Raw genomic sequence first — 72,089 nt, 5'->3', positions numbered from 1 at the left:
TTCTGTAATTCTCATAGTCCTAATGACTTCATTATCTTACACAAATGTTCAATGCATTTATGATAACAGCCTATTGATGTAAGGAGAAAAAAAATTAAAACAACATTATATATTGAGATTTTTAGATTCATTATTGATATTTTGTTTAGAAAAATAGTTAAAATCCACATGCCAAATATTTGTATGAGCCAGTTGAATCTTAAACTTGATTTTGACCTTGATTTTGACTTTAGCTTGTATTCTTTGTCACTATAATAGTCTCTCTTGGTTTATTGGAATCTAATGTATTAGTTTGTTTAATTTGTTTTTTTTTACACTACAAAATCTTATAAATAATGTCATTAAACTTACCAAAAAGAAAGTTATTTTTGTCTAAGAGCAACAATGTTGCAAAAAATATTTGAAATAAAATTAAAGGGTTCCAACATGCATTTCGCCTCCAACCTTTTTCACCAAGTAGAATGGACATGAATAATGTTCAAAATATAAAAAACAACTTAATATTTCAACAATACCAAACCAATCTCAGGTGAGTGAAGTTATAGGTAAAGAGTTCAGGATCACTTTTAGGCAGTATAATAATAATTGGGTATGGGGTGAGGTTAGATATCTCATAGAACAGAGCAGATGAACGCACCTCATATTATTGATACACACTCTAATATCTCTATGAAAACTAAAATATAGCCTTATAGAACTTATGCACAAAAATCATGAAATCCCTAAAGTATGAATTATATAAATACTAGTCTAGAATAGATCATGCCAAAGTAATCCTAACACATCATAATACGCCAATGGTTATATTAAATCTGAACTGTTTATCTTTATCTTTAATTTAAATTGCAACACATTGATCTTCAATATATTTAGATAAATAGGAGTAACTGAATCTCAAATTGTGTTGACATGATCGTCCTTCAAGTATATAAGAACTCCAGTAATATAGGTGGTCCACCTCTAAGGCAGCTCGAGCTGTCAATTTATCCCAAGTTGTCTTGGTTAACTGATGCTAACTAAGACCTTTACACTCAAGCTGACTACTAGTGGCAAATTATGTATATTAACACTTGAACATCATCAAATCTAAGGTGCTTAGTACATGGAAATGAGAGGAGGAAAATGTAATTGTTTTTATTTTCCTTGTTTATTTTGCATTAAAATGTAGATAATAGAGAAAAAAAATGGATTCCATTTTCATGAGTTTATTTCTCTATTCTTTAGAGGGAAAATGTGAGAATTGAGACGTGAAGGCCTCTCGAGAAAAGAAAAAAAAGAGGAGATTTGAAATCAAGGAAGGTTATCCACAATTCGAATCCTAAACACGTTTTTTTTCTTCTTTCTGCGTCGATCTTTTTTCCCCTTCCACCTTCTATTTCAATTGGACGTCACCTTCTACCTTCGATTTCATCTTTGATTAGTGACCAGACATCGACTCAGGTATTCCTCCTTCCTTCTGTGTCGATCTTATTGTGTGATTATGACCTTAAACGATTTCTTCTACCCGTCGATCTTGGCAACCCACAATTCTCCGATTAAGGTAACTTTTTTTCCATATAATCGACTTAATTGCTCATGTGTTCTAATTCATTAGTTTTTTGTGAAGAAGATGATAGTGAAACAAGGAGTTTCTTGTTTTTCAAATTACACACCTGCAGTTGTGCGGTTTTCATGGTGAAATATTGCTTCCAGAACAATACATTTGAACTTAAAATTACATATTTGACATTTAGAAATCAAACTTAGAGTTTCTTTTACACGGCATAAGTCAAATTTGGAGTTCCCTGGTGGTGAAATATTGCTTCTATATAGTTTGATCATTTACATGTTTGTAGGTTTAATCCACAATTATAAAAAATATTTGGTAAAACATAATTGAGAAATTAAAAAAATAGAAATATAAAAAGGCTTAATGTGAAAAATTAATATTTCAATCATAATGAAAATATCCTAAAAGAATGTTGATTGAAAACGATAACATTGTTAAAAAATTATTTCCATTCCACTCTTTTAGAGGATGTTTGGCTTATGAAAAATCATAAGCACTTTTCAGCTTATAGCTTAAAGCTTATAAGTTGATAAGTTAGAGATATCTTACTTATTGATTTTGACTTATTACCGGTATGGCACTGGTATAAGTTATTTTTATTCAAACACCATTTTTAGCTTATATTGGTATGGAACCGGTAATAAGTCAAAAAACTCTATTTTAAAGCTTTGTCAAACACTGTACATTATGAAACAATATCCAAAATTGATTCTTGCACTAATAATATATCAAATAATTATATTCTATGATTGTGATACAAAAATAGCATTCTTGAATAATAACAACATTATGTAAAAATAGCAAGTGTAATTCTTAAAAACAACAATATTCTTAAGCTGTGAGTATGATCAATCTTTGATTCATTCTTCACGTCATTCCTATAAGGCCTTCAAGCCATTCCTATCATAAATACGACAAAAACATCAAAATCCAACAAAAAACAATAATTCGTTCTGAAAGAATAATGTTACTAAGATTCATTTTATACATTCTGACAGAATAAATTTACTATAAGACACTCTTGTTCTCCATATTTTCTTTATTTTCCACATGAATGACAAACTCTTCAAAACCTAAAAAGAAAAAAAACCATTAAAACCTAACAACAACACTAATCTATTCAAAAATAATATTATTGATAAGATTTGATTTATAAATTTTAGCAAAATATATAAACCACATTCTGCTAGAATACAAACATTATAAAAGAATGGATTTATATAAATAAATTTTGACAGTTACACACAATTCCATTCACACCTCGTACTCAACTTTCACATCAAAATAGACTAATTTCGTCTAAATAAGATTAATGACTTCTTGTTGTTATGGTACTACATATCAAAATAATACATTAACAAAAACATACAAAAAGAAAAAAGGGAAATAAGAAGTTAACTGATCATCGCCCTAAACTTATCTTATTTATGAATTATGATTGCACCAAGTCTATCATCAAGGTTGAATCAATACTAGTGTTATGTGTTTTGTCGTAACAAAAAATTTCAAATGAAATTAATCCAAACCTCAATTCAAATATTATAACTACATGAATGTCATTATTTCATATCGCTTCAATGTATAATTTTTGGTTTGAAAAAAAAAAACAAAAAATTCTTAAGGCGCCAACATTGCTTAAATACATGCTTACCTGGTGTTGATGGGAATATAACAAACTTCAATCGGTAGTTTATGGTGGCAAATTCGAAGTTTCGACCTGTGATTGCCTTAATTTAGGGTTCGACATGGAGCGCCGGTGTTTCACAATGACAAAATCAAGAACGATGATGGTGAAATCAAGCAGTCGACGGTGTGTGTTTTTTGTACTGATGGTGAGGAATGAAGTTGCAGACCTAGCCCCTTCTCATCTTCATCGCCATCGAGACTGAAAAAAAAGTGAAGGATTACCCGAGAATATTGATTCAATGGTTACGTGTGTGTGTGTGTGTTTTTGTGTGTGTGTGAAGACCAATGATAAATATACGTTGTTTGTTACCTTAAATTTAGGGTATATATTAATTGAATTATAATTTTACCATAATTAGTTATACTAAGTTTACCATTATACCCTTTTTAAATTTATTTAATGATTTATTATTTCCTGAATTCTCATTGATGCATACATGCATACAATAGTTGCTGAAAACATTTGAACCTAGCTCCCTCTCTCTATATGTATGTGTGTGTGTGTGTATATATATATATATATATATATAATTGTTTAATTCTTTTTATTTTGGCGCTTATATTTTATTTTATTTACTTATATTTTTTATGATTTATATATTTACTTAAAATTTTATTCGAATATATTTTTAATGTTTTTTATATTTTGTTCGTTTATATTTTTTTTGACGTTTTATTTGAATAAATTTTCTAGTTTTTTTTCATGTTTTTGTTGAATATATATATTTTAATGTTTTTTTTTTTGATATTTTGATTTTTTATATATTTGTAAAGCTTTCTATAAATACTTTTTGTATAAAAAATATAAAAAGGTTAATTAAATGAGAATATGATTAGCACATATTAGATATATACTTATTTATTTTAATATGGTTATTGTATAGGCTAACCGAAATTCAAAACAGATGTCAATGGCTTCGAGTTCAATTTTTTTAGTTTTAGAATTTTCTTTTTTTTTTTTACATTTCGTTCCGGATGGAAAATGCTAATCAGAATTCATACAACTCAAACACATGTGTCAATGTTTTCAAGTTCTTTTTTTTTTAAATTTTTTTTTTTTCGTTTTTGAGTTGTATGGTTTTCCAATTAGCATTTATACAACTTGAAACACCTTTTCGAATTTCGGTTATTCTATCTATTAATATTATTAAAAATATAATTTTATACCTAATCCAAATTAATAATAGACAAAAGTGTAAAAATAGTTCTTGTGGTATGCATTTTTTCTGAGGTTTAGTCCAAACCTCGACTTTTTTTGGTTTCATGGTCATTTTTAGCTAGTTTTGTTGTGTTTTTGGTCCCTCAGAATAGTAAAATGACTGTCATACCCTTGGGGTATTTGTTTTTCATTTTATTTCAAAATTTTTAAATCTAATAGTTATTTATTTATTTTAATAATTAAAAAAGAGGGGCCCATCTCTCTCTCTCTCTCTCTCTCTCTCTCTCTCTCTCTCTCTCTCTCTCTCTCTCTCTCTCTCTCTCTCTCTCTCTCTCTCTCTCTCTCTCTCTCTCTCTCTCTCTTAAACACACACATTCACTTTCTTTCTGAAAATATAAAACGAAAACGCAGAACCTTATCCTACTGTCTTCTTCTTCCCCATAAACATCTTCCTCTCTTAGTTTGAAGAAATCACCTTCGATCTATTACCATAGTCGTCGACCTTTGCCATCAATGTCGTGGTTAGACGCCTCCACTAATCTCCTTCGCCGTCAGCTGCTTCCACAGTGACGACTCCTAATTTCATTTGGGATTTGGTTTTGAATATGGGGAAGAACACACAATCGCAATTAAGGGAAGAACGAGGGATCTGGAGATACACTTTACCGACATACACCCAACCCACCATCCACCTCACTTCGAAGAGACATGTAGATTTTCTCCTAGAAAGTTTTATTCATTGGAAGAGAGCTGCAAGATTCTACGAAATTTTTGGACACCGATGAATGATAGAAATAAAGAGATGAATAAGGATATGTTATTTTTTTGTTTCGTGTGAGCTACAAAACCATTTTTATTTCATGTGTTCAGGTGGCAATTTATAGTCCTGATTCACTTCATGAGTTTGTTTGTCTGTTAAGAAAGTAAACGAGAAACAGAGAGTATCCTTGTTTTTACCTATATGCTCTAATCGAAAAAAACATATCTGCCTCCTTTCTTAAAATCGAAATGCCAGGTCTGATCGAGGTGAAAAATGAATTGAAAAACTAAGAAATTTTCTTTAAAGAGAGATAGAACAAGACTACATTAATCAAAGGTATGTGTTCTTATTTGCAGCAAAAAACAAAGTGCTAATAAAGGAGTACTACTTGATTGTGATAATAAAGGTTGATTCTTGTATAACTTCAAGGCTTTATTAGATGGAGTTTTTCTACATCCACAAAGGTTCAAAATTTTCAATAATCTACAATACCCATCGGCATATGTAAACACAGTTTTAGTAAATGAAGAACATCCACTAATATTGACAACATGAAAAAGATTAAAATACGAAAAAGGGTTTCAGTTTATATAAATGCTAATTGGAAACCTATATAACTCGAAAATGAACAAAATTTCTAAAAATAAAAAAATGAACTCGAAATTATTGACACATGTGTTTGAGTTATATGAAGTCTGATTAGCATTTTCCATTCGGAACGAACTGTAAAAAAGTTATAAAACTAAAAAAATTGAATTCGAAGCCATTGACACTCTTTTGAATTTTAGTTAACCTATACAATAATCCAATTAAAATAAATAATTATATAGCTAATATGTGTTAATCATATTCTCATTTTATAAGGTTTAGTCCAAACCTCGATTTATTTGGCTTCATGGTCCTTTTGAGCTAGGTCATTGCGTTTTTGGTCCCTTTAAATAGTGAAATGACTGTAATACCCTTGGGGTATTTATTTTACATTTTTCTTTCATTTCTTTTTAAATCTAATACTAATTTATTTATTTTAATAATTAATAAAATAAGAAGGGGCCAACCTTTATTCTCTCTCTCTCTCTGAACATCAACAAAAAGACAAATCACTCATTCTCTCTCTGACCATCATCATGACCAAAATCGACTCCCTCCATCTACGACAACAACACAAACATAAGAAAACCCAGTTTCCGATGACCAAGAAGATCACGACTTAGAATCCTCATCCCCTTCGTTCACTCAGACTTTTCCTCCCCTTTGCAGTCCAACATGACCGTCTCAAAACGTGACGTTTTCTCCTCTTCAAGCTTCCATCCCAACCTAATCCCTTGTTCAAGAAATGTGGTTTGGTTTCAAGAAAGACGTTGGAATCACAAGGGAAATATCGGCGGCTGATGTCTACAAAGGCTAGTTGGGGGATAAAGCTCAATTGAGCATATGAGATCCACCGTTAGATTCCTTCTGAAAACCCTAAAGCAGCTCCTCTTCGATCTCAAAATCAAAATCACAAACCTTTTCTTACCTACTTAATCCTTTCTGAAAATCCCATGGCTCTTTTGCACCATCATTAAGTGGATTCCGTGACCCATATTATTGGTGGAGGCACATTCATGAAGGCCTAATTCACAACATCATCACAATCACGATAGTAACCTTTTCATTGACCCATCATCATCTTCATCATAAAGAAAAATGGAATCCTGGATTTTCGGATGTGCGTTTGATCGGGAAAGGAAGTGGCAGAGTAGGAGGATTGTCATCAGGGTAAGGATGGTAAGAGTCTCAACTGGAATGGAATCCCTTCACTATCTTTTCTCCAAATTCGATTGAGCTCTCATCTATATTTATATTTCCTTAATAACACCAGGTTCAGTCCTTATTCTCTAATCGATCGCAATCCTTCCCTCTTCTTGAATTTAATGTTGCAAATCTATTAGTTTAGGGTCAGATTTGGTGTTATAGATGTAGACGATGGACCTTGACTCGAGATTTGTGTGTAAGATTGGCCATTGGTGGTAGTGGGTATAAAGGTGGTTGTCAGCGGTGGCAGATATGGTGTTTGCCGTAGGTGGTGTGTAAGAAGGCAATCAAAAAATGTAGGGTATGATGGTTGATTCAAGGTTTTCCGGTTTCCACATTCTTTTAGAGAGAGAGAGAGAAAGAGAGAGAGATGAGCCATCTGTTTATTTATTAATTATTAAAATAGATAAATATATATTAAATAAAGAAAATGAAATCAAAATGAAAAATAAATACACGAGGGGCATTACAATCATTTTAGTTTACCGAATGATTAAATATGCATCAAAACTAGGCTAAAATGACCACCAATCCAAAAAATAAGATTTGGACCAAACTTCAGAAAAAATGCATACCATAAAGATTATTTTTGCAGTTTTTTTATTAAATATGTTGAGTAGATTTACAAAACATGATATATATATATATATATATATATATATATATATATATATATATATATATATATTCAGTGGCGGATGTAAGAAAATTTTAATGTTGAGGGTGCTAAACGAAAAAATAACTATTTATTTACCAAAAATGGTTTTTAAAATTACGAAAAACGGTAGAAACCTAACACCAATTAAGAAAATAAATATTTATTTAAAATCACAAAAGTATTATATGAATCACAAAAATGCTAGGTAATATAAAGATTTTAAAATTATTAAAGAAGAATTAGGTTAAAGTTTGAATTTAATTAATGGTAATATAAGGATTTTAAAATGACAAAATTGCAAAAATGGTCTCTATGGTATGTATTTTTTGGAGATTTAGTGCAAATCACGAATTTTTTGGATTGATGGTCATTTTGAACTAGTTTCTTTGTGTTTTTGGTCATTCGGTAAACTGGAATGACTATAATGTCCTTCTAATATTTTTTTTATGTTTTTTCTATTTAATTTAAATGAAAATAATTAATTAAATTGGACCTATATATATATATATATATATATATATATATATATATATATATATATATATATATATATATATATAAGGGTTCAATTGAGAAAAAAAAGGTTTACAATGAGGAAACCATTATCAGCCAATCATTTAATGAGCTTAAAAAACGCATAGTGACAAACTTATAAATAATCCAAATACATTAATGAGCAGTGTCAAATTTGTCTTGGGCTCCATCAATATATTCGTCTCTAATCTACACATCACCACTACATCTCTCATCCTACCACATAAACAACCGTGAATATGGATCACAAAATCCACTTGATGGCGACGATCTGGCACCACCGTCAGAGAATACGATTTAGTACCACCATTGCAGATTGAACTCCGATTAGAGTTATCGTCACCATCTCAGATAACGAAAAATTCGAACTTCATCTTTGTCCTTCTCTGACAACCGCTAAGAGAAAATAAGCAGCGTTACAAGGCTCGATTTCCATGGCAACCACTATTGTAATGGGAACAAAATGTGAAGTTGGAGTAGGAGCAGATGACGGCATCGGCGATGAAAACCCACCACATTGTAGCGTCCTACAATCAACATGACCAACATCTCTAGAGGAACACTCCCCTACCAGCTAAATTATCATGTTTTTAACATTTTTAAAAAAATTAACTTGTATGTGTACTCCAACTGTTTGATGAAATGCATAAACTAAATTATCATGTTATATTCACATATGAATATGTTTTCTCACCTGAATCAGTATATGATTATTAAAAACACAAAACAAATATGCAAGTCTATATGTTATTCATATGCAAATAACATTTAAAAATTATATATATTTGTGAAAATACCTTGTAATATTCATAAGTGAATATATTCACAAATGAATATACCTTGTAATATTCAAATGTGAATATATTGTGTAATATTTATAAGTGAATATATCATCTAATATTCACAAGTGAATATAGTATGTGATATTCACATGTGATATACCATGTAATACTATATAATATTCACATATGAAAATATCATTTAATAATCATAAGTGAATATACCATATAATATTCACAAGTGAATATACTATGTTAATATTCACAAGTAAATGCATCATTTAATATTTAAATATGAACATAGTATGTTCATATGGTTTAGTGTAAATTGCACGTTTAGTCACTAACTTGTTTTTTTAACTCGGAAGGTCTATACTGTTTGTTTTTGTTACACGCTTGGTCCTTACTATTTGTTTTTGTTAAGCGTTTGGTCCCTGTCTTACCTAAGAAAAATATTATTTAAATAGGAAAAAAATGGTGGGTAGGTAAGGTAAGGTGAATGGGATGAGATTGGAGGTGTGTTTATTTAAACAAATTAAAAAATCAAGGGAAAAATAATATTTTTATATAAGGCAGGGACCAATCGCGTAACAAAAACAAATAGTAGGGAACTTCCGAGTTAAAAAAATAAGTTAGGGACCAAACACGCAAATTACCCTAAACCATAGGGACCATTCATGTAATTTACTCTACAAAAATTAATCATATTTTTTATTCATAAGTGAATAACGAATGTATTGTAATAAAAATGATGCATTTTTATTCACTTATAAGTAACGATAGCTAAAAATATATAAAAAAAAATTATTTTATGTTAAAACTATATCAATATGAATGTCTATTTATAGAGAATAAAAAATCATGAATTTTGGTATATTCAAAATCATTTTTCGATTAAAATAGCTTTATAAAATTAAAAAAAAAACGAAAAAAACTATATTTTTGTATATATTAAGATAATTACTAGCATAGTTTAAGGAAACGTGTTTTGTTAGAAAACACATGTCTATTCATTTATCATTCCGCTGGTACGACGGTGGCTTTTACGGCAAAAATAAATGAGTGACTGAGAATGATTCCCCATTCTCAACCTTTTTTATTTCTCAATTGAACATTCTCTCTCTCTTTATATATATATATATATATATATATATATATATATATATATATATATATATATATATTCACCTACAAATCATTTGCAGAACCCATCTTCATCTTCCTCACACTTCTTCATCCAAAACTAGTCTTGTCAAAAACAAAATCGGAATACGTGTAACTGGAAATTCCGATGAAGAAAAAACCCCACATAAATAATTTTTGGGTTTTCTTTCTTGCTCTACAATATACACGAAGACCATCTTCTTTATCATGGAGCTTGAAACCTGCTGGAACTCACCTCCAACTCCTTTTATATTTGCTAAAATCCACATTCTTTTCCTGTTATCTATGCTGAAATCATAAATTTTGACAACTACACCTACCATAGGTTTGGTTTGATGTCCCACAAAATAGAGAACAACATTATTGGATAGATTCTTGGATCTTTGCAATCGGACTCCCCCAATCGAAGAGTTTAACCCATATGATTAAGAGCGTATAAATATACTTTGCTGGCCATCGAGGTGGTCTCTGTTTCATTCATTGACATGGGTGGTGGTGGTAGTCATTCCATTCTCGATGCTTCCTCCATGCTAGTTTGATTCGACAAATGGATTCTCGGTAAACACACATAATCGATACAGGTGTGAAGATGATGACCTTGTTGGTGTAAAAATGACGATAACTCAAAGTTTGTGTTCCTAGAAGGGGTGGGGGGGGGGGGATCGAGATAAAAGTTCTGGTAAGCTTGATAACTAGAACACTTTTCCTGGGTTATATGCGCATCAAACTCACTCACATATATATATATATATATATATATATATATATATATATATACACACACACATGAATCGCATGTTTTAAGTGTAACTAACCAAAATCAAAATCAAATAGCACCCTCATGGGTTGTCTTTTAGGAAGAATTGCATTTCCAGGGTCAGATTGTGTGTGCGGGTCTGGTGGTGTGAGGATGTTGTGAATACTATGAATGGGTAAGTGAAGTAAAGGGTTCAATGGCGTGTGTGGATTTAATCCACAATATTCAATCTCCGATAAGGTAAGATGCTTCTCTGGTCAACCAATTTTTAGTTCTCCGGTCACATTAAGAGAGAAGCACTGAAAAAATCTAAGCTCGTCTTTGTTCATTACCAGTTAACTCATCTTATTGAATAAGAAATTATAAAGGTATGGGTTTAACTGGGTTTCATGAAAAGTGTATAAGATGGGGGATGTATAAGGTGGAGAGAGAGAGAGAGAGAGAGAGAATTGAACACTTGAAAATTGAATATCAAGCATTGAGGTATCTGGCCTATTGTGCCCCTAAACTCCTTCTTGTGAAGAGCATGTATTTCTTTTTTTAATTGGGGGCATACGATTGTATATATCTTTTTTCGATCAAAATTAACCTATAATTCATATCCAAAAAATCAGATCATTGAGGGCACCTACCCCCTTCTCCGCCCCTTTACTATAATATATATATATATATATATATATATATATATATATATATATATATATATATATATATATTCTTCTTCGAGTATATATATTAAATATGGTAGTATATGTAGGCTCCAACACTCACGTATAGAAATACAAGAAGTAATCGGGAGTATTTCTAAAAGGGGTTTTCTGTAAGTACCCTCCTCATTTTCCAATCTCACCCCTAATTTGATTTATTTATTTATTTATTTATTTTGTTTATTGTTTTATTATTATTATTATTATTATTATTATTATTATTATTATTATATTTTAATATTATTATTGTTATTGGTATAAACCTCACAAAAAAATTTAACATCCGGACGACATTATGAATTCGAACGACTATATAAAATCGGTTTTAAAATATTTTTTATATAACCATTCGAATTTATAATATCATCCGAATGTTCAAATTTTGTGCAAAATTTATAAACATAATAATAATAATAATAATAATAATAATAATAAAATATAATAATAATAATAATAATAATAATAATAATAATAATATAACTTGTGTTAAAAAAGAAAAAAAATAATATCAAATCAAATGTAAATATAGATAAATGGATACTTATAATACAACCCTTTTAAAATTAACATATTAAAGTTAAAAGAGATATAAAGTGAACGAAAATAATGAAGTGATAGGAAAAGAGCATGTTGCAACACAAAGAATATTGGTCGAATCACCAATCATGTGTCTCAAATCATGTCACATTTGCGCGTTTTTCAAAAAAGAAGAAAAGAACACCTCACTAAAGTTTGCTATCACTATATATATATATATATATATATATATATATATATATATATATATATATATATATATGTGTTTTCTATATCTATTATGTGTTACAATTGACCAATTAGACCAATAAACCAATAAGAATTTAATAAAAATTGAATTATTATTTAATCAAATAAAAATAGATATTAAATGAGATCCTTTATTATATGAATATTAAATGATATCCATAATTATAATTCATTTATAATAGAAAGTAATTAAATTCGCCATGAATGTCAGCAATAATATTTTTTTATAATGGATTCACAACTACTTTTTTATGTATGAGTTCATGTTTTGTTTCAAAACTCACTCACTCAAAATACAATAAAGTTACATATAACATGGAGAATGCGAATGTATTCTAGTAGAAAGAGAGTTTATTCTTGCAGAATAAAAGTATATTCTAGCAGAATGAGAGTGTATTCTAGTAGAATACACTCTCGTTCTCCATTTTCTAGGTAACTTTGTCGTATTTTAAGTGATTGGATCTTGAAAAAAAAACCGAATCTATACATGAGAGTTCATTCTAAAAGAATATAATCGTTGACATTAATAACGAATTTAATTAGTTTCCATAAAAAAATATATAATTATGGACATCATTTAATATAAATAAATTATGAAAATGATTTATTATCTATCTTTGTTTGATTAAATAATAATTTAATTTTTACTAAATTGTTATTGGTGTATTCTAGCACACAATAGATGTGAGGAACACATAAACCTAGTCACTCACACACACACACACATACACACACACACACACACATATATATATATATATATATATATATATATATATATATGGGCTAGGTTCATGTGTTCATAGCATCTATTGTGTGCTCCTAAGCACAAATTTAAACCAACGGATGGAATAGACCCAAGGGTCATGATATTAGGTTCTATGATATTACAATAGGCTAACATGTATTATATAATCACACAAATTTCAGTATAAAAGCAGTTTGGTCAATTAACCTATATTAAAAGAGGAAATTTTTAGATTTTAAGGGATAATTAAATCCCTTAATTTAAAATTTTGAATACTTAAATTAATTAAAATTTATTTTAATATAATTTTTAATAATAGCTAATTTTATTCTGTTAGAATGACAAAATGTCTTCCATAAACTAGTAAATATATTTTTGTAAAAAGAAAATTATTCTTGTAGAATATGGTTACATTCAATATATATATATATATATATATATATATATATATATATATATATATATATATATATATATATATAGAGAGAGAGAGAGAGAGAGAGAGAGTTAGGTTCAAATGTTTTTAGCATCTATTGTGTGCCTAAATGCACCAATCACAAATTAGCAAATAATTAAATAATTAATTAAATCAAAAAGGGTATTTTGGGTTTTTTGCACCTTGCAATTAATGTGATCATTTAATTAAATCCCTACAATTAAGGAAACAAAATAAATAAGTTTTATAAACCCTAATGACGGCTTCCTCCAAATCATATGTACCTCTTTTCCATCTTCAAAATCCATCATCCACAATCATCATCATCTTGGCTGCCGACCACCACATTCGTCATCTCCATCTCCGAATCTTCGTGCTTCCTTGCCGCCACCGTCGGAAACTCGACAAGTCTTTTCCCTATTTCGACTGTAGCATCTGCTCCGCTTCGTTAAAGATTCGGTGGTCACTCTTTGCGGCCACCTTTATTGTTGATCGTGTATCTACAAATGGTTATCTTTCCCCACCGATTTTGGCACCAAGAAACTAAAGATCGCATCTTCAGATATTGGTTTTCCTTCAACAATCAAATCGATGTAAGGTAAAAATCCTCTATTCTTAATTGTCGATCAACATGAAATTCAATTGAATTATTAAAGATATATATTTAATTTTATGATTTTGTTGATTTTTTTTCTTAAAACTAATGAACGCATAAAAATAAAAGTAATATTTTATCTTCATCATCGAAAACGATTATTGTTTCAAACTTATCTCAGTAAGTTAAGGAAGAGAACCATAAATTATAATAAAATAGAATTAACATAATAGTCAATTTGCTTTAATTTGTTTTCAGTGGGGCTCAATTTCAAACAAACATTAAAATTGTTTTTGTTTGACGATAAGTGGATAGCCGAAATTTGTTTTTGATAGTATGTATATGGTAGTATTTTATAGGTTCAATTTGGTATTATGTGTGTATTTTTTATATATATATTTTTGTTGTAGCCTTGTAGCTTATTTACTTTTTCTACTATTTGAATTCATTTGTTGAACACAGTAGATACAAACATAAAGATGATTTTTTTATGTGGTGATGGTTATGAAACTCATGGGGTTTTTGGCTTGAATGGGTTCCAGTAAGTTCTTTTGGTATTACCATTGTATTCAAGAAAAATGTTATTGAAAATGATAGAAATAGAATACAGTAGATACAAACATAAAGATGATTTTCTTTAATTGTCAATTCTCCTCTTCCCATAAACGCAAACATAAAGATCATTTTGTTTTAAAATTGATGATTCTCATCTTCCATTAACCATTATATTTGCTCTGTGCAGTACCAATCACATGATTGTTCTTCTTCTTCATCCAATTTAACATTCTAAATTTTCATTTTGTATTGATATATAATATTGGTGAGGGGTCATTCTGCCAGAATTGAATCCAGTTCTGTCGGAATGGAATCAAGAATTCCAATTCAGTTGGAATGGAATCATGATATTTCATCACTAATTTGTGCATTTTCTTCAATTATTGGTTATGGATTTTGGAGCAATTCACAGGTCTTCATATTTGTAAAAAAGACTTTAGTTTTTTATTTTTCATTTGCTAATGTGTTATTGGGTTCTAAATCATAATTGGATTTCGTTTCACAGATACTTGAAGAACGGACTGCAAAATTGTAAGTGATTCTCATCAACAATATTCTTTTAGAATGTATTAGTGTCTTTTGTTAGATTTTGTTGTTTTTTTTTTCCAATTTTTAACCGTTCTTAGTTTTATTTTTTAACAATAAATGTAATTCTTAGCAATTGTTACCTATATTCGTTAAGAATTAGTGTTATTTTTTGTTTTTATTCTTCAATTGATGGTTCAAAAATTTGTTATTTTTCAATAAGTTCATTCCATCAAAATATGTATTCTGTCAGAATACTTATTATTTTATGGTTCAAGAATGTTTCAGGATATTCATAAACGTATTCTGTTAGAATGACCTGATTTAAAAGAATGTTTCAAAATATGAATTGATATTCATTCTATAGGAATATGTATTCTAGCATTCAATATGTATTCTGGCATTCTCATAGAATTTATCATTTTAACACAAATGTCATTCTGACAGAATGTATTCAGTTATTATAAAAAATACATTAGAATTAAATCAATTAATATTTAATTACTTTAAAAAATTCAGAATTTTAAAATTAGAAGAATTAATTATCCCTAAATTCTCGAAAATTTCCTTTTTTAAATATAGTTAATTGTCCAAAATACCCTTATGCTGAAAATTATGTGATTATATGGTACACGCTACCTTACTATAATATCATAGACTCTTAGATCAGGACCATTGATTATATTTCTCCGATGGTCCAGATCTGTGCATTCTGGTACACAATAGTTAGCAAAAACAAAATAACTTAAGCCTATATATATATATATATATATATATATATATATATATATATATATATATATATATTAATCTTTAAGAATCACTAGTTATATCAATTTGTAAAGAATATGACTATAAATTATTATTACATTCATTCTAAAAAAGAAAACATCAAAATCTAACAAAAAATTATTCCATTCTGAAACAATATAATTATTACGAAACACTTTATACATTGTGCATGGTACATTCTAGTAGAATATACTCTCATTCTTCATGTTTTCTTCATTTTCAACATCAATGGCAACCTCATCAAAGTCTAAATCCACAAGGAAAAGATAATCAACTTTCAAATATTATAAAATTTAGTGCATTATAAGAGAATAAAAACAATAAATTGTGTTTGAATGTAGTAGAAACTATAAATTCTAACAGAATGTATTAGAATAAAAGCTATAAATTATGACAAAATATATTGGGCATTAAAGAATCATAATCTATTTATAATAGAATGTAATCCTAAAACTACAATGGAAAAAGATGAGGTCTTATAGGCATTTCATTGGACATTTAGATGGCAGAATAACTATGCAAAATCTCAAGAAATACATATAATTATGAACAGTTATATTCTGTGAGAATAAAAAGCAAATTCTATGGAAAACTAATTTATATTCTACGAATATAAGATAATGACAGATACTAGATACATATATTAAAATTCAACATAAACATGATTCATATACCTGTGTCTTTCAGCAACTTGGATATATTAAAGTAAATCAATAGAATCCCATTTCATAGCATATAATGAATGCATACTATTCTGAAAAGTATGGCTACCTATGTATGAGTAGACTCGATTAAAAAATAAGCGCAATAAATATGAATAGGTTAATTCAAGATATGATATTTTATTGCAAAGCCTATATATAACTGATGCATAGGTCCTACAGTACATGTGTCGATGACCACTTTGATGAGATCAAAGATTGACTTGTTTAAGTACACCACTTTACTAAATAGAAAAAAGCAACAAGTGATTGTCGATGGTATTGGGTGACGATGCTGGCCGTTGAAAATGAACATTGTAGATGTGATTTAGGTTAGGCGTTCAATATGATTCCTGACTTTTTAAATAGCGGATATAGGGTTTTTAATTTCCTAGGTTTAAAAGGTAATTAAATATTTCTCTATTTACCATAATTAATCATAGCTAAGATTACTAATATACTATAATAACCTGTTATTTCAAGTCAATGTAAGTCAAACTTGTTCAAATAAAAGTCTAAACTACAACTGTGTACAAGTGAATTAACACTATAACATTAATACAATAAGAACTTCGAATGCCAAGAATACATACTTATATATGTTTATATATATATATATATATATATATATATATATATATATATATATATATATATACACACACTTTGGAAACAGTACTTATATAAGTTACATATACTTATATTGATAGCCATGCATATATATGAGTTATATAAGATCTTAAGAGTCAACATAAGTCAAAAGGTGAAGTTAAAATCAAAATATAATATCTTATAATGTTGATTCCGGTATTAGGAATCTAAGACCATGTGTTTGCGGTTTTTAGCATCTTGAAACAATAAGTTTTCGGTTTTGTGGGGACCAAGGACACATGTGAGGACTAAAAACCCCTTTCTCGGACCACTATGGCCGAAAACTCACTTCATGGGACCACACTTGGACCGAAATCACCACTTTGTGTATGTCTATATGATATTTCGGTCATGCTTGAACCCAAAACAACTCCTTTTGGCCACAAACACCTTCATTAGGCCGTAAACCCCCTTTAAAAGTCATGATAAGGTGCCACTTGATCTGTAATTTGTTTTCCCAATGTGATAAAATCCTATTACCAACGTAAACATCACCTGAACCGCTTTATTTTTCCTTCATATTTAAGCAACAACATAGGATCATTTTTACACATTCAGTAAACTTTTTCCTCTCCATTCTCTCTCAATTATCAAACCTATTTCCATTCATTCCTAGGAACAAACAACTCCAGGAGATATTCACTCCAAAGTCGTTATAAACTTTGGTAAGTTTTTACTCATAAAACTTGTATTATACAAAACTTTAACTATTATTATCATATTGTTCACACATTATTATGTGTTTAACACCATTAGGATTATGACATCCTGCCGTTTTCTAACCCAAAGATCACCGTTTTATCTCGTTTATCAAACCACGACTACACATAAGGTGAGTTCATACCCCTACATTTTCATAACTTTTTCTATGTTTTAAGGAGAGGGGGGGGGGGATACAAGTAAAACACAATGAAACTTGTGTTAATATACAAACGATTGTTTATGTTTTGTTACATTTATGTATCTATTACATGAAAACATCAAATATACAAAACAACGTTATTATCAAATTTGCAAACATTTACATGCAAAGCATGTTAAAATGAAACGATTATCATTTTCGATGAAACATACATTTTAAACTATAATAGGTATAGTTTGGGAAATATTCACATTATTTTACCCTTTCAGGGCAAAGAAACGATTATATAAAAATACGATTATTTTTATATATTATAAACATAACGAAAGGTGTAACAATTTCATATACGAAAATTTTCATTACAAAAACACATATCTCGTTGGAAATTTGTGAGTCATTCATCTTCATCGTACCTACTAAAGGTATACATGGAAGTCCTGTTTTATAACCAGAGTCTCCTCCCGGAGAGCGTGATACTTCTGTATAGATCTATACATGACTGATGATCCCGCACCCTGGCTAATAGTTATAGCCAGACCGACTGGTTATGGGTGACAAATGTCATAACATTTCGACGCCTGAAGAACGTCGAGGCAGACAATTCATTTCAGCACGGTTATGAAAACTCACATGATAAACGAAAAATATGTTTATTTTACGTGAAATCGACAATAAACTTATTTTACGTAAAAACATATCTCTTCAAATGGTTTTATTTATGAATAAAACTACATATTACTAAACTAAGTATGACATATATACTTTTACTTTTCGGTCTTGGAACGTTTAAGACTACAGTTCAATTTTTTTTTTTGGAAAATATAGGATTTTCCGGGATAAACACAATTACTTTACAAGCAAACAACCCACTTACGTTTTCAAGGAACAAGGAACATACTTTTACATACCAAATGCTTATGAACTCACCAACTTAAATGTTGATACTTTTTCAAAATCACTTGTATTCTCAGGACATCAGTAAGACAGGTACACACATAAGTTTTCAGAAGACGGATCATTAGTAGCGTCACGTCTTATCTTTTGCTATAGTTTTGATGTTAAAGAAACAATGTTTTGAACATAGTGTAAATTATATATTTTCAATATAATGGTTATGTTGTTCTGATTACTATTATGTAATTTTTGTGATACTGTACATGATGTCATCCGCCCCGAATATTTTGTTGGATTAGTGTCTAAGTCTATAACTATATTTGGTATGTACTTGACCCGGCTGTAGCATGGTCTTTTTGGGTTGCCTTCACCGAAGCAACTTGAGTGGATGGATAATAGAGAAAGAGGTTATTATGGTTTATTAATATATTATATGAATAATATATTAAAGGAGAAATCATATTTGTTTAATTAATACCAAGGTTGCTGAAAACGTTAGACGTTAGCTAGACGGTGGATTGAGATCTAGGGATTAATCGGCTAGGCGAGGATTAATCGGGGACCATTAATTATTAAGAAAATTATTCAAAAATTTATAAATACAACTTTAATCGTTATAATATAAATAAATAATCATAAAAGTTTAATAATAAGTTTAACAAGCACAACAATTTATCATCCAACTAATAAGAAAAGTTATTCAAATTTTAATATATTTTAAAAAAGAAGTAAATTTGGGTATTATGTATTTCAAAACATATACATTTTGAAAATTTTGGAGAAAAACTTTAAATTTTAATTTATAATTTTTTTATATATTAGTTGAACATTGAGATACTATGAGCTTTTGAAATTTTGAAAATTTTGGTTTAATATTTAAAATATTGAAATTTTGAAAATTTGGCCGATTAGGCCGCCTAGGATCGATTAGAACCGTCTAGCTCCGACTTTGACCAAAACCGATTAAGCCGACCGATTAGCCTTAATCCTATTCGGTTGAAGACCGCCTAGCGATTAATCACCGATTAATCGGCAGCCGAGACCGATTTTTACAACACTGATTAATACTGGCCAAGAATTAATTAAGAATTAATTTTGTGGTCAAAAGAGATTAATTGAATTAAGGGGGACTGAACTTGTAATTATGTGATAGTTGCAAAGTCGGGTGAGGAAACCATAGAGATAGGGTGGACGAATTCCTTGGGTTAAAGGCTTAAGAATTCATTCAAAGGGGGTGTTCCAGAATATTCTTATGGGCTGCTTGGTGGTTAAGTAACCAAATAAGGAATTTGACTGAAACCCTAATTCTCACACCTATATAAAGACCCATTAGGCATGGGAAATCGGCTACACCTTAAACCTAGAGTCTTCTCCCCTCTCTCTCTTGCTTCATTCAATTGCTTTTGGTGTTTATTATTCATTAGATGCACAACATTTGGGGTGCTAAAGTTCTCAAAGCTTCAAGATCTTCAATCAACAATCAAGGTAACCTTCTAACTAGTTCATTAGATGTTTAAATTGTTTTGTTGTATGCTAGAATAGGGTTTTGCAAGTCTTGGACAATTATGCATGCACAATTCAAAAAAACTAGATCCAAGCATTTAGGGTTTGCATGAACACCATAGGAATGTTGTTTTGCTCATTACTCAACACATTTCCGTCGTTCCGGTTTGGGGGTGTGACATATACCCATATAGATTTATTTAATGATCTAATATTTCATGAATTCTCATTGGTCCTTAAAAGTACACAATAATCATAATTCATATATATATATATATATATATATATATATATATATATATATATATATATATATATAATATTTTTAAATTTTTTATAAACCGTTAATTGATTTTATAGATTTTAGACTCTAGAAGAATTTAGATTCTATGCGAACTATATTTTATATGTAAAAGTAAATTATACGGTTTGTTTTTGGTTTGAAAGTCAAATTACGTGTTTAGTTTTTATTTTTAAAAATCAACTCAGATTGTTTTTTAAAATTTTAAATGTCTATGTTTAGTCTCTAACAGAGCTAAAATGACTATATTGTCTTTTTTTTTTGTATCTTTTGTTTATTTTCTTTTGATTTGTTTATTATTTATAATATAAAAAATAAATAAAGTACCCACTATCATTAGCCCTTACGCTGCCATTACCACACCATGCCCATCTTGCTTCCCATCAACCCCTCTTTCTCCTCCCCTTCCCCTCCCTCATATCTGCAAATTTATTGAAGAACGAAAGTCTAGAACCATCATTGAAAATGACCAGCATGGTCCATTTGGGTTGCATGACATTGCAACACTTGGATAGACTAAATGAGAGAAATAACAGTTAAGGTTTGTTAATATATTATAAGTTCTAATATATTAATAATATTATTTAATTAGTATTGATCAAGAATTAATTTAGAATTAATTAAGTGATCAAAGGAGACTAATTAAATATACGGGGTTGATTGTGTAAATCATCTATTCTTTTATAGTTGGGCTAATGATCCATGGTTTGTATGGATTGGGTTAAAACCCATAAGGTTCTCCATGGATAGTCCATGGAGGTTACAAACCCATGGATCATGGAATATGGAAAGCCCTGACAATTAGGGTTTACATGGTGTAACCCTACTTGTGTCACAACTATATAAAGGCTCCATGTCTAGGAAAATCGGCTACTACAAGCAAGTGTAAGAGGGCTAGCCGATTTTGAGGTGTAAGTGCATTAGTCTCAAAGTTATTCTAAGTGTTGTGGTGTTGTGTGAGACATTTGAGGCATCACACTTGGGGTGTTAGGCTCACAAGGTTTTCAAGGAATCCAAACAACTAAAAGGTATGTTCTTCTACTAGTATTTATGTTTAAAGTTCCCTATGCCATGCTAGTTAAGTTAAGAACCTTGGAAAAACATTTTTGCATGTATCTTAGTAAAACATAGATCCAAGGTTTCTAGGGTTGCATGTACACCTTAGGAGTGTTAGAATGCTTAAAACCCTTCAGTGGTATCAGAGCCTATGCTTGTTTATTTGATACTTGATGCAAACTTGTGGAAAAAACTCAAAAAACTACTATCTGCTAAGTGAACTCGCCGAGTCCATGTGATAATGCATTCTACTCGTCGACTAGGTTTGTGCACTCGACGAGTAGGAGCCCCTGATTGCAGATTTTCGAGTTTTGCTACTGGAAATGGACTAGAAACATTACCCTAAACTGTTTTGGTCTTGTAAAACGTGTTTTAGATGGTGTAATGGTTATGCTAATCCATTTTTAATGGCTAATATCAAAATTTCAAGTTTTGTATGGTTTATTTATGATTCTTGATATTGTTAATATGAACATACATGAACTTATGAGTTTAGAAGATCATAGAATTATTTGTAACTTGCTTGTTACTTTAATTCTTGATCTTGATTTGTTTTAATGGAATCCATAATTTGTCCTCAAGTTATGGATTACCAAAAGTCACACTTTTAAAGTCCATTATTAAACATATAGGTTACATAAAATGAAAAGTTGCTCATTTTATTAATCCATTAACTCATAAGTTATGAAAGATGAAAAGTTTTGAAAGTTGACAAACTTGCCCTCAAGTTTTGGAACATGTAAAGTCTCTTTAAAAACTTTAGTTCCGACCCCTAGAATTTTAAAAGTTAAAATTCAACCCTTATACTTTATAATATTATAAGTTAATATATATATATATATATATATATATATATATATATATATATATATATATATATATATATATACACATACATACATACATATATATATATATATATATATATGTATGTATGTATGTATAAGAACAAAAAGTCGTTTTACTGTTGGTAGGCCTCATTCACGAAGCCGGTCTATAAGGGGGTATAAGGTTGTTGCCTATAAAATGGCATCTTAATGGGTGTGCACTCTCACCCACCGCTTCCTTGACTGGTGGAGGGTCATTAGCCGAACAGGTAGGACAATGACTTTAACTCATTAAAAGTATGATGAAAGTAAAATAACTAAATGTTTTCTAAATTCCCAATCTTAGTTACTTTAGGAAAATGTGAAAAGGTGTTAACCCATGAAATTACACTTTGCACTTTGTTAAAGTCATTAGTGGAGCGTGTGTGGTTAACTGACAGACTAACCTGGACTTAATTAGGTAGGCAAAGGGTGACTTAAGGTTTATCATAGGTCGACGGAGCGCGTGTGGTTAACAGGCACATCAATTGAGTGATAAACATTAAGGGTACCAAGTAATTTGCATGGTTACTTTACACCTTGTTTTGTGATCCTCGGCATCCCAGTCACAAAAGTTCAATGAATCTCAAAGAATCTAGGAGTTTCAAAACCAATTAAAACCTAATAATTTATTTCGTTTTCATGGTGGAAATTGGTGAATCGTGATTCACCTACCTTCCAATATTTTATAGCTTGGATTATGACATCCCTCTTCTAAGTTATAAAATATAGTGTTGGGTCCTAGCCTTAATATTACATTCGGGTGTTTTATTAAGGACTATCTTTATATCTAATCTAAACTTGTTTTCTTCTTTTTTAGGTGTCTTCAAACAATGTTGCTTCTGGCTCAAACCCTATCGACTCCTTCTCTCTCATGAACCTTTGTGGGAGAGTCATCTTCGATGGCTCCAACTTTATGGATTGGATCCGGAACATCAGGATGGTCACTCGTTACGAGGACAAGGAATATGTCCTCGAAAAGGAGCTAAAGGAACTTGATGAGTTGTCTGATACCCCTAAGGAGATCGCTGAATTCCGGACTTATGAGAGAGATGCCACTAAAGTGGCATGTATCATGTTGGCCACCATGACAGCCGAACTGCAAAAGTCGTATGACGACTATTACCCTTTTGAGATGCACCAGGACTTGCTGGACTGCTACCATCAAAGTGCTCGCCAAGAGAGGTATGACATCATCTACTCCATGATAACAACCCGCATGAAGGATAGTGAACCCATCACGGTCCACTTACAGAAAATGCAAAGGTATGTGGATCGTTTGCTAAAGCTATATGGGAGCTTCCCTGAGGAGTTGGTAGTTGACATCATTTTGCACTCCTTACCTTATTGTTTTGATCAATTCCGAATGACATACCACATGAACAAGGAGGAAGTTACTCTCAGCAAACTTCAAGGACTCTTGAAGACCGCCAGAAGTGGTCTTAAGGGTAAATCGGTTGTTACCACTCCTACTCCTACCACGACCCTAGTCTTGGCAATCGGGCAAGGCAAAGGGAAGAAGAGGAAGATCCCTTGAAGGGTACCAAGGGAAAGTCCCTTGAAGGCTCCTCTTCAAGTGGAACCAAGAAAGGTTCTATCACTCCTTCTGCTAACCCTAAAGAGGTTGAATGCTTCTATTGCCACAAAAAGTCGCACTGGAAGCGAAATTACCCAAAGTATCTGCAAGATGTGAAGGATGGGAAAGTAAAACCCAACCATGCAAGTATTTACACTATATTGTCTAATAACTCACCCCATTCTAATTCTTGGGTCCTTAGTACCGGTTATGGTATTCATATTTGTCCATGTATGACAATCAAGTTTGAAACTTGGTTGACAATGTACTAGATCGTAAGACAGTTGGGTGAAAATGGATCTTACCGACATGGATGGTAATGTACACACTTACAAAGCACGACTAGTTGCAAAGGGCTTTTCTCAAACTTCGGGAGTTGATTATGATGAGAACTTTTCACCAGTAGCAAAGATAAGTCTATTAGGGTTATTTTAGCCATTGTTGAATTTCATAACTATGAAATACGGCAAATGGATGTCAAAAATGCTTTCCTTAATGGAAAGTTGGCTGACGATGTTTACATGAGTTAGCTAGAGGGTTTTTTCAGCACAGAGTAACCTAATAGAGTGTGTAAGCCTGAGAAATCCATCTATGGACTGAAACAATCACCTCACAGATGAAATCTTTGTTTCGATGAGAAAGTCAAAGAGTTTGGATTTTCAAGAAGTGAAGATGAATCTTATATATATGTCAAGGCTAGTGGGAGTATAGTTAGATTTTTGGTACTGTATGTGGATGACATACTACTCATGGGAAATGACATTCCAACTTTGTAGAAGGTTAAGTCCTGGCTTTGAGAAGTGTTTCGCTATGAAGGAACTTGGAGAAGCTACCTAGATTCTAGGGATAAGGATTTTGAGAGACATGAGTAAAAAACTAATTGGACTTAGTCAAAGTACCTACTTGGATAAGGTGCTGAATAGGTTCAGCATGCAGGATTCTAAGAAAGGAGAGTTACCGATCCAGAGTAACGCCAGATTGAGTAAGACTCAAAGCTCGAGTACAGAGGTTGAGATAGCTGAGATGAGTCGAGTACCGTATGCTTCCGTTGTAGGCTCGATCATGTATGCTATGACTTGTACTCATCCTGATGTAGCCTTCACATTGAGCATGGTCAGCAGATATCAGGGGAACCCTGGCAAGGCTCACTGGACTGCGGTAAAGAACATTCTCAAGTACCTGCGGAGGACTAAGGATGAGGTACTTACCTTCGGTGGGAGTGATGACTTGAGAGTATTAGGGTATAGTGATGCTAGCTTCCAGACTGATAGGGATAATTTCCTTTCTCAGTCAGGCTGGGTCTTTACCTTAAACGGAGGAGCAGTTACTTGGAAAAGTTCCAAGCAGGAGATAGTGGCTGATTCAACCAACGAATCAGAGTATATAGCGGCAAACGAGGCAGACAAGGAGACTATATGGATAAAGAACATCATTGGAGACCTTGGAGTTGTACCAACTATAAAGGAGCCTATGGATATTTTCGGTGATAGTGAAAGTGCAGCTGCCTTAGCCAAGGAACCAAGGGATCAGGGGAGATCTAGACACATCGACAGAAAATATCATCTCATCAGACATCGAATAGAAGAAGTAATCCTCGTGGCAAAGAGGGTATCATTGGATGAGAACCCAGCAGATCCCCTCATGAAGGGACTGGGTAGGGTTAAACATCTCCAACATGCGAGGTGCATAGGGCTGAAGGATGATATTAGTTTTAGTAGTTAGATAGCTTGGAAATTTGTAAAGTGTAATTGACATTTGATGATAAATAAAAGTTGTTGTTTATTTATAAGTATAAGTGTTGCTATCTTTTATCAATCGTTTACTGCCATTTCATTTTGCATGTTTTAACTTCCATAATAATTATGTTATGGTATATCATATTATTCAAATTCTCCACAGTCGGTCATGTGTTGGAAGTAGATATGACTCAAGACTATCATGAGTTGGCTTGTAGATGTATAAGTTGTTGGACATAGCAAGAGGTGCTACAACCCTCATGAGTGCTCATAAGTTCTAAGTATTGGATTCAACCCACACTCACTTGTATCACTTCATGGAACTTATCCCGAGTGATCGTGAGACGGTAATACAATATAAGTCTTCAAACCTTGAGATATGAGTTGTTGACTATAAGTTGGTTATACATTGATTGTACGAAAACGCCTTGGTAACTCGATGTCATAATACGTGCCTTTGTTTATAATACAACAAGTAGTAGAACAAGCATATGAGTCGAAGTTTATATATTCCTTTTTGGATTAGAAGCGATATCTAGGCCCCCTGATGATTTTGTTTTAACCTATGTACCGGGCCCGATCAGAACTAAATTGATGTGTTCGATTAAGTTGTATGTCTAACAAATCGGAAATCGGGAAACAAACTGTTGGACAATAAGTAGGACATTGTTCCATGTTCTATCCGACTGATATCTAGAATAGAGGATTATATGATCACTTATCTTAAAAGGCGTATCATCTTCATCTCAGTTACACGAGACCTTGAAAGAGCTATGATTGCTGATTGGTTCCCGAAGTCATTCTTGCAGTTATAGTTACTAGACTTATCCAAGTAGGAGACTGTTGGATTAGGTGTCTAAGTTCATAACTGTGACATCCCCATTTTCACGGCTAGAAAAGACCGATTTGTTTATGCTTTGTTTAAAAATCATAGGTATATTTTAAATAAAAGAGTTGTGGAATTGGTTACCAAAACAAAATATGATAAAGATTTATCAAAGCATTTCTGTATAAATGTATTTCATTAAAAGACTCGAGATGTCATGTTCGATACAAATCAAAAGCATAAACAATACAACGTATGCCTTAATACATTATTTCGTATTTACAGGCCTATAATCCCTTATCTCTCATCCAAACATCTATGCTCATGCGCCACTACCTGTAATACAAGAAACTGAGTGGGTCAGGCTTGGGAGCCTGGTGAGCACATAGGGTTTTCAACCCACAATAAATAAGTTTATTAACTTAATCAAACCAAACAAGCCTGATTACCCGTTCCCGTTTTCCTCACTTTACGTTCCTAAGACATCTAACACAGGGGACCTAGTCTAAGGACTTTCATCAGGATGACAACACATGTTGCGGGGATTCCTCAGCAATTCATGTCAAATAAAGCAACCATGTGGGGGATGGAGTACTGCTGGTGAGCACACAGTTCAAATAAACACCTATAGGTTGCAAGCCTGCTAGTGTTCAACCAGACTGTCTAGAATAGTTCGTGGTCGTCATCTATACTCCGCTAGATGACTGGATCATCAATAACATCGATAACGAGGCCTCTCATTTTTTTATTTTGTCACACAACAACTATTACATCTACCCATGTTTTACCCAACACATTTTGTAGATATAAAATACATATACAGTGTAAATCATTTAAAACGTGTATAAAAAACTTTCACCCATCATAGACAGCAAGTATTCAGACAATATGCACACATAGCAAATAATTTTATATTAAATACTTCATATCTATGTGTAAGATGAAAGTAACTATGCACTCACCTGAAAAGGTGGTGATTCCGATCTTGGACAACACTTCCTTACTCTTGAAACAATTTCCTTTGTCCGAACAAAGAGTTTTATAGAAAACCGGACTTCGCTAGGAGAAGCGTTTCCGAACCGAAATACCCTTTTTCTCGGAACTCTGGGAGCCTCGGGGCATCTTTTAGGAGCTAGGGGGTTTACCTAGGCTTACGGGAGGGTTAGGGAAGCTAGAGAGAGAAAGTAGTGAGAGAGAGAAGTGAGAAAGGTGTGAAAATGGAGGCAGCCCTCGGCCTCTATTTATAGCAGCGAGACCTCGAACTACCCTGGGCATACTGAGGCCCTACGATGGGCGTAGTTCGGATAGGGACACCAACTGGCTTCGTACGAGGCACGTGGCAGGGTTTCGATGGTGCAACATGGGCGAAGCTGGACCGAGGAAGAGTAAGGTGTACGCGGCGCGTTCCGAGCTTCGTACTCAGGGCGTACCGAAGGCGACGTGTCACGATCCGAAGCGAGCTCCACGAACAGCATTGGACGGCTGGGATTTGGCCACGTCATCATCTTCGCACCAGGTTTCGCAAATTCACCTTACGACTTCAAAATTTGATATCTTTCGCATACGAGCTCCGTTTTTGATGTTCTTTATATCCACACGTTGGCGGGAATGTACTCTACAACTTTCGTTAGATTCCGTCGGCTAACTCTAACTTATTTTTAGAAGTTATATTTTTAACAGGTCGGGATATGATTGGTCCGTTAAAAATCCATAACTTCTTCATCTGATGTCCGTTTTCGTCAGTCTTTTTATCGTTACGCTACTATTAACGAGATCTTCAATTCTCATTTAGGTTGTGTCGGCTAAATACTGCTCGTTCTAATATTCGAACTTCGGGCTGTGTACTGTCGTCCGAAACTTAGAAAAATCATAACTTCCTCATACAAAGTAAGATTTGGGCGTTCTTTTTATGGACGCTCTCGGTTTAACGTATTCTAAGACTTTCGTTCAGATCACTAAGTCTAGAAATCGATCATTTGTAAATTCACTATTTACGCTTCCCGGTGTCGTGCCGGTTCCATCCCGAAACTTCGACGTGTCATAACTTCTTCGTAATAACTCGGATTTCGGCGTTCTTTATATCCCCGAAATCCTTGTTTCGACCAATACAACTATATGTAAAGATATCGGGCTTATCTCATGCTTTAATTTTGATGCTTATTTTTATCCTTTATTTATTACACATTTGTAAATAAGTAATAAGCACATAAATGCACATAATCCACATAATACTCAAATAATTCATCTTTATTACTTCAAAAAGAGTTACAATAGTTAACCTAGACTATTGCATTATCTACTACTACTTAGTTCTGAAACACGGGCGTTACAATAACTATTCATGGAATGTACCTGACCCGGTTAGCATGATTCATTTGGGTTGCATGGCATTGCAACACTTGGATAGACTAAATGAGAGAAATAACACTTAAGGTTTATTAATATATTACAAGTTCTAATATATTAATAATATTATTTAATTAGTATTGATCAAGAAGTAATTTAGAATTAATTAGGTGATCAAAAGGCGACTAATTAAATATATGGGGTTGATTGTGTAAATCATCTATTCTTGTATAGTTGGGCTAATGATCCATGGTTTGTATGGATTGGGTTAAAACCCATAAGGTGCTCCATGGATAGTCCATGCAGTTTACAAACCCATGGATCATGGAATATGGAAAGCCATGAAAATTAAGGTTTACATGGTGCAACCCTACTTGTGTCACAACTATATAAAGGCCCCATGTCTAGGAAAATCGGCTACTACAAGCAAGTGTAAGAGGGCTAGCTGATTTTGAGGTGTAAGTGTACTACTCTCAAAGTTATTCTAAGTGTTGCAGTGTCGTGTGAGACATTTGAGGCATCACACTTAGGGTGCTACGTGTTTGTACGTATCACGTGTCAACGCGAATTTGTATCGTGTCTTATATGTGTCTAAATAGGTAAATTGTGTTTGACACGTGTAAGACACAAAACACGAATTTAGAATACATTTCAAACACAGATAAACACAAAACACGAATTTCGAAAACACGTACACGGAAAACTCGTATCGTGTTCATGTCGTGTTAATTGTGTCGTGTATCAAATTGCCAGGTTTACAGGGGAATGAGTCAGTGAATGAGATCACCAAGATGTTTACTTAGAGGGCTATGTTTTATCCTAAGTTTGCTGCTTCTGAGTTTTATCCTAATTTTGCTGCTTCCGAGCAAGCTCAAATGACCTGATACTTGAGCATGCTCAACACGGACATCTGCCAATTCATGTCCACTTAACTTTATGGTACTCTTGTGGAGCTATAGGAGGCCGCGAGGTGGCGGGAGATTGAGATGGAGATCCAGGCGAGGGAGCGAAGGCAAGCTCCGAAGGAGAGGGAACCTGTGGCAAAGCGATTCAAGACTATTGATGTGAGATCTAGGGGTCAGAGGGTCTGTACTTATGGTAAGTACAGAAAGTTTCATGATGGTTCTTGTCGCTAGCCGATCCTAGTACCATGTACCAGGATATGTTATCACTATGTATAGGTTGACCATATTGAGGCCAACTATCCCTTGCTCACTGCGGGACCAGCGTAGGCTCCAATACCAACTACATTGAGGATCACAGATGGGTGCCAGGTTAGAGCGAAGCCCCTAAGGGATTCAAGTCGCGCATTTCAGATGACAGCGGAGGAGGCTAGGGCGGCATCGAACGTCATTACTGGTTTGATCCCAATTATTATTATGTCGGTTATTTTATGGTATTCTTATGTTTATGCTTATGATAGGTACCTTCTTAGTTAATTCTTTGCCTACTCTTGTGTTATTTGACTCGGGTGCAAGTTATTCATTTTTTTATCTCAGTCGTTTAGTAGAGGTTTCGTATGACTCTTGGAGAGTTTGAGTGTCTGTTGCGGGTTTCTATAGCTAACAAACATAGGATTTCTGCATCGAGTATTTTTTGGCATCGTGTTTTGGAGATTTTGGGGTGCCCTATTCGATTGATTTGATCCCTATTCCCATGGGAGATGTGTGTGTGATTGTAAGGATGGACTGGCTGAGCAGATTTAGGGCTATGATTGATTGTGAGGGTCAACGGGTAGTAGTTTGTGTTGGAATAGTGTCTAAGGCTATAACTATATCCGGTTGTGCATGGTCCTTTTGGGTTGCCTTCACCATAGCAACTTGAAGGATGATTTGTTAAGAGAGAGTAAATATTATAAGGAATAATATATGGCTATTTGATTAATATAAGTCATAAATTAATTGGTATTAATTTGGTGACTTAAAGAGATTAATTAAATAAGAGGGTATAAACTATCAATTGGTTGATAGTTACACTTTAGACTATGAATCCTTATCCTAGATAGGATGGACGATTTCTAGGGCTTGGATAAGCCAAAATCGTCCATAGGGTTATCTATGGAATGGATTTGGATAGCCTTAAGAGAAGATTATCCAATTAGGGTTTAGGTTGTAACCCTTAAGGAGTCTACAAGTATAAATAGACCCTAGGGGTGAGGGAATTCGAGAGACCATAAAAGTAGAGATACTCTGGCCGAATTCCTCCCCTCTCCTCTCTCCTAAATCATCTTGCTTGCTATTGGTGTTTGTAAGCCATTAGAGGAGTGACATTTGTGACTCTAGAAGCTCCAAGACAACAAGATCAACAAGGAACTCAAAGGTATGATTCTAGATCTGTTTCAATGTTGTTATTTAACCTAATTAGCCATTAGAAGTCTTGGATTCAAAGCATGTTTAATTAGAAAGCCTAGATCCAAGCATTAGGGTTTTGCATGCGCACATAGGAAAGTTCTTATGGCTAAAACCCATCAGTGGTATCAGAGCCTAGCTTGGTTTTCTTTAAATTGTTGCTTGATTAACTGAAACAAACCTGCAAATTCGATTTTTGGGTTTTTTGAGTCACTGACTCGGCGAGTTCCAAGGTGGACTCGGCGAGTAGGCCTGACTCGGCGAGTCCCCTTGTGCACTCGGCGAGTCCAGGCGTCAGGAATGGCCAGTTTCGGGATTTTTTCATAATTATCTTATGGAAACTTACCTTAATCATAATAGATCAATCTAAATCCGATTTTTTGATATATATGACTATTATCTTGATCTAATTAAAGATATTTATCATCTAATAAAATATTTAATTTCCTTATATGATAATGATTAATTATTTTGATAATTATCTTAAAAGAAATCTTGGATAAATCAAATAAAGATAATTAGGATATTAATTGTTAATTGGAATTATTTGTTATTTGATCCTTCATGTTTTAAATGTTTAAAACCTACCCTAAAGTTTTGAAATTTATATTTGTGATTAAAAGTTTTAATTTAGACAACTTAAATTTCAAACCCTAGATTTTGAAAAGTTTTAAAATACAACCCTATACTAATATGATATTACTAGAATAATATATATATGTATAACTAAATGCTAGTCTTACCGTTAGTAGGCCTCATTCACGAAGCCAATCTATAAGGTGGGTATAAGGTTGCGGCCTATAAAATGGCGCTTAATGGGTGTACACTCACACCCACCGCTTGCTTGATTGGTGGAGGGTCGTTAGCCGAACGGGTAGGATAGGGCAACCTCATATTCTCATTAAAAGTATAATAAGAAATACAAAGTAACTAAACGTTTTAAAATTTTCCCAATCTTAGTTACTTTAGGAAAAGTGAATTGATGCAATCCCATGAAATTACACTTTGCACCTTGCTAAGAAGTTAGTGGAGCGTGTGTGGTTTACCGGCACACTAATTGGTTCTAAGCGAAGGTGGCAAAGGGTGATTCATTGTTTATCATAATTCGATGGAGCGTGTGTGGTTTACCGGCATATCGAATAGGTGATCGTTACAATGAAGGCACCATGTGAATTTGCATGGTAATTCACACCCGCTTTGTGATCCTCGGCATCCCAGTCACAAACAAGAGGGGCATATCGAGATTTAAACATGCCATTGAATAGTTCAATGAATCTCATCCGAACCTAGGAATTCTCAAAAACACTTAGGACTAATAGTTTAAGTTTTGTAATGGAGAATTAGTGAATCGTCATTCACTTACCTTCAATTTATTTGCATGTTAGATTACGGCATCCCTTTTCTAGTATGTAAATGTTATTGTTGGATCCTAGCCCTGATTTTTCTTATTGGGTGATAATTAGGGATTCTTATTCTAATCTATCTTTGTCCTTTCTATAGATGTCAAACGCAAACAACGCTGCTGCTAGTTCTTTCACGTTGATGAGCCTTTGCTAAAAGGTCACCTTCGATGGAACGAACTTTAGCGAATGGATAAGATACATTCGCACCATTGCTTGATATGAGGATAAAGAGTATGTCCTCGATGAGAAGCTCGAGAAAATCAACCCCGAAGTTGCTACTCCCGAAGAAATCACCGCCTTCGAAACTCATGAGCGAGATGCAACAAAGGTACATTGCATCATGATCGCCACCATGAACTCCGAATTCCAAAAGTCCTACGAGGACATGTATCCATACGAGATGCATCAAGACTTGTTGGAGAGATACCACCAAAACGCGAGACAAGAGCGTTACGAGATTTTCACTAACATGATCTCCGCTAAGATGGGTCATGGAGAATCTCTTACCGTGCACCTACAAAAGATGCAAAGGTATGTCGACCGCCTTCGCAAGTTAAATGTTGACTTTGGTGAAGACTTGGCGATCGACATGGTGCTTCACTCTTTGCCTCCGATGTACAACCAATTTAGGATGACCTACCACATGAACAAAGAAGAGGTCACCCTAAGCAAACTCCAAGGTCTCTTGAGGGTCGCTGAGAGCAACTTCAAGCACCATGTCTTGTCTATTGCACCTACTCCCAATCCATCCGCTGCTCCTGTCTTGGCTATTGGTCAAGGGAAGGGAAAGAAGAGGAAAGCTTCATCGAATAACTATCGAAAGGTGAAAGCCCGAGATGGTGCCTTTTCTAGTGGGACCAAAGTTGATCCCTCTAAGCCCTGCTCCAACCCAAAGGAGGCAGCGTGCCACCACTACCACAAGATAGGACATTGGAAGAGAAGATGCCCGGATTACCTGCAAGCGATCAAAGAAGGAAAGATCAAGCCATCTTTCACAGGTATATACACAATCAAATCTAACGATTCTAATCATGCTATTTCTTGGGTTCTTGATACCGGTTGTGGTTATCACATTTGTTCTAATGTGCAGGGACTAAGAAGAAGTAGGGATGTAGAGCAAGGAAGGATCAATCTAATCATGGGGAACAGAAGATCGTCACCTGTGACCAAGATTGGAGTGTATTCTTTAGTGCTTAGGAATAGTTTGGTTTTAGATTTGAACAATTGTTGCTATTCACCAGAAATAGCTAGAAACATCATTTCATTTCATGGTTTATATAGACAAGGATTTAGATTTTCTTTTAATAATGAGAATGGTTCTATTTTGGCTTATCTAAATGGTGTCTTTTACTTTGAAGCTATACCATGTAATGGAATATATGAAACTGTTATGATTGTTGATAACTTAGGAAATGATGTTTTGAATATTGATTCTTCCACTAGTATGGATAAAGCATCCTTGTGGCATTGTCGTCTTGGACATGTCAACAAGAAACGCATAGCACAACTCCAAAAGGATGGAGTGTTGGAGTCATTCGACCTTAGGGAAGATGACACATGCGAGTCTTGTTTACTTGGAAAGATGACTAAGTCACCCTTCACGAGTACTTGTGAAAGGGGTGAAGGGCTATTGGACCTAATACATACCGATGTATGTGGACCCTTTAGATCAACCACGAAGGATGGGAACCGCTTCTATGTGACTTTTACCGATGACTATAGTAGATATGGGTATATCTACTTAATCAAGCAAAAGTCAGACACCTTTGAAAAGTTCAAAGAGTTCAAGAATGAAGTGGAGAATCAATTGGGCAGGAAAATCAAGATGCTTCGATCCGATCGAGGAGGAGAGTACCTAAGTCTTGAATTCCACGATTATCTCAAGGAGTGTGGAATAGTTTCGCAATTGATGCCTCCTAGGACACCGCAGTTGAATGGTGTGGCAGAAAGGCGTAATCGAACCTTATTGGATATGGTTCGCTCTATGATGAGTCGTGCTTCACTACCTATCTTCTTTTGGGGGTATGCCTTAGAGACTGCCGCCCATATCCTTAACCGAGTCCCTACTAAGAAGGTTGCCAAAACACCTCACGAGATGTGCACAGGGAAAGCTCCCTCGTTGGCACATATCAAGGTTTGGGGTTGCGAGGCTTTCGTAAGACGAGATACTCATGACAAGCTTGAACCTCGAAGTGAGCGATGTATTTTCATCGGCTACCCGCAGACATCCTTTGGATATCTCTTCTATAGACCGAAAGACAATGTTGTCTTTGTTGCGAGGAGAGGAGTTTTCCGAGAGCGAGAACTCATAAGCCAAGGAGACAGTGGGAGGAAAATCGAACTTGAAGAGATTCAAGAGTCGATAGATGAAGGAACCTCTACCGCTGGCATTCAACCCGAGGAGGAAACTCCGGTTGAACCGATTGACGAATCCTTACCTCTTAGACGTTCCGATAGAGTTAGAGTTCATCCCCAGTTTTATGGTTTTCATATTACTACCGAAGGGGACACGTATATTAGTGATGGTACACTAGTAAATCTTGATGAACCTAATAGCTATAAGGAAGCCATGGCAGGCCCGGAGTCTGCGAAATGGAAAGAGGCAATGGATAGCGAGATCTAATCCATGTACGATAACCAAGTTTGGAATTTGGTTGATTATGTGCCCGAACGTAAGACCGTTGGGTGCAAATGGATCTTCAAAAAGAAGACCGACGTGGATGGGAACGTACACACATATAAGGCGCGATTGGTCGCGAAGGGCTTTATTCAAACTCCCGGAGTTGACTATGATGAGACCTTCTCACCAGTTGCGAAGATTAAATCTATTAGAGTGATGCTAGCAATTGCCGCATTTCATGATTATGAGATTTGGCAAATGGATGTCAAGACCGCTTTCCTTAACGGAAAGTTGGCTGAGGATGTTTACATGGCTCAGCCAGAGGGGTTTGTGGATCCGAAGCATCCGAATAGAGTGTGTAAGCTTGAGAAGTCCATTTATAGACTTAAGCAAGCGTCTCACAGATGGAATCTTTGCTTCGATGAGAAAGTCAAAGAGTTTGGATTTGTACGAAGCGAAGACGAATCTTGTGTATATGTCAAAGCCAGTGGGAGTATAGTAAGCTTTCTCGTTCTATATGTCGATGACATATTACTCATAGGGAACGACATCCCGACTCTACAGGAGGTTAAGTCCTGGCTCGGGAAGTGCTTCGCTATGAAGGACCTCGGAGAGGCTTCTTACATTTTGGGAATAAGGATAGTAAGAGAAAGAAGTAAGAGACTAATTGGACTTAGTCAGAATACTTACTTAGAGAAGGTACTAAAACGTTTTAGTATGGAAAACTCAAAGAAGGGAGAATTACCGATACAAGGAAATGCCAAGTTGAGTAAGACTCAAAGTCCGAGTACCGAAGCTGAGATAGCAGAAATGAGCCGAGTACCATACGCTTCCGCAGTTGGCTCAATCATGTACGCTATGACTTGTACTCGCCCTGATGTAGCCTTCGCTTTGAGCATGGTTAGCAGATATCAAGGGAACCCTGGCAAAGCACATTGGATTGCAGTGAAGAACATCCTTAAGTACCTTCGGAGGACGAAAGAATGGTTCTTAGTCCTTGGAGGGAGTGATGACTTGAAGGTGCGAGGGTATAGTGACGCCAGCTTTCAGACCGACAGGGACAACTACCGTTCGCAGTCGGGCTGGGTCTTTACCCTAAATGGAGGAGCAGTGACATGGAAAAGTTCCAAGCAGGAAACCGTAGCTGATTCAACGTGCGAATCAGAGTACATCGCAGCAAGCGAAGCGTCGAAGGAGGCAATATGGCTAAAGAACTTCATTGGTGATCTTGGAGTTGTGCCGGCCATAAAGGAGCCCATGGAGATTTTCTGTGATAACGAAGGTGCGGTTGCCTTGACCAAGGAACCGAGGGATCATGGTAGATCTCGACATATCGACAGAAAATATCACTTCATTAGACATCGTGTAGAAGAAGTACAACTCGTAGTGAAGAGGATATCATCAGAAGATAACCCAGCAGATCCGCTTACGAAGGGACTGAGTAGGGTTAAGCACTTGCAGCATGCTAGGAGTATTGGGCTGAAGGATGATATTAGTATAGATTAGATAGTATTAGAAATGTATAATAGATAAATGTAATTAACATTTGATGATTAAATAAAGGAGTTTTATTTATGAGTAAAGTTACTGTCACATGTTAATTGTTTAACTATTGTTTCACTTTGCATGTTTTGACTTCCAGAATAATTGAGTTTATTAAGAATAATCGAATTATTCAAATGGTCCACAATCGTTCATATGTTGGGAGTAGATATGAATGAAGATTGTCATGAATTGGTGTGTAGAGTGTCTAAATGGTGTTAGACATAGCAAGGGTTGCTGCAACGTTCATGAGTGCTTATGAACTGGTTTTGAGCATTGGAATAAACCCGCGCTTGCTGGAATCACTTTATGGAATACGATATAAAAAGTGATCGCAAGACGATAATATCATATAGTCTTAAAACCTAGATATATGGTTTATTATTTGTTAATTGATTGTGCATTGATAATGCGAAAACGCATCAGTAACTTGATGTTATAAAACGCATTGTTGTGTATAGTTGGTTAATGAATAAGTAAATGCATATAAGTCGAAGTTTATCTGTAAATTTTATCCTAAGAGGGTAGAAGAGATATCTTGGCCACTCGATGATTTGATTTGACTTATGTGCCGGGCCCGGTCAGAACTGAATTGATGTGTTTGATTAAGTTCTATGTCAAATAAATCGGAGATCGAGAAATCTAAATGCTTGATTAACCATTCCATAGGATTGTCAGCATGATATCTAACAGAGGACTGTACGATCCCTTATCTAAAGGACAAGATTGATTAGATCAGAGTTGACAGCGTCTTTGAGAGCTACGATTGCAAACCGAATTGTACTTGTATAGTTACTAGACTTATCCAAGTGGGAGACTGTTGGAATAGTGTCTAAGGCTATAACTATATCCGGTTGTGCATGGTCCTTTTGGGTTGCCTTCACCATAGCAACTTGAAGGATGATTTGTTAAGAGAGAGTAAATATTATAAGGAATAATATATGGCTATTTGATTAATATAAGTCATAAATTAATTGGTATTAATTTGGTGACTTAAAGAGATTAATTAAATAAGAGGGTATAAACTATCAATTGGTTGATAGTTACACTTTAGACTATGAATCCTTATCCTAGATAGGATGGACGATTTCTAGGGCTTGGATAAGCCAAAATCGTCCATAGGGTTATCTATGGAATGGATTTGGATAGCCTTAAGAGAAGATTATCCAATTAGGGTTTAGGTTGTAACCCTTAAGGAGTCTACAAGTATAAATAGACCCTAGGGGTGAGGGAATTCGAGAGACCATAAAAGTAGAGATACTCTGGCCGAATTCCTCCCCTCTCCTCTCTCCTAAATCATCTTGCTTGCTATTGGTGTTTGTAAGCCATTAGAGGAGTGACATTTGTGACTCTAGAAGCTCCAAGACAACAAGATCAACAAGGAACTCAAAGGTATGATTCTAGATCTGTTTCAATGTTGTTATTTAACCTAATTAGCCATTAGAAGTCTTGGATTCAAAGCATGTTTAATTAGAAAGCCTAGATCCAAGCATTAGGGTTTTGCATGCGCACATAGGAAAGTTCTTATGGCTAAAACCCATCAGTTTGAACCCCAAGTGGGGGAGAACTATTTATTTTTGGAGAAGGTATTAGATTGGGATCAGGATTTTGTTATGCTATCAGAGCCTGATATTATATCCAACATGGATGTATGAGTTACCATGCTTATGTAATTGACACCTAGGTCAGGACTGAGGTTTTGGTTTTGGATGTGCTAGTGGTCAAAGACTTTGTTGATGTGTTCCTATAGGAGTTTCCTGGTGTGCCTCCAAAGAGGCAGGTCGAGATGAAATTTTTTTTTCTTGCCACCATGGTTTGTTTAAGATGCACCACATCATGGTCTTCATAGATATCCCGTATTCTCCAAGTCAGCTCAACGATCGCCAAGTTTCCATTCACCACGTCATGATGGTTGGATTTGACATTTTGGCCCAAACATGAAAGTCGTCTGGAATTTTTTTTCTTCATATCATCTTGAATCGCCTTAATCCAAGTTACGAGTCATGAGATATGACCAAAATACTGACGATGGGTCAAGTTGTCCAACAACATACTTTTTTTTGTCTTTTTCTTGCCTAAGCTCGCATTTTCCTACTTTCAATTCCTCGTTTGCTTCATTTTCATCCTGAGCATGTCTTTGCTACTACAAAACAAATTTCAACCATAATAAGTACCTTATATCCCAAAATAAACATAACTGTAACTAAAAGTATTAGAAATATGTACAAAATACATTACTAAATATGCACATATCACCTAGCTATATAAGAAACGCTAAGAGCACTTAAAGAAGGTGTGATATCTTTCCACTCTCCTACTAAGATATCTCTAAGGATTTACTCAACCACTGGCTAGAGCGTTGGAGCGTCCTCTCGGGATCCCCTCCCGGAGAACATCTGACATATTGCTTGATTGTAACTACAGGTTCCGTTTGGAGATTCCTTAACCAGTCGGAGTCTTGGCATAGGAACGACGTCACAATATATATATATATATATATATACATATATATATATATATATATATATATATATATATATATATATATCAATCTCATTTGTATATGATATGAATATATTATAGTACCCCTTTCTTAATGTATGTGACAAAGGAACGAATCATCTGAGGTTTAGATAAAGTAAACATAAAACTATTGAGGTATTAAGTCTTGTCTAACATGGAGCATTTGGATCATGTTCATGGAGCATTTGGAGCACTTGGAACTCAATGGAGAACTTGAGGTTCATGGAGCATGTGACAAAGGAACGGATCATCTGAGAAGGGAATGGATCGTCTGAAAAAAGGAATGGATCATTTGCCAAAAGGAACGGATCGTACAGAAGGAGGTTTGGAGAACCTAGAAGTGGTTTGGAGCACTTGGGAGTGATATGGAACAACAAAGGAACCTTGTTGCATCATCTGTTGAAGGGTTGGGCCAATAAGGATGTTGTTGCACCAAGGGCACACCTTCTTGTGCCAAACTACTCCCTTTTGTGCCATAGGGTACCTCTATTGCGCTATGAGGTACTCCAATTGCGCCATGGAGTATGTTGTTGCACCATAAATGTCCTTGTTATGCCATGCATGTTGTTGTTGTGCCAAGATGGTGATGCTGCTCCAACCTAGAAGTTATTGTGCCATACTTGAATCATGTTGCGCCACCCTAGCACATGTTGTGCTATCATGGTGCAAGATGGGCCATTTTGGTTCCTTGACTAGCCATGGTATCTCTGATAAGCCAATTATGTTATGGAGTCCTCTATGATGCCCAAGATCGTTCAAGGATGCTCAAAAGTTGGTATTGCTCAGGATAACACGATGTTGTGCCACCATGACGGATGTTGGACCATTAGTGTTCATGATGTGCCACTTGTACATCATGATGCATCACTATGGCACAAGGTACTCCATCATGTTTGTTGTTGATGCTCATGGGCTGTATGACATGGAAGAATGTTCCAGAAGATGTTGCATAACGGGATATAATTGGTTGTCACATTTCATGGGCCTATGGGCCAATAGCCTTGGCCCATTAGGGTTTTAGGTATGATCCCTCAAGTATAAATAGACTCATATGTCCATCATTATGAGTGCACAAAAATTTCAAGAGAGTAATCATTGTGAGGTTGAGAGCACTCCTTTGGAGCTATTAGTAAGCAAGATAGATTCTTTTGTTTTTAGAGCTCAAATGAGGTGTAACCTTTGTGTGTGATTGAATCTATTCTTGGAAGTTAATAAAAATTCTCTCTCTCTCTCTCTCTCTATATATATATATATATATATATATATATATATATATATATATATATATATATATATATATATCATCTCCCTCTCCCATAGATGTAGGTCTCCTTGATCGAACCACGTTAAATATTATGTTCACTTGATTTACACTTTCGGAAGTTTTATTTTCGCAAGGAGTAAATTACACAAATGGTCCCTATGGTTTGTGGTAATTTGCACGTTTGGTCCTTAACTTATTATTTTAACTCAAAAGGTACATACTGTTTGTTTTTGTTGCTCGTTTGGTCTCTATCTTATCTAAAGACTATTTTGCACTTAATTTTTTTTAATTTATTTAAACAATGTGAGGTAGGTAAGGTAAGGTAATGGGAGGTGGATGTGGGGTTCGGGGTGTGCTTATTTAAATAAAGAGTAAATTACACGAATGGTCCCTATGGTTTGGGGCAATTTATACACTTGGTCCCTAACTTATTTTTTTAACTTGGAAAGTCCCTACTGTTTGTTTTTGTTACACACTTGGTCCCTACTGTTTGTTTTTTGTTATGTTATTAGTCCAAGTTTTACCTAAAAAGACTATTTATTTAAATACGGAAAATTATGAGATAGGTATGATAAGGTGAGGGGGTAAGATTGGGGTGTGTTTATTTAACTAAATAAAAAATTAAGGGCAAAATAATTTTTTTAGGTAAGATAGGGAGCAAATGCGTGACAAAAATAAACACTAGGGACCTTCCTAATTAAAAAAATAACTTAGGGATCAAACTCGCAAATTACCCTAAATAATAGGGACCATATATGATCCAGTAAGATTTTTTTTTTTTATTTTTCAGCTTATTTGTTGGCGAACAAAACAAATGAATCACTAGATGAATCAATAATAACATGATTCACCAAAAAAAAATCCCAAAAAAACATTTCGATGATTCATTTTTACTATGATTTTGTTGATATTCACTAAAATTATCATAAAAATAATTTTTTTTCTTTATTTACTTAAAAATGAATCATGAAGATGTTTTTTTAGGAATTTTTTTCTAGTGAATCATTTTATTTTTGAATTATCTAATGATTCATTTAATTTTTATGCTAAAAAAATATGTGTGTGTGTGTGTGTGTGTATATATATATATATATAAAATCAAGATCAAATAAGAAGGAAATTTTTGGTAGGAATATAAGAAAAAAATTTTATACATATTTTTTTGGCACAAAAATTAAATGAATCATTAGATAATTCAAAAATACGATAATTCACAAAAAAAAATTTCTAAAAAAACATCTTCAAGATTCATTTTTAAGTAAATAAAGAAAAAAAATCCTTTTTATATATTCAGGTTCATTTGAGATCACGCTAATTTGTGAGACCGTGAGATCAAATCTAAAAATAATTTTAAAATTCAAAATAAAATGAAAAATCCAAAAATTAGTTACACGAATCGTCTCTCGTGCAGGTGCCAAAGTACATGTTTAGTCCCTATTTTTAAAGTTAACTCGGACCGTCCCTATATGATTTTTTTTCCACTCGGGTCGTCCCTAAGGACATAAAATTACTATTTTGCCCTTAATAATTTATTTATTAATTTTCTATAATTTATTTATCGATTTTTAAATTAAAAAAAAAAGAAATGAAAATAAATATCCCCAACCCCTTTCCCTTTCTCCGATTCCCATCTTCTTCTTCCTATTTCTCACGTACTCCCGAAACCACCGCTCATCCTCCTTTCTCCGGCTCCTCCTTTCTCCCGTGGGACTAACCAGCCAAAACGTTCATTCTTACCTCCTTCATATCACCATCCTCTAGCTCAAACAACCCTGCCTTTAACACATACTTCAATCGATCCCTCTAACTTCTATTTTTGTTCCCCCTTTTCCTTCTACCTTCGTTGGAAACCACCGAGGTCACCGATCCGACCACCATTGTTGAATCCGAAGACCGCTCCACCGCTCCATCTTGCCTCTCTTCGTCTTCCACAACTCATTGCATTTGAGAATTTTTCTTGTCATTAACAATAAAGTCGCCGACATCTCAAACCCTAGGCGGCCAATCCTGCTGTGGATGGTTACTAGAGCCATCGTCACTCCGCCTCCAACATCGAATCCTTCATCCTAGCCTTCATCCTAAAGTCATCGAACCTGCCCTTGACTGTTGTTACCATCTTTTCTACCTCCCCTCATTCTAGCCCTAATCTGACCATCGGAATGTGAGGCCACCAAACCTCCACCATTTGCAAACACACCCATACCCTTATATTTTCCTGTTCTATTTTACGATCGACTGTAAACCCACCAACATAAAACCTACCGAAAACCACCAACATCGATCTGCACTTTGATAATCACCCTAAACTATCGAAGGGTTCCACATAGATGAAAGAAGAGAGAAATTAGAAAAGGTGTTTGTCACATTTCAAACTACTGGAATAAGGTGCGATAGTGGTGGGGAGAAAGAAGAACAGAGCACTAGTTCATGCTGGGGTTCATTGTCGGAGAACTGTGCAGATGGGGGAGATGATGATGGAAAATGGCGGAAGTGAAGGAGATATCGGGTTTATTTTTCTAAAGAGAATAGCAGAGAGATAGATAGATATAGAGAGAGAGAGGGGCCCACTTCATTTTTTAAATATTGTAATTAATAAAAAAAATAATCAAACAAGGGCAATATAGTCTTTTCAAGTCCTGCAAGGAATGAAACATGTAGATTTAAACTAACGAGGGATGAAGCATGCAATTTTTAATAAAATAAAGGATGGTCCGAGTTAATTTTTCAAAATAAGGACTAAACATTTACATTGATACCTGCACGAGGGACGATTCGTGTAATTTACTCTTTTTTAATTGTTATTTTTGGAACTTTAATTACCTAAAAAATAAAATAAAATAAAACAATTACCGTTTTTTTGGAAAATACGTGAAATATTATAATAGACTATTATAAATATTCTAATATGATTTTTAGAATGTTAGAATATCATATACGAGAATTTTCAAATATGTAGAATATTCTATTATTTACTAGAATATGTAAAAATATATATTTTTTATTTTTTATTTTTTTATTTTGGTATTTTTTTTAATTTTTTTTTGAAAACATAAATTCCGAAAATAATATTTGAATTTTTTTTGAAACTTTTCATTTATTTTGTATTTTAAAAATGTTTTTTGTTTTATCTACTGAATGAATGACTATGATTGCATCTCACGATCTTATAAAATTAGACCGTCTCAAATGAACCTAACCCTCTCTCTTTCTTTCTCTCTCTCTCTCTCTCTCTATATATATATATATATATATATATATATATATATATATATATATATATATATATATATATATATATATATATATATATATATATAAACACATTCAGATTAGTCAAAAGAAACACATAAAACAACATTAAATCTAGAAGCAAAGTGTTGCTTACAATTTTAATATTTGCATGTACATTGATACAATAATTTAACGATTACACTACACACATACTAAAAAGCAAGATGAAAGAGTTATATATATATATATATATATATATATATATATATATATATATATATATATATATATATATATATATATATATATATATATATATACTAGCCGTTTACCCGCGCTAAGCGCCGGGCGGCAAAAAGTTTCTTTCGGAAGATAGTTTTAATAGTTTCCTTTAGATGTGAGTTATTCATTGCGGCCATTTGGTAGACTATTATGTGTCGAATAGTTCATTTCAACATATAGTTTCTTGCTAGGTGTATAGTCATACAATACGATAAAAGTTGAGTCTACATCTCAAATAATTCATCTGATAGTTCATACTTGATTTTAACAATATATAAATAACAACAATCTGCAACCATATAGTTTTGTACATTTATAACATGTCCAATATATAACCTACACCAATCTGCAATCATGTTGCTTCGTCTGCTAGCCCTGCATTAAACATCAAATAAGCATCTAAGATACATATTTGAAGAAATTGTATAATAATAAGTTGTTGATTGTACCTTGTTAATCACATAACACTTCTTTATACACAACGTTTGATGTGTAGATTCCATCATTATGAAACGTTTTTTCCGGCTTTACTAATACCTTGGTATTGACATGTGATATTCCTCTGGACAACGCCACATAAAGCTGGCTATGTGAGAATACCGATTATGGTAGATAAACACCTACATTTGGAATTGTTTGTCCTTGAGCTTTATTGATTGTCATAGAGAAACTAAGCTGAATTGGAAACTGCTTTCTTTTAAGTTTGAATGGGAACATCTCATCGTCAGATGGACATACAGGAATTCTTGGTAAAAACACTCTTTTTCCAGCATGTTGGCCAACCGCTATCTCTGCATCAATGACATTTTGTTGGAAAGCTCGACATATCAATCTGGTGCCATTACATAACCCATTTGAAGGATCGATATTTCACAAAAGTATTACAGGGCACCCAGTTTTTAACCGAAGATAATGAGGGGGTACACCACTAACATTTAGCGAGTTCAAATACTCCATCGGATATAAGTTATTTTTGTCATCTTCCGCTTCATCAAAACTATAGTAAACTTTTTGCTCGCTAGAAAATCGTTCGATCAACTTATTATTAATCTCATTAACACTTTCATTTTTAGTTGACAGTATCGCCCTCGAAATGATAAATTTTGAGTCGGCGCCGTTGGATTCCAAAGAAGGAAATATTGCATCAATCAGAGCGTCCACTGATTTAGTTTTATCAGTGTACCGAATGGACATGTTATCAGGTATACGAATATAGGACTCGTCCAATGTTTCCTCCTTTCCATCACCGACTCGTAATAAAAAATCAGAAAACCATGGGTCATTTACCGCTCTCATGTTGATACTTAATCGAAGCCTTTTAACTGAAGCCCATAGAGGTGACATTCGTAAGCTAGAGTCAACAATTTGTGCTCGAGTGCCACGTCTCACGACCGGTAACACTTGTCTAAAGTCACCTCCCATAACCATTATCTTTCCACCGAAAGGGAGCTTCTCATGTGTGATGTCTTGCATTGTGCGATCAACTGCTTCTACTGCCTGCCTCTTAGCCATTGCTGCTTCATCCCATATGATTACCTTTGCCTCGCGAAGTATCTGAGCCTTCCCACTTTGTTTAGTGATCTTGCACATCGAGTTATTATCAAGATTGAGCGGAATTCCAAATCGTGAATGAGCTGTTCTCCCTCCTGGCATGTTGTTAGCCGCAACACCTGACGTGGCAGTTGCAAGTGCAATAAGACCACGAGCACGAATATTAGCCAACAAAGCTTTGTACAAAAATGTCTTTCCAGTTCCACCGGGACCATCTATGAAGAAGACACCCGGAATATTTTGATCCACATGCCTCATTATCTCATCATATGCAAACTTCTGGTCTGGATTGAGAGAGTCTCGCGCATGTAAGTCTTCATATTCCACATTTATAGAGTATTCTTCTTGCACCTCACGATAGCCTCTTGATTGTAAATCGATGTGTGCACTGACCTTTGGTAGGTCGTAATCACTAAGCTTTTTACTCATAGATTCAAGGAAGACTCTAATGTCGATGAGGACCATATTTTGCACTCGCTCAGCGCATCCATATTGTTTCCTGTAATCTTCAGAAAGAGAATCATAGTGGTCGTCCCATAACTTGCGAACATTTCCTGGTTCACAAAAAATCAGCATCGTCGCAAATAACCTTCTAAGTGCGCTGGGAAATTGAAATAAGGAAGCCTCTTCAAGAGACTGTGATAAATTATCATCCGTCTCTATTAAACCTCTTTCAAGAGCTGCTTTTCGAAATGTAGGGTGTAATACACCATTTGCTGTGTATAAATCTTCAAAGCAGGTAGGCCCGGTGATATGAGATAAAAGCAGGCGTAGGTAGTATCTCTCTCCTTCAGCTGGATTAGCATAAACAAGTCGACCAACCATTGATTTATGTTCCCGGATCCTCCAACAATGGTTGCTCCGATTCCATGTAAAATGTTTGGGAAAATCCTTATACAAATATTCTCTCGCTTTGGAATCTTCTTTATTCTTCTTGAAAAATGTCGTCAACATTGAATCTTTTTCTTTCTCTCTATCAACAATGTCTTCCATTCTGTCAACGTCTTTGAACCTAACCAACTGTTGATTCGGGAGATGTATTTGCAACGCCATCACACAAGGGTGGATTTTTGATAGAGGAAAGCTAAAAACTCGCCATAATGCCTCGGGAGGGGACACATAACGTGCGTCTTGAAACTTTTTTTTATCTCATTAATAACAACATTTTCTTGGTCTTTATCAATATGGATAACTTGTTTGTCATGGCCCTTATAAACATATTTGAAGAGGTACTTCACAGACTTTATACTCGAACAAACCTCAACGTTGATATGACAATTAAACATCATTAACAACTTCGGGTTGTATGGAGCCACCCATCTGTTATCCAATGATGTATTTCTTACAGTAACCTCAATTCCATTATTTCTCCTTCTATATAATGGATATGAGTCCTCTCCTTGTGATGTCTTTTCATTGAATTGCCTAGGATATCTGAAACGACATATTTTTAGCACACCCTGCATACACGGACTTTTTTCTCGTAAGCTACCACAGGGACCGTGCATCATGTGACTTTTGACAAGTTCATGCATTTCAGGAAACCTTATTGGGTCGGGAATTTCCGCACACACAAGTTTGTCATAATCGTCTGGATTATTCATCTTATATCCAGGGGTCATTATTAAGAGGAAATGTGCATGTGGCAATCCACGCTTTTGAAACTCTATCACATACACATATGACCCCACCACACCGATTATATGTCTCTGCAATAATTGTACCTTGAGATCCTCTAACTTAGCATGAAAAACTCTTGCAACAAGGTCCGGTCGATCTTGAGCTGACTGTCCAGGCAATAACTCATCATCGATTTCTTTCCATTTTGGGTTGCAAGTCATTGTAAGAAATATATCAGGCCTCCCATCATCTTGAACTAAAGCCATGGCATCCAGAAATCTTCGGCGCATGTCACGTGGACCTCCAATGAAACTTGCAGGTAACACAACTCTATGTCCAACCCTACTTGGTTGAGCCTCACCGGCATTAAAACAATCAACAATGCCCTGGTACAAATCAGCTCTAATTTTGGTTTGGTTCTTTTCAACAGAAACCAAACGTGTAGTCTCAATCTTTATATAGGTATCTACTGCAAACTGCTGGAACAATCTCCCTCCCATCAAAATCACATTATCATTCGACCGTATCTGGAACTTGTAACAATAGTACTCCCACATACTTACAGTGTTTCTGCCTTTTTTTGAAGTAGATCCTGTGATATCATAATTTATGTGAAAAATATAAATTTAATATCCAAATATTTAAGGCAATACGTGTTACATGTTTTAAATATGTAAAAGAATGTTAAAGGCGTACCTTCTGAACCTTCATCATTGTCTTCATTGTCACTAATAATTTCATCCATGGCCACCCCATATCTTGGTATTTTAGGATGTCATCCAGACTCACCATTAGGAAAGAATAAAGGATACGACAAAGGATAATAACAACCAAAGTGAGGTTGAATTTCAGTACTATAGTTAGACCTCCCGTAGACAATAATACTTCTTTTATATGCAGTGATGTTGTCATTTCCTTCAACCCAAATACCAGCAACCTATGCAAAGGTGTAGTTCAATATGGTGATTAATAAGATATGTATAACAATAAATATGAGACATTTAATTTTAAAATGAATAAAGTTAAATGTTACTATTCACACCTCAGATGTGGTAGGCTCATTGTACACCCTTTGGTCAAGCTCCACCGATGCATTCAAAGTCACTCTATAATTATCAAGCGGTCCTAGATCAGAAAGTTGTTTAAATGTTCTAACGTACGGATTCGAAGCTAGAATACGTGTTAGTTTTTGGATGATTCTTCTATCAACATTCATCCAGGAGGATCTTTGTGATATTTCAGCTTCACCGTCATAAAAATACAACTGTAAATACCTCGATTTACCATCCCTTGAAATTAGCTGATCGATATTATGATAGAGTGTTCCGTGCGCACAAAAGGTGTAAACTCCAGAATTCATATTGGCCAATTCTTTATCCACATTTACACCTAGTGATGCGAAAGAAAAGTTTAGTTATACGCCCTTATATTGTACCTGAAGCTTTCTTCTAGCTGCTATTGCCTTGTGAAGAGTTGGTGCAACTCTGTGCGAATAGGGGAGTGTGCCAGTTTTGTCTTCCCACTCATGCAACAAAAGGTAGGGAATTCATATTGTAGTCGCTTTGCTCCACAATAAACACAAGGGTTTTGAGCCTTTAATATACGATGTTCCATACGGATATTTTCATAAACAAAATCATACGGATCGTCCTGAAAGGCGTATACTCTTCTTTTTGTCATCATAGTTCGTTCCTTTCTTCGTTGATAATATTCTTTATTATAAGTACTCGTCCTCTGAGCAGCACTTATAACACTCACAGAGGAATCTTCGTTGATATTTGTTTCGTTTGTCTCCATTATAGTGCAACTTGTGAGTGTTGTAGGTTGACTACATCCTTCACCGTTAGCTATTCTTCTCTTTTTGTTTTTCTCCTTTTTTCGTGCATAATAGTTTCTATTGTATCTTTTTCGATTTTCTACAAACATATTATTTGGATAAATAGTTATATATTATAAATGCAAATATATACTCATATAAACGACATACCTTTTTCTATATCTATCGGGTTTTGGGAATCATCACAGTTTTCGTTTCCCTTATCTACAGTCCCCATTGAACACTATAATGGAAATGTTAAGAATAAGCACATATTATATCATCAAGAATGTAACATTTTGTAATGTAGACCATGTGATTTAGTAGTCATGTATGTGTGTGTTTCAAAAAGCAACACAACCCTTAATAAATAAACAAATATACTAAAAACTTGTAATCCAAAAACACAATAGAAGAAAGTTATACATAATTAAAAGAAAATTTCCATAGATATCCAAAAATTATTATTTATGAATTCATAAGTCAACACAAGAAAAATAAACCATACATGAAAAAATTCACCATAATATGTCTAACATTAATGTAGATCAACAATAAAAGCAACACACTCGTAAAAGTTGTCAAAACTTCAAAAAAAAACACCACCAAATGTCTCACACGGAATTAAAAATTCTTCTAGGCATATTTATGATGTTAAATGCTTCCGGCATCCGCGGTTGGAACTCTACGTTGCTTAGTTTGGTTGATATCAAAATATTCACTGAAAATAAGATAAAAACTATTAAAATGTATTGATTTAGGTATTTTAATATCACTACAATTATTATAATTTTCTAGAACCAATTTCACCCGAGAAACAAATATTATATACTTTCTCTCTATCGCATAGACAGTCCTCACAATTTGATGGCGTGTTCGGTCGGTTATATGTAGTTTCATCTTTATTATACTCCCTCTATTTATAATCAAATATTTCCAAAGTCACCTAATTTTGCTTTAGTGTAATCATAATAATAATAAAGATAAAGATAATAAAATAATAATAATAATAATAATAATAATAATAATAATAATAATAATAATAATAATAATAAACACTTACAGCCCATCTTGGAGATATAAAGTGAAAGAAGTTAACGTCAGTAAACCAGAGTAACGGGAATAGTTTCGCTTGCCTCTGATGATTTTTCCAACAATATCTAAAAATAACGATAATTAAAAGGACAACTTGTTATTATTTTAAAAACTTTAGAATGCTGAAAATATATACAATTTATTAAATTTACCGATCATCATTTTTCTCTCTGTCCGATCTTCTACTAAACTTTTTATTGTGGGAACCAATGGGAAAACCGGAAACCATGATATGATAGCATCGGCCAAACGATTAAACCGTGTGTTGTTGCTGATCTTAATCATCAAATCACCACGTAATAAACTATATTCTTGATATCTCGGATACTCAGCATAGGTTGGTTCGATTTGGAAATGGTTTAAAGAAAACACAACACCCAATAGATTCCCTCCATAAATAAAGCGCATCATTTGTTGTGGAACAACTGCTAACACTTTCTCTCTCTAATAGAAAATGTAATATTTTTATAAACAAAAATACTTGTGATAAATTATGAAAATGAATATAAGATATAAATAGTTTTGTAAACATACATTTTGATCAATGAGAACCATGAAAAGTTTGTTTGCTCTTGAGTCCCTCCAAATGAAATCAATACGAACGGATGTCAAAACATACCACAAATGGTAGTTTAGTAGCAACGAAAATACATCAACGTAAATATTACCATTCATGATTCTACAAAACGAAAGTCGGATGTGATTGATGTAGAATTGATTTATTTAATTATTTATATTAAAAACTATATTGATTTGAGATTACCAAAGTATAATAACATATGTATCGTGCTTTTGAAATATCCAAGCAATAAGAGTTTTTATTACATGGTAAAATGTAGATATCATATTGTATTAAAATTAAAGTAAATAATTTAGTACTTAAAAAAGCTTGAATTTAGTGTTAAATTTGTTGAAACATTAAACAATATAAATTTTATAGTTCACACCAATAATTTTTATGAATAAAAGCTTCGGGTTTTAAGCAAATACTCATTAATTTGTGATGTTCAAAAAACTGTTGAATTTGTTGTTTTAAGCAAATACTCATTAATTTGTGATGTTCAAAAAACTGTTGAATTTGTTGAGATGCACAAAAACTAATTACATTCTTTTTAAACTAAGATTTGGGTTTATAAACTTAAAGGTGTGGGCTTATTTTTTTTTTTGTGATTATATATCTTAACGTTAGTTATGTTATATTTAAATAGAAAAACAGATAGTTGTATTTTCGAAAATTTAGTCTATCAAACATTAAAATATTAAGAATAATAACATGAAAAATAGCGTTTTAATGTGGATAGATTTTCTAGGTGATTTATTATTGGAAGCTGTAAGGTTTATTTATATTAAAAACTATATTGATTTGAGATGCCCAAAGCTGTAAGGTTTATTTATTACATGGTTTATTTATTAAATATTACAGAAAACCTAAAGCATATATTAATAACAAATAATATTTATTAATAAAAATGTAACTTGTCAAATAAAAAAAAAAGTCTAATTGTATAAATTATAATAAATTATTATATCTAAAACCCATCAATAATAATAATAATAATAATAATAATAATAATAATAAAGATAATATATAATATTGATAATGAAGAAACAAACTGTGGTGTTTTTTCTTTGGCAAGTTTCAAAAGAACATGCGAGAATACCACAATCAATTTGATAATTAAAAGATATTTACTGATTAAAAATATTCAAAACAAATGTCCTAACTTATACATATACAAACCACACATATGCAGAATGTCAGAAACAAATAAATACACACATAGAATTCAATTATATACATGTATTATTTGAGATAAAGAATAAGAAGATTGATCAATTTAGATAGAATACAAACAAATACATACACACATATATACAAATTATATACATGTATTATTTGAGATAAAGAATAAGAAGAGTGATCAATTTAGATAGAAGACAGAATAATATCAACAGTTGAAACAAAACAAGTTTATCACTTCAAATAGAAGTAAGAAATAAAATATTATACACATTTGAAGTTACAAAATATAAAAGAAGTAAAGAGAACCTGAATCCGTGTCAAGAAACGCAATGAAGCAGTGTAGCAGTCTTTCCGATTCCAACTCAACGATCAAATCGTCCCAAAACCTCAACTGTGAAATTTTTGCTGTGAGTTAAAAATGAAGAACATAACTTAAATTTATAGGTTGAATAATCTATTATAGAATATAATGTTGTATTTTTGGATATTGATAATCATTCCAAAATTAAGCAAATTAAAATCTTACCATGAATATTAAAATCCATACCAAAAATATTTAAAATCTTACAAAATTAACAAATATACTAATTATCAAAATCCCTACCAAAATACTAAAAAAATTTACTAAAAAAATTTAAAATAAATATAATAACTATCAAAATCCCTACCAAAAATATTTCAAATCATATGAACCTTAACAAATATACTAAAAAATTTTAAAAAATGAATATAATATTTGTCGATTTTATTTGTGGAAATATATTATAATCTAAAGAACAATTTAACAGATCAGTAAAAGTTGACCACAGTCAAATGGCAAAGAATAGTTTAACAAAAGGTAAACATATACAAATTCAAAACCAAAAGTTGACAAAAGTCAAATGGCAAAATGGTAAAATCTTAAGAAGGTTACATGGTCAAATGAATAATCAGAGTTGCAATCAACAAAGTGAAGAAATTCAACAGCATTGGAACATACTACATCAATTGGAAGTTCCCTAAGTAAATAATGGAGAATAATCGATATATAAGGAACTTCTCCATATAACTCCAATGAATTATTTCCTAATCCAAGTCTCACAATCATATCAGCAACTTGTAGTTAAAAATTTAACATCCCATAGTATACCAGCAATGAATATGTAGTCAAAAAGTCAAAATCTCTAACCTGATTTGGATTCCCAAAAATGCATTTCATGATATACTCAATTGTTGGTTCCATCAAGCTGATAACCAACCTTCGATCTCCCAAAAAGTTCCCATACTTGATTTCTTTGATGGATACAATCCGTGTAAGTACAATTTTTTTGTCACTAATGCAAGCTATCAGATGCCCTATATCATAGTCAAAACATATAATTAGGCCACTTAATCATTTGCACATTACAGAATTAAAAAGTCGATACCTGTATCAAGTTGGGGAAGTTTCTGGGCACAATGAAGCAAAAAAAAAGCGACAACAGGCTGATGCTAATGGATCTGCAACCCCTCTTATCATTGTAACCAATCGCATGAGGTCATCCATTACATGATCATGCAAAAATCGCCAGCATAGCAATATCGCAAGCTCAAGATAGCTAAAAGACAATGTCAGATTAGAACAAGTTAAATCATCATAGTATTGAGGGGTTGTTTTGTTTTTTACTTAATGGGCTTAATGGGTTATGCACTTAATCTGGACAGCTACACATGGCTGTTTCTTTTTCACTTAATATGGGCATAGTGACTTAATGGGTTAAGCCCAAAATATGCAAAGACCAAAATATGAGTTAACTAAAGAAGTAAAATAAAAAAAAACATTTTCCAAATTTTTAATAAACGGATAAAGAAAGAAGAATAAACAAGGGTGAAGGGTACAAATGCAACTTTGTTTGTAAATTACCTTTTAGTAGGGCGTGATTTAATTTCAAACTCTTTCTCGAGGCTGATTTTGTCATTTAATACTTGGCATCCAACAAAACCCTGTCTGTTGTGTTATGTTCTAATACTTTTGGAAGCTGAAATCAAATAAAACAAAAGCAAATTACAAAAATGCCCATTGTTTTTCATAAGAGCTGCAATGTATAAAGTTTTACCACCACGAGAAGCCCTACAACAAGTAATTTTTTTTAAATGTAGTAAAACAAAGAAAGTATATAAAATTGAGAGACTACAATTCCTTTTAATTAAAAACTTTATACAAACTAAAAGTTTTTAAATCATTATTTGGAGATAAAATGTAAAAATATGATGAATACTTACGCCATGTCAACAATTTGTTCTTCCTCTTGAGGAGCAACAACCATTACAGGTAGAAAAAAGCTTGCAATTTGCACCTATAAAGAATAAGAAAAATTTATAATTTAAAATAAATAAATAAATAAAACTTTTTTATAAGTACCATGTAATGACCAACCACGTATTCTAGAGTTGCACCATATGGCACTTGATGATCATATACAACCAAGCCAACCTGTTGTCATTGTTCAAGGGGCAATTATGGAAAAATTACATATTTTTTATAAAAAAAGATGATGAATGATCCTTACCTTTGACCACTTGCTTAACAGAAGTAAACTGAGGAACTGATGGGAACTCGATGTATGTTTTGACTGATACCCTTTTTAACAAAGACTTGTCTAAATCTGAATAGGTTTTATTTGAATATTTAAGGTTTAACGGTTCATCATTGTTAAAAACAGGTGGTTCGGGGACTGGGAAAATCGGGGAGGTGGCGGTGACGTGGCGGGGGGCTGTTTGGGCAGTGTGAGGTCATCACTGGATTGTCTTGTGACCAATTTACAGGGTTCATTCTTGTTCTTCCTAATGAAGGGTCGAAATTTTTGGGACCCAGTAATGGAACTGCTTTCCATTTTGCTCTGCAAACAGGGCAAATGTGATTCCCATATTTCACATTTGAAGCAGTACATTGGAAATTGAATGAATGTGAACATTCTCTTGTGAAAATAGCTTGTCCTTCTCCACGTTTCATTGAAGCTAAACATATTGTGCATGTTTTCTGTCATAAAACAACATACATATATATATATATATATATATATATATATATATATACACACACACACACTATTAGTGAATCAAAATATAATGAAAATCAGATAATTAGAAAAAAAAGATATGAACTTTGAACACTTTTAACCTTCTTCGAAAAATTTAATCAAGCATGATGCAATCAAATTCGAAAAATTAGGGAACTCTGAATCTTCTAGGTTGTACCGGTGAAAGCTTGAAAAAAAACTTACCAGATCAAGTGTGGGCGTTTGACGCTGAAGAAGTGATGTTAGGGAATATACTGCTTGGGGGTTCATCGCCAGAGAAGTACCGGCAGAGACTGCATGAAGACGACGATTTAAGATAATTTTTGTTGGAATGAAGGAAATTGGGTTCCATGGCATCGATTATATAGTTGAAAGGGAAGAACACTCGGGTGAGTATGTAAGGGTTAATGTGGGACCATCTTCTGGGTTGGATCGGCGAAAGCTTGGTGATGATAGCATAGGGCTGCTGGAGGGTTGAGATAGCGATGGTATCACGAGGGTGGAAGTAGAAGAAAGAGGGGAGAACCTTGACGGCAGGAGTGACAACTTGGCCAACAATTAAGATAGCGATTTCCAGATCTGCGTCAAGAAATAAAAAGACTCCTCAACACTGCTTAGGGTTTTTATGAGAGAGAAAGAGAGAGAGAGAGACGATGGAGAAGTGATGGAAGAGATTGGGAGAAATGACGACAGTCGTGGACCTTCGGTGGGAGACTGGAGATCATTGCATCTTTGGTGGAGACGATGAGAATAGGTTTGATGGCGGCTGTGTTTAGGAAATTAGGGTAAGGTCTCGTGTAGTGTATGCAGTGTATGTAATACGTATATAATGTAATTGATCCGTGTAGTGTAATTGGTGTGAGATTGGTTATATGTTTATGCTTAAAATTATTGTATAAGAGGGAATATATGTTGTACCTCTTAATTTTCAAGAAATGAGCAATATCCTTAATAATATAGTAAAGATATATATATATATATATATATATATATATATATATATATATATATATATATATATATCACTATAAGATAGAAATACAAAGTTTTGTATGAAGATTAATAGAAGAATCAACCAAATCATCCATAAGTCATAAATATTAGTGCGCCGATACATACACACACACACACACACACACATATATATATATATATATATATATTACTATATATTTTGAAAGTACACGTTATCCCGATCCCCGAAGTATAAATTTCATAGAAATCTGAATTCATATGAAGGAGATATGAATTTTATAATATATAAAAATCAATCACGTAGTTAAAATCATTAACGTCAAAAGGTGTTGAGAGAATGGTTGACTTTTGGATAAAGTCACCAAAACGATACCATAGTCCTCTTTAAAATACGAACTTTGGTAAAAGGAATGTCAAAATCGGAGTCTATACAAGAGATATATGAAATTTGCAAAATCATTAAATGATATACAAATAAGAGATAAAAATAAAAATCAGAATAAGCCAATACAACCTAAACGAAAGTCGTAGTACCTGTTGATAGCTTGTAACGTTCTGATGATAAGGTACTTATAATTTTAACCATACAATTTAATTATCTTGCATTTTGGTCCTAAGTTCAAGAAAGTGTGTAAAAAGGCCCTAGTGGCATTTTCATAAATTAGCATGTGGGGGAGTACGTCATGCTGCGTACACGTGTATGCTAAGTGTACTAGGGATTCACCCTAATACACTAGGCATACATCTTGTACGTGGGGCGTACTTGCCAGATATGGAACCTCGGTTTTTAAGGTTTAGCTTGTATTTAAACCCCAGTATAGTCTCATTTCCCCTCACCTCCTCAGTCACCATTCTCTTAAATCGTTCTTGCAACCCTAATTTGCCTTGTACTTGTACGGTTCGGGTCATATTGCTATCCATGGTCTAGCTTAATTTTAATGAATGGTATTTATAATCATTATATTGAAATAGAAGTTGCTAAGCCCAGCTAAAATTGTAAGGCTGAAAACCCATATACTACTAATAAAAGGCCCTACTTGGAAGCCCAAACGCAAAAAAATTTCTTAGGTCACCGCCTCATATACGCGTTTTCACACCGTATATTTGAATTGTCAAGCAACATTATTTGAGGGCAAAAAAAGAAATCGATTTGGGGGCGGTTGTTGCTCAAGGATAAGGTTGCTAGGCTGTTCGAATCTCGATCGGTATTCGCCGTCGATTTCATTTTTCCACCATCGTTGTTCACCGGAGTCTGAAGAATCTTGTTCCGGTAAGAAATATCATCGCCTTTGATTGATTTTCGGCCTCAAAAAACAAAATCTTAATTTGAGGTTCGAAAGACGAAGATCGTCACCGATCTGACTGTCTAATTTCATACATCGCATAATCAATTTGACAGATCTGCTATATTCACATTGATTTCTGATATTCGGTTTCCTTGTATTTTCTGTATTGAATCGAACAATATCCTGTTGCTTTCTGTTTGGGATTTTGTTCGGGGTTACGAATTAGGGATTCTCGTTACAAATTTTGTTTTCAAAAGGAAAAGCGATTGAATTTGTTGAATTTTGGGGGCTGTAGCCTAGCCGGATATTTAGATCTCCGCTAGGGTTTCATCTTTTTATCTCTTTGTTCTGTTATTTGGTTGCTTAAAATCAGTTGTTGGTGTTGCTAATTATGGCGGCAGGACGACAGATCTCGAGGAAAAGCTATTCGAGTCGTTCCGAGGAAGAAACTCTTTCTTATAACAATCGATATAATCACAGATCTTTTGTTAGCGATCATGATCAAAGAAGACATCGATACGTTGATGGTGATTATGACAGGGACTATCGTCGCACGTCTTCACAACCAATTCATCATGGTTTGGACAACAGAAACAAAGCAGCAGATGATGTTCGTGAATTTTTCGTTATGATATTGAGCTTGATTTCCTGAAAACTTCCCCAAATCAATGGATAATTTTGATCGCCGGTTTCTTGCATCGAATTTGCATTCTGATCTATTATTTTGTACGATTCCTTTGAAATTATTAATGGAATTGCAGATTGTTTTTCTTGATCTAGATTTTGAATGATGTGCAATCTTAGGGGGTATAATGACAAATACTATGCTATAGAATCAAGAAACTGGGGTTTGCTTTGGGAGTTAGTAATGGTGACTGAAGCCAATTTTCTGTAAAGTAATGGTGGAAAACCATCTAACAAGTTGTTTCAAATGTTTGCAACGAAAAGTGCTTAATTTTTTTGTATTTTTAATATTCTCTTCCCCATCTAAACCAATACGATTCTTACTTTTAGCAGAAATTAGTGAAATGGAAGCTCAGTTCTTTCGGTTTCTAAAGATAGTGGGAGTTGGTTTCAAAGCAAGAGCTGAATCTGAAGGGCGACTTTTGTTTCTGAAATTGGGTTACAGTCATGAGGTGGAGTTGACAGTTCCTCCTGCAGTTCGAGTATTTTGTTTCAAGCCCAATATTGTGTGTTGCACTGGAATCGACAAGCAAAGGGTGCACCAGTTTGCTGCTGCTGTTCGCAGTTGTAAGCCCCCTGAAGTTTACAAAGGGAAAGGTATTATGTATGTTGATGAAGTTATAAAGAAGAAACAGGGAAAGAAATCAAAATAGTTTTGATGATGAAAGTGAAACCCTGGAGATCGGCAGTGTTAGTTTTTGTGATTGGAACATTATACTTTGTCCTTAAATTGTTGAATAATTTATGATTTGATACATAAATTCGTAGTGCAGTGAGAGTTATAGCCTACATTTTGTTTTTGACGATTGAATCCTGCGAAAGATTGATACCCATGGATATGGGTGGAACTCATTGTCACCATAATCGTTGCTTAGATTAAAAAAAATGGATTTTGGTCCATTTAAAAAAAAATTGTTTTTTCTTTCGTTATGGCCCCTATTTGCTTCCCCTGAAGCCATTTTGAAGGTTTCATCTTCTTTAACAATACCATTCATCAAAATTACCAAGAAGTTATTACTATGCACTTGTAATAAAAAAATCCCGTTTAATTTGTGAGAAACATAAGTTATCTGGAAGACACCTTGACTATCACGAACATTGTCCATGAGAAAAATTGTGTAAGAATCCTTTGGACAATGCTGCAACTTCATGGTGTAATCCATCTTCTCCACTTCCCTCTCTTCTAAGGGAAGCCATTAGTCGATACTATAACAACAATGGTAAGGATTGAACATTTTACCATTAGTCGATACTATAACAACAATGGTAAGGATTGAACATTTTACAAGAAAAAAGTTTGGCAAAATACAACAAAGGAGGGGGGGGGACATAATAACTGAACAACCGGGAAACCGATGGTGAACTGGTTGGGCCGATTTCTTTTTATGGTTTGTGGTGTTTAAACCAACCCTCTTGCTAAATTGAGTTTACACAAAGCTACAAACAAAGATTCGCTTTTATTATATATTTTCAATAAGTTTTAAGGGTGTGATATATCTTTTCCAAAAGTTGTATAATTCCTTGTGTTTGATCTTTCTGCATCATAATCGACTCCCCCACCAATATCTGCATAAGTTAAACATGAAATAAATTTCAAAATGATTATAATAGATGCTTGGTGTGTGTATGTTGATATTATTTTCACATTGTAAAAAACCCAAAGATCTCGTTTCTATTTTTGGATACTACCAATTACATTAATTTATTATTCTGAGAATATATTTATATATTTTTAAAATACTTGATTTATCTATTAAAGAGCCACTTACTGTTTTACACCAGCTTCTTGTACATTGGCGATATCAGCAGGTGTGAACAATCCAACCTCCCCCACCACCGAATCTATTATACAATTTGTCTAGAAAATTTTCCACAGCTAAACGCAATCTTATGCATTCTAAAATTTGAATTACCTGCAGGAAAGGATTCTGGAACAGCGGCAATCGAAACTCTCTCACAAACCTCCACTTTCGTAAATCGTGGAGATCTACGAAGAGGAGCCGGAAGGGAATGTGGAGCGGTGGCTGTCGAAACTCTCTCGCAAACCTCCACGTGTGTGAATCGTGGAGACCTGCGAAGAGGAGCCGGAAGGGAATGTGGGGCGGCAGCTGTTGAAACTCTCTCGCAAACCTCCACGTGTGTGAAGCTCCACCGATGCATTCAAAGTCACTCTATAATTATCAAGCGGTCCTAGATCAGAAAGTTGTTTAAATGTTCTAACGTACGGATTCGAAGCTAGAATACGTGTTAGTTTTTGGATGATTCTTCTATCAACATTCTTCCAGGAGGATCTTTGTGATATTTCAGCTTCACCGTCATAAAAATACAACTGTAAATACCTCGATTTACCATCCCTTGAAATTAGCTGATCGATATTATGATAGAGTGTTCCGTGCGCACAAAAAGTGTAAACTCCAGAATTCATATTGGCCAATTCTTTATCCACATTTACACCTAGTGATGCGAAAGAAAAGTTTGAGTTATACGCCCTTATATTGTACCTGAAGCTTTCTTCTAGCTGCTCTTGCCTTGTGAAGAGTTGGTGCAACTCTGTGGGAATAGGGGAGTGTGCCAGTTTTGTCTTCCCACTCATGCAACAAAAGGTAGGGAATTCATATTGTAGTCGCTTTGCTCCACAATAAACACAAGGGTTTTGAGCCTTTAATATACGATGTTCCATACGGATATTTTCATAAACAAAATCATACGGATCGTCCTGAAAGGCGTATACTCTTCTTTTTGTCATCATAGTTCGTTCCTTTCTTCGTTGATAATATTCTTTATTATAAGTACTCGTCCTCTGAGCAGCACTTATAACACTCACAGAGGAATCTTCGTTGATATTTGTTTCGTTTGTCTCCATTATAGTGCAACTTGTGAGTGTTGTAGGTTGACTACATCCTTCACCGTTAGCTATTCTTCTCTTTTTGTTTTTCTCCTTTTTTCGTGCATAATAGTTTCTATTGTATCTTTTTCGATTTTCTACAAACATATTATTTGGATAAATAGTTATATATTATAAATGCAAATATATACTCATATAAACGACATACCTTTTTCTATATCTATCGGGTTTTGGGAATCATCACAGTTTTCGTTTCCCTTATCTACAGTCCCCATTGAACACTATAATGGAAATGTTAAGAATAAGCACATATTATATCATCAAGAATGTAACATTTTGTAATGTAGACCATGTGATTTAGTAATCATGTATGTGTGTGTTTCAAAAAGCAACACAACCCTTAATAAATAAACAAATATACTAAAAACTTGTAATCCAAAAACACAATAGAAGAAAGTTATACATAATTAAAAGAAAATTTCCATAGATATCCAAAAATTATTATTTATGAATTCATAAGTCAACACAAGAAAAATAAACCATACATGAAAAAATTCACCATAATATGTCTAACATTAATGTAGATCAACAATAAAAGCAACGCACTCGTAAAAGTTATCAAAACTTCAAAAAAAAAACACCACCAAATGTCTCACACGGAATTAAAAATTCTTCTAGGCATATTTATGATGTTAAATGCTTCCGGCATCCGCGGTTGGAACTCTACGTTGCTTAGTTTGGTTGATATCAAAATGTTCACTGAAAATAAGATAAAAACTATTAAAATGTATTGATTTAGGTATTTTAATATCACTACAATTATTATAATTTTCTAGAAAAAAGTTACTTGAATCCAAATGAACCAATTTCACCCGAGAAACAAATATTATATACTTTCTCTCTATCGCATAGACAGTCCTCACAATTTGATGGCGTGTTCGGTCGGTTATATGTAGTTTCATCTTTATTATACTCCCTCTATTTATAATCAAATATTTCCAAAGTCACCTAATTTTGCTTTAGTGTAATCATAATAATAATAAAGATAAAGATAATAAAATAATAATAATAATAATAATAATAATAATAATAATAATAATAATAATAATAATAATAAACACTTACAGCCCATCTTGGAGATATAAAGTGAAAGAAGTTAACGTCAGTAAACCAGAGTAACGGGAATAGTTTCGCTTGCCTCTGATGATTTTTCCAACAATATCTAAAAATAACGATAATTAAAAGGACAACTTGTTATTATTTTAAAAACTTTAGAATGCTGAAAATATATACAATTTATTAAATTTACCGATCATCATTTTTCTCTCTGTCCGATCTTCTACTAAACTTTTTATTGTGGGAACCAATGGGAAAACCGGAAACCATGATATGATAGCATCGGCCAAACGATTAAACCGTGTGTTGTTGCTGATCTTAATCATCAAATCACCACGTAATAAACTATATTCTTGATATCTCGGATACTCAGCATAGGTTGGTTCGATTTGGAAATGGTTTAAAGAAAACACAACACCCAATAGATTCCCTCCATAAATAAAGCGCATCATTTGTTGTGGAACAACTGCTAACACTTTCTCTCTCTAATAGAAAATGTAATATTTTTATAAACAAAAATACTTGTGATAAATTATGAAAATGAATATAAGATATAAATAGTTTTGTAAACATACATTTTGATCAATGAGAACCATGAAAAGTTTGTTTGCTCTTGAGTCCCTCCAAATGAAATCAATACGAACGGATGTCAAAACATACCACAAATGGTAGTTTAGTAGCAACGAAAATGCATCAACGTAAATATGACCATTCATGATTCTACAAAACGAAGGTCGGATGTGATTGATGTAGAATTGATTTATTTAATTATTTATATTAAAAACTATATTGATTTGAGATTACCAAAGTATAATAACATATGTATCGTGCTTTTGAAATATTCAAGCAATAAGAGTTTTTATTACATGGTAAAATGTAGATATCATATTGTATTAAAATTAAAGTAAATAATTTAGTACTTAAAAAAGCTTGAAGTTAGTGTTAAATTTGTTGAAACATTAAACAATATAAATTTTATAGTTCACACCAATAATTTTTATAATAAAAGCTTCGGGTTTTAAGCAAATACTCATTAATTTGTGATGTTCAAAAAACTGTTGAATTTGTTGAGATGCTCAAAAACTAATTACATTCTTTTTAAACTAAGATTTGGGTTTATAAACTTAAAGGTGTGGGCTTATTTTTTTTTTTGTGATTATATATCTTAACGTTAGTTATGTTATATTTAAATAGAAAAACAGATAGTTGTATTTTCGAAAATTTAGTCTATCAAACATTAAAATATTAAGAATAATTACATGAAAAATAGCGTTTTAATGTGGATAGATTTTCTAGGTGATTTATTATTGGAAGCTGTAAGGTTTATTTATATTAAAAACTATATTGATTTGAGATGCCCAAAGCTGTAAGGTTTATTTATTACATGGTTTATTTATTAAATATTACAGAAAACCTAAAGCATATATTAATAACAAATAATATTTATTAATAAAAATGTAACTTGTCAAATAAAAAAAAAAGTCTAATTGTATAAATTATAATAAATTATTATATCTAAAACCCATCAATAATAATAATAATAATAATAATAATAATAATAATAATAATAATAATAATAATAATAATAATAAAGATAATATATAGTATTGATAATGAAGAAACAAACTGTGGTGTTTTTTCTTTGGCAAGTTTCAAAAGAACATGCGAGAATACCACAATCAATTTGATAATTAAAAGATATTTACTGATTAAAAATATTCAAAACAAATGTCCTAACTTATACATATACAAACCACACATATGGAGAATGTCAGAAACAAATAAATACACACATAGAATTCAATTATATACATGTATTATTTGAGATAAAGAATAAGAAGATTGATCAATTTAGATAGAATACAAACAAATACATACACACATATATACAAATTATATACATGTATTATTTGAGATAAAGAATAAGAAGAGTGATCAATTTAGATAGAAGACAGAATAATATCAACAGTTGAAACAAAACAAGTTTATCACTTCAAATAGAAGTAAGAAATAAAATATTATACACATTTGAAGTTACAAAATATAAAAGAAGTAAAGAGAACCTGAATCCGTGTCAAGAAACGCAATGAAGCAGTGTAGCAGTCTTCCCGATTCCAACTCAATGATCAAATCGTCCCAAAACCTCAACTGTGAAATTTTTGCTGTGAGTAAAAATGAAGAACATAACTTAAATTTATAGGTTGAATAATCTATTATAGAATATAATGTTGTATTTTTGGATATTGATAATCATTCCAAAATTAAGCAAATTAAAATCTTACCATGAATATTAAAATCCATACCAATAATATTTAAAATCTTACAAAATTAACAAATATACTAATTATCAAAATCCCTACCAAAATACTAAAAAAATTTAAAATAAATATAATAACTATCAAAATCCCTACCAAAAATATTTCAAATCATATGAACCTTAACAAATATACTAAAAAATTAAAAAAAAATGAATATAATATTTGTCGATTTTATTTGTGGAAATATATTATAATCTAAAGAACAATTTAACAGATCAGTAAAAGTTGACCACAGTCAAATGGCAAAGAACAGTTTAACAAAAGGTAAACATATACAAATTCAAAACCAAAAGTTGACAAAAGTCAAATGGCAAAATGGTAAAATCTTAAGAAGGTTACATGGTCAAATGAATAATCAGAGTTGCAATCAACAAAGTGAAGAAATTCAACAGCATTGGAACATACTACATCAATTGGAAGTTCCCTAAGTAAATAATGGAGAATAATCGATATCTAAGGAACTTCTCCATATAACTCCAATGAATTATTTCCTAATCCAAGTCTCACAATCATATCAGCAACTTGTAGTTAAAAATTTAACATCCCATAGTATACCAGCAATGAATATGTAGTCAAAAAGTCAAAATCTCTAACCTGATTTGGATTCCCAAAAATGCATTTCATGATATACTCAATTGTTGGTTCCATCAAGCTGATAACCAACCTTCGATCTCCCAAAAAGTTCCCATACTTGATTTCTTTGATGGATACAATCCGTGTAAGTACAATTTTTTTGTCACTAATGCAAGCTATCAGATGCCCTATATCATAGTCAAAACATATAATTAGGCCACTTAATCATTTGCACATTACAGAATTAAAAAGTCGATACCTGTATCAAGTTGGGGAAGTTTCTGGGCACAATGAAGCAAAAAAAAAGCGACAGCAGGCTGATGCTAATGGATCTGCAACCCCTCTTATCATTGTAACCAATCGCATGAGGTCATCCATTACATTATCATGCAAAAATCGCCAGCATAGCAATATCGCAAGCTCAAGATAGCTAAAAGACAATGTCAGATTAGAACAAGTTAAATCATCATAGTATTGAGGGGTTGTTTTGTTTTTTACTTAATGGGCTTAATGGGTTATGCACTTAATCTGGACAGCTACACATGGCTGTTTCTTTTTCACTTAATATGGGCATAGTGACTTAATGGGTTAAGCCCAAAATATGCAAAGACCAAAATATGAGTTAACTAAAGAAGTAAAATAAAAAAAAACATTTTCCAAATTTTTAATAAACGGATAAAGAAAGAAGAATAAACAAGGGTGAAGGGTACAAATGCAACTTTGTTTGTAAATTACCTTTTAGTAGGGCGTGATTTAATTTCAGACTCTTTCTCGAGGCTGATTTTGTCATTTAATACTTGGCATCCAACAAAACCCTGTCTGTTGTGTTATGTTCTAATACTTTTGGAAGCTGAAATCAAATAAAACAAAAGCAAATTACAAAAATGCCCATTGTTTTTCATAAGAGCTGCAATGTATAAAGTTTTACCACCACGAGAAGCCCTACAACAAGTAATTTTTTTTTAAATGTAGTAAAACAAAGAAAGTATATAAAATTGAGAGACTACAATTCCTTTTAATTAAAAACTTTATACAAACTAAAAGTTTTTAAATCATTATTTGGAGATAAAATGTAAAAATATGATGAATACTTACGCCATGTCAACAATTTGTTCTTCCTCTTGAGGAGCAACAACCATTACAGGTAGAAAAAAGCTTGCAATTTGCACCTATAAAGAATAAGAAAAATTTATAATTTAAAATAAATAAATAAATAAAACTTTTTTATAAGTACCATGTAATGACCAACCACGTATTCTAGAGTTGCACCATATGGCACTTGATGATCATATACAACCAAGCCAACCTGTTGTCATTGTACAAGGGGCAATTATGGAAAAATTACATATTTTTTATAAAAAAAGATGATGAATGATCCTTACCTTTGACCACTTGCTTAACAGAAGTAAACTGAGGAACTGATGGGAACTCGGTGTATGTTTTGACTGATACCCTTTTTAACAAAGACTTGTCTAAATCTGAATAGGTTTTATTTGAATATTTAAGGTTTAACGGTTCATCATCGTTAAAAACAGGTGGTTCGGGGACTAGAAAATCGGGGAGGTGGCGGTGACGTGGCGGGGGGCTGTTTGGGCAGTGTGAGGTCATCACTAGATTGTCTTGTGACCAATTTACAGGGTTCATTCTTGTTCTTCCTAATGAAGGGTCGAAATTTTTGGGACCCAGTAATGGAACTGCTTTCCATTTTGCTCTGCAAACAGGGCAAATGTGATTCCCATCTTTCACATTTGAAGCAGTACACTGGAAATTGAATGAATGTGAACATTCTCTTGTGAAAATAGCTTGTCCTTCTCCACGTTTCATTGAAGCTAAACATATTGTGCATGTTTTCTGTCATAAAACAACATATATATATATATATATACACACACACACACACTATTAGTGAATCAAAATATAATGAAAATCAGATCATTAGAAAAAAAGACATGAACTTTGAACACTTTTAACGTTCTTCGAAAAATTTAATCAAGCATGATGCAATCAAATTCGAAAAATTAGGGAACTCTGAATCTTCTAGGTTGTACCGGTGAAAGCTTGAAAAAAAACTTACCAGATCAAGTGTGGGCGTTTGACGCTGAAGAAGTGATGCTAGGAAATATACTGCTTGGGGGGTTCATCGCCAGAGAAGTACCGACAGAGACTGCATGAAGATGACGATTTAAGATAATTTTTGTTGGAATGAAGGAAATTGGGTTCCATGGCATCAATTATATAGTTGAAAGGGAAGAACACTCGGGTGAGTATGTAAGGGTTAATGTGGGACCATCTTCTGGGTTGGATCGACGAAAGCTTGGTGATGATAGCATAGGGCTGCTGGAGGGTTGAGATAGCGATGGTATCACGAGGGTGGAAGTAGAAGAAAGAGGGGAGAACCTTGACGGCAGGAGTGACAACTTGGCCAACAATTAAGATAGCGATTTCCAGATTTGCGTCAAGAAACAAAAAGACTCCTCAACACTGCTTAGGGTTTTTATGAGAGAGAGAGAGAGAGAGAGAGAGAGAGAGAGAGAGACGATGGAGAAGTGATGGAAGAGATTGGGAGAAATGACGACAGTCGTGGACCTTCGGTGGGAGGCTGAAGATCATTGCATCTTTGGTGGAGACGATGAGAATAGGTTTGATGGCGGCTGTGTTTAGGAAATTAGGGTAAGGTCTCGTGTAGTGTATGCAGTGTATGTAATACGTATATGATGTAATTGATCCGTGTAGTGTAATTGGTATGAGATTGGTTATATGTTTATGCTTAAAATTATTGTATAAGAGGGAATATATGTTGTACCTCTTAATTTTCAAGAAATGAGCAATATCCTTAATAATATAGTAAAGATAAATATATATATATATATATATATATATATATATATATATATATATATATATGCACATTAATCTAATAACTTTAATAGTGTTTTATACAGTATAAATACAATTAAAAATATATATTTACAAGAATAGTACATAAGACACTTTGTTGTCAGTTGTTATCCACTTCTCAACCCAACAATAACAATTCTTTAAGACATCAATCATAAAATCAGCAAGTGTAAAATCCAATCACACAACACTTTCACCCGTTGCTTGTCTTTATTTATCACTGCAGAGAAAAAAGATATAAAAAATAAAAATCTTAAAACAAATTTAATTATCATGTTCAACATTTATTAACACCCAATCGTATAAGTTTTACACGTGTTTCTTCTTGGACGAATTAATCTTTTCCACTGCCATTTTTTCAAACAAGCTTCCATCATAAACAGCTTTAATGGTTTCCTTTCTTAATAAACCATCTTTGTCCTTGCCTAGGAAATACAAGATCTTCCATTCAGATAGGCCTCCGATCCTACAGATATAATAACTTATTAAATAAGTAAATCATAGGATTAATATTTTATTCAAGAAACCATTCGCATGATCGATGATCCAAATGTTCTTAATTACCATCCTGCATAGTCCTTGGGTTCCCGGTTTCCTTTGATAAATTTGTCGAGTTCATCTGAAGTCAAGGCATCTGAATTCGTGTGTGCATACTTGTCAAATATCTCCTCAAACTTGGAAGGAACAAACCTTAAACATAACATGTAAGTGTAAGTGAATCTTTACTACATTTGTGGAAGAATGTTTTATTTATTTGAGAAATTAAAACCTAACTGTACCTTCCATGAGTGTCGTAGACTCCTGAATCACTACCATGTTTGGCCATATGTATGTTTTTTATTTCAATCGGGAAAAGTAGATTAGGGAACTTCTTTCCCTGCTTCCAAAAAAAAAAAAAAAAACACAACAATAATCATTGTTTGGATGCTTGCGTATTCGTATACTTCTAATCTTGCTCTTACTTAAAGTATCAATCTTTTTTGATACTTGAACTCATGCAGAATGCTACTAAACTTTCCTAGTGGTTTATTATTATTATTTTTTTTTGTCTTTTCAAAAAAATATAGTATTTAATTTCATAAGTAATATTAAGATTCTCTGGACTAATGATTACCTGATCATCTCATCTTAAAACTTAAAAGTGTGGAATATATTTTTTACATACATGTGTATAACTTAATGATAGTTGTAATTAAACCATGCAAATAATGAAAACACATAGAAGAACGGAGATTAGATTAGATACATACTGGACGAGTTTTGCCACTAAGACCCATATTGATGAAGATGGCAGCAACTGACGATAACAGAATACCACTCCCAATTGCTCGAAACCCTAAAACATACCAAAAACCCTATTAGATGGATGAAACTCGAAAACTAGTTAAATTCTCAAAGCCAACAAAAGCAAAGCGGAATTAGCGATCAGTTGTTGATGATGATCAAGCATAGTTTCAAATCAGTACAGAACTGAAAATGAGTACCGAGATTTTAGGAAAATCAAACGAACAAACCTTGAAAAGTTTCCCATGGGTAAATCACACCATCATTGTTACGATCAAAGAATGCGACGTGTTTCTGTAACACGTTTTGATCACTCTCGATTGCTGCATTCATTTACGAACCACCAATTGATTATTGATCAGATAAGCATAACATCAAGCAGAAATCAAGATTGAAAATCGAATATGATACCTTCAGCTCCAGCCATAAGTGGATTGATGCTTTTCTTAATTATTACTCCTGAATTGCGTATACACTGATTGCAGAAGTATGTGTCTGTGAAGAGAAAAGTTGTGTGAAATGTGAAGGAAGTTATAGAATCCAAGAGAAGGGTGTAGAGGGTTTTATAATGGGGCTCATGAATGGCCCAATTTCAAGAAAACTCCTGGTTCTTAAGTTGGATGAAGTAAAAGGAACACAAATGTGTAATCTTGACTCATAAGATTTATTAAAGTCCTGAAGTTGACATAAATAAAAGTTATTCGTCTTGTTTGATTGTTTCTAAGAATATAAAGAAAAAGACATTGTAACGCATTGAAGGTCTAAATGGTCCTTAATTTTTTTTTTTGGGCATTTTGTGGACATAAATGAATGTCGGGGACTGTTTTTTTGATATAAAAAAGAAGCTCTTTAAGCTTGACATAATTTTTAAAAAGATTCTATTAAGAACTAGATGACAATAAATTTTTTAAACAATCAGAGGACGAGTACTTGTTATTATTAAAAAAAAGATTTATATAGAAAATGAGTTCCAAAATATTAGAGTTAGTTTAAAAGAAAGTAGAAGAAATGAAGTAAGTTTAACAAAAAGTATTTATATAGAAAATGAGTTTCATAGTATCTCAGTTAGTTTAACCAAAAAAAAAGATTTATATAAAAAATGAGTTTTTAAGTTAGTTTATCAAAAAAAAAAAAGTATAAAAAAGATGTTATAAAGCTATGATTCGAACGCAAACCGTTTCGAGGGCAATCATAGAACCTAAGACCAAGTGGTATGGGTCATCACAACACCGTTAAGGCTGATGTGGCAGTCCATAACGTCGGGATAACATCAAAAACACCGTTCCTTTCTTGTTGTATCTTGTTGTGTTGTTTCTTGTTGTCTTCATGACCGAATGAAACGAGATCATCAATTGGCTGCACAAATTATCTCTCTCTATTTCTCTCCTCTTAACGGGAGTTATAACACCATAAATACCACTCACTCTTCTTGTTGCTTCTTTTTTATAACACCACTAAAACGAGCTCACACCTAATAGTCTAACCAAAGAAACTATTTGAGTGGTTATTTTTTATTTTCAAAAATAAATATATTTAAACGCTATATCAGCAAAAGAAAAAATAATCAGGTGCAAAGATTTGAACCACTATGGATTGTAATATAAACCAAGAGAAAATTATTCAGATGGTCCTTGTGGTTTGGGGTTACTTTCATGTTTGGTCTCTAACTTAATTTTTTAACTCGGACCATCCAAACATTTAAAGTTTGTTACCAGCCTGGTCCTAAGTTAACATTTCGTCCAACATCCCATCCATTTCTCAGTTAGAATGGCCCATGTGCCTTGCACGATGGAGGTATTTTCATCTAAATATTTCAACATGTTTAATACTTCACGATTCTTTTTTCCTTTCTCATTCTTCCTCTCTTTCTACCATTACTTTGTAATCGATCAATAAATAGAAAAGCAAAATTGCAGCTACAATGGAATGTGATTGTGGACGTGAAACAATAATGTGAACATCGACCACAAAGAAGAACCAAGAAAGGGAATTTTATGCCTGTCCCAAAATGTTAGAATATTTTCTCAATTTTTGGTGTTTTCCATTCGTAACCCTAGTTTTGTATCAGGGACCTAGACATGACTTTCTTTTTTGGATGGATGAAGTAATGTTGGGAGCATAAAGACGAAATTGAAAATCGGAACTTGAAGGAGCTTTAAAGACAAAATCAAACATTGAAGTTATGCTTAATAATGAGTTGGGTTATGTTTTGTGGGTATTATTGTGTACAAGTTGTAGCTAGAATGTATTAGCTTTATTATGTTTGTGTTTTATGGTCCGGTATTCGGCTAGGTAGTAGTGTTTTTTGTAACGAACTTGTTTTGGATCAATTAAAATGGTGTTATGGTGTTTACTTTCTTGTGATGTATAATTGTTTTGGTTAATAAATGTTTAATACTAAGTTGTTATTATCATCCCATAACACAACCATAACATAAGAATCAAAATGACTAAAACATAACCATGAAAAGTAATATAACATAACATAACCACTAATATCCATACTACAACCCTCATAAGTACCTAATCATGAATTACATAACTATTTGTACTACCAAAACAATTACCAAAAGATCAGTGTACTACAACCATACCAATTACCTAAACATCAAATATACTTAACATTACATGAAAAGAATTCCATAAGAGAACCAAATTCCAATTCTGATTGTTTCCTTCCCCTTCTATTTTGTTTTGCCCTTCCTTTTTCCTTTTTGCCTTTCCACCATCA

At 33.3% G+C, this 72,089-nt stretch overlaps 3 protein-coding genes across 9 annotated transcripts; 1 reads left to right on the top strand and 2 right to left on the bottom strand.

The window, feature by feature from the left end:
* Positions 1 to 45,118: 45,118 nt before the first annotated feature.
* Positions 45,119 to 55,312, bottom strand: LOC145039300 (uncharacterized). Its single transcript, XM_078987368.1, has 15 exons — positions 55,036 to 55,312; positions 54,877 to 54,965; positions 54,722 to 54,793; positions 54,583 to 54,656; positions 54,377 to 54,430; positions 53,803 to 53,918; positions 53,471 to 53,676; positions 49,674 to 49,746; positions 49,291 to 49,602; positions 48,729 to 49,075; positions 48,553 to 48,623; positions 48,383 to 48,444; positions 47,326 to 48,278; positions 45,420 to 47,203; positions 45,119 to 45,347 (listed from the first exon to the last, which is right to left on the bottom strand). Exons 1-15 carry the CDS (start codon positions 55,310 to 55,312, stop codon positions 45,119 to 45,121), a joined length of 4,719 nt encoding a protein of 1,572 aa, XP_078843494.1.
* A 2,134-nt stretch (positions 55,313 to 57,446) lies between these two features.
* On the top strand, positions 57,447 to 59,113 carry LOC145041263 (large ribosomal subunit protein uL6m-like). 6 transcript variants are annotated; one of them, XM_078989275.1, is made up of 2 exons: positions 57,447 to 57,624; positions 58,655 to 59,113. In XM_078989275.1, exon 2 carries the CDS (start codon positions 58,669 to 58,671, stop codon positions 58,975 to 58,977), a length of 309 nt encoding a protein of 102 aa, XP_078845401.1. In that variant the 5' UTR covers positions 57,447 to 57,624; positions 58,655 to 58,668; the 3' UTR covers positions 58,978 to 59,113. The 6 variants fall into 6 exon arrangements, with proteins under 6 accessions (XP_078845401.1, XP_078845396.1, XP_078845398.1 ...); XM_078989270.1 differs by having other exon boundaries at positions 58,042 to 59,113; XM_078989272.1 differs by having other exon boundaries at positions 57,447 to 58,250; positions 58,658 to 59,113.
* Positions 59,114 to 68,091: 8,978 nt separating this feature from the next.
* LOC145041262 (putative peroxygenase 4) lies at positions 68,092 to 69,943 on the bottom strand. Of its 2 annotated transcripts, none has more exons than XM_078989269.1 (7): positions 69,770 to 69,943; positions 69,589 to 69,681; positions 69,325 to 69,410; positions 68,854 to 68,954; positions 68,639 to 68,764; positions 68,388 to 68,540; positions 68,092 to 68,294 (listed from the first exon to the last, which is right to left on the bottom strand). In XM_078989269.1, the coding sequence occupies exons 1-7, from the start codon at positions 69,783 to 69,785 to the stop codon at positions 68,285 to 68,287; spliced, it is 585 nt and encodes a 194-aa protein (XP_078845395.1). In that variant the 5' UTR covers positions 69,786 to 69,943; the 3' UTR covers positions 68,092 to 68,284. The 2 variants fall into 2 exon arrangements, with proteins under 2 accessions (XP_078845395.1, XP_078845394.1); XM_078989268.1 differs by having other exon boundaries at positions 68,854 to 68,951; positions 69,770 to 69,904.
* Between the last annotated feature and the right edge of the window lie 2,146 nt (positions 69,944 to 72,089).

Source organism: Lactuca saligna, chromosome 4, assembly GCF_052625555.1.
Source record: "Lactuca saligna cultivar CGN05327 chromosome 4, ASM5262555v1, whole genome shotgun sequence".
NCBI classification, from domain to species: domain Eukaryota; kingdom Viridiplantae; phylum Streptophyta; class Magnoliopsida; order Asterales; family Asteraceae; genus Lactuca; species Lactuca saligna.
The sequence above is the reverse complement of the archived record's forward strand: the minus strand, read 5'-3'. Positions and strand labels throughout refer to the sequence as shown.

Bases quoted from the DNA above. Each gene is read 5' to 3' on its own strand.
- LOC145039300 (XM_078987368.1), bottom strand. From the start codon at position 55,312: ATGAAACGTGGAGAAGGACAAGCTATTTTCACAAGAGAATGTTCACAT. The intron at 54,431-54,582 runs GTAAGTATTCAT...TACTTGTTGTAG, and splicing joins GAACAAATTGTTGACATGGC to GGCTTCTCGTGGTGGTAAAA. The intron at 48,624-48,728 runs GTGTGAATAGTA...ACCTTTGCATAG, and splicing joins ATGAGCCTACCACATCTGAG to GTTGCTGGTATTTGGGTTGA.
- LOC145041263 (XM_078989270.1), top strand. From the start codon at position 58,540: ATGGTGGAAAACCATCTAACAAGTTGTTTCAAATGTTTGCAACGAAAA.
- LOC145041262 (XM_078989269.1), bottom strand. The intron at 69,411-69,588 runs GTTTGTTCGTTT...GGTATGTTTTAG, and splicing joins CCCATGGGAAACTTTTCAAG to GGTTTCGAGCAATTGGGAGT. The intron at 68,541-68,638 runs GTAATTAAGAAC...TTATATCTGTAG, and splicing joins CCCAAGGACTATGCAGGATG to GATCGGAGGCCTATCTGAAT.